This window comes from Peromyscus californicus, unplaced genomic scaffold (assembly GCF_007827085.1).
Source record: "Peromyscus californicus insignis strain IS unplaced genomic scaffold, ASM782708v3 Scaffold_6__1_contigs__length_162567912, whole genome shotgun sequence".
In the NCBI taxonomy this organism is placed as follows: Eukaryota; Metazoa; Chordata; class Mammalia; order Rodentia; family Cricetidae; genus Peromyscus; species Peromyscus californicus.
The window spans coordinates 132,588,296-132,649,681 of record NW_026294584.1 but is presented as its reverse complement, the minus strand read 5'-3'; the positions used below and the strand labels follow the sequence as shown (position 1 = coordinate 132,649,681).

General features: G+C 44.0%; 1 protein-coding gene and 2 long non-coding RNA genes across 3 annotated transcripts; 1 reads left to right on the top strand and 2 right to left on the bottom strand.

Annotated features, from left to right (window-relative positions):
* Positions 1-9,638: 9,638 nt before the first annotated feature.
* Znf239 (zinc finger protein 239) lies at positions 9,639-12,498 on the bottom strand. Its single transcript, XM_052719898.1, has one exon. It carries the CDS (start codon positions 12,032-12,034, stop codon positions 11,327-11,329), a length of 708 nt encoding a protein of 235 aa, XP_052575858.1. The 5' UTR covers positions 12,035-12,498; the 3' UTR covers positions 9,639-11,326.
* Positions 12,499-28,614: 16,116 nt separating this feature from the next.
* On the top strand, positions 28,615-30,343 carry LOC128098606 (uncharacterized). The gene is made up of 2 exons (XR_008214295.1): positions 28,615-28,984; positions 29,320-30,343. It is a non-coding gene; the product is annotated as an uncharacterized LOC128098606 (long non-coding RNA).
* An 18,637-nt stretch (positions 30,344-48,980) lies between these two features.
* On the bottom strand, positions 48,981-53,193 carry LOC128098605 (uncharacterized). Its single transcript, XR_008214294.1, has 3 exons — positions 53,063-53,193; positions 51,140-51,279; positions 48,981-49,912 (listed from the first exon to the last, which is right to left on the bottom strand). It is a non-coding gene; the product is annotated as an uncharacterized LOC128098605 (long non-coding RNA).
* Between the last annotated feature and the right edge of the window lie 8,193 nt (positions 53,194-61,386).

The following is a 61,386-nucleotide window of genomic DNA, read 5'->3' as shown; positions in this document are numbered from 1 at the left end:
AGAACTGCCAACATGACCACTCCACTAAGGGTAAGGTTTTATTGTGGGCAAGAGAGAGAAAATATTCAGAGGCATCTGGAGAACTGAGAAAAAAAGCAGCCTGGACATGGCTAGGGAAGCAGAAGAGCAGGAGAGAACAGTAGAAACATCAAGAGAGAGGAGCAGACATGTTAAAGCAGAGTTGTGAGCAGGATGAATAGCTGGGGGAGGGACTCCCTTTGGGGACAGAAAACCATTTCACAAGTTCCCTGAGGGATGCTGGCTTCTTTTGTTTATGTCAGACAGAATTTCTCTGTGAAGCCTGTCCTGCCTCCATTCTGCCATTCAGGTTCTGAAGATCAAACTCAGGTTTGGTGGCAAGGTCTTTACCTGCTGTGCCATCTCTCCACTCTTTATTCCTTTTTTTTTTAAAAAAAAAATTATTATTTTTTCCTGAGACAGGGTTTCTATGTGTAGTGATTGGGTGCCTGTCCTGGATCTAGCTCTGTAGACCAGGCTGGCCTCGAACTCACAGAGATCCGCTTGGCTCTGCCTCCCAAGTGCTGGGATTAAAGGCATGAGCCACCACCGCCTGGCTCTTTTTAAGAAAAAATTTTATCTAACTTTTATTTTATGTGCATTGGTGTGAGGGTGTCAGATCCCCTGAAACTGGAGTCACAGATAGCTGTGAGCCTGCCATGTGGTGACCCGTCCCTCGGGCCAGGTTATTGGGGAGACCCGAGGAGGCAACCTCCTGAAAGATCAATGGGGGCGAGAGAGAAAGGAGACCAGGCGCATAAGGGAAGACAGAGTCAGTCTGAGTCGAGTCAAGGTCCGTTTATTGACTGGGTATTGAGGCTTATAAGCAGGGCTTCAGGCAGGGGAGGGGGAGCAGGGGAAAGCAAATGGAGAGAAGAATGGAAAAATTCCTAAGGAAGGTGTGAGGTTCGCTTTGGTCCCAGGCCCCTGCAGCTGGCTGATTAGCATGTACTCCAGGAAGTTGTACAGCCCACGGTTAGGCCCAGGAACCTGTTTTTGCAAGGTTTGATAAAGTAAGGAAGGTCACACAAAAATTCAAGACACAGCTGTCCGGAGTCGGTCTCCAACAACGTGGGTGCTGGGAATTGAACCCAGGTCCTCTGGAAGAGCAGCCAGTGCTTTTAACCGCTGACCCATTTCCCCAGCCCGCCAGATCTTTCTTGATAATCTAATGATGCTCTGTTCCCACATGTGGGATGCATACATCCATTCTCTCTGCATATTCACCTGAATGTTCAGGAGCCCAAACTATGTGTTCAAACCTTGTCTTGGCCCCTGTCCCCACCCTAAGTGTGCTCCTTTTTCTAGTCTAACAGAAACCTGAGAATTATCTTATCAGCTAGAGGACATCTTGTAGAAATCCATTCTCTCCTTCCACCATGTGGGTTTGGGAGATTGAACTTGAATTCAAGTTGTCAGATTTGGTGGCAGGCGAGTCTACCCAGTGAGCCACCTCACCTGCGGCTGGCTCCACCTCTTCCTTGTCCTCATTGTCTGGGTGATACAGGCCCAGGCCTTTCTGCAAGCACTTCTGCGAGACTCAAATGTTCTCCAGGGCTCTAACCCCTGGATTTGCTCTGGGCTACAGCAGAAGCAGGAAAAGGTCCCGTGGTGCCATTTCTCCTAAGACATGGGCAGTTCCAGTTAATGTCTCTGTGTGGCAATGCATCCATGTTCATCTACCAACTCTGTACTGCTAGGACCTTTATAGTCTTTGTTACAAATACGATTTGCTCCTTCATGAGTATAGCAGAGAGCAAAAGGCTACTAGGGTGTGGTGGTGTGTGTCTGTCATCCTGGCTACTTGGAAGGCTGTGGCAGAAGGCCCAAAAGCTCAAGGCCTTGCTGTGTTATGCCTAGATCGAGGGAACCCCCAAAAGACCACCACGGAGACCGAGTCCCGTATGTAAAAGCAAAGAGCCTTTATTTTCAAGCTCCGGGGCTTGGTCTCTCTGTCTGTCTGATGCAGCCATGAGAGCAGAGAGCCCTGAGCTCAGGTGGGATGGGGTTTTTAATCATAGCAGAGGTTGGAGTGAGGAGATTTCCAGGGTTCAGGACCCTGATTGGCTGACCTTTGTCTAGGAGTATAGGGAATGTTTAGAATGTCAGGTATTTCCCCTTAGATGCAGGCCCCACTGGGTGGGGTCAGCTTATGGCTTTTCCTGGGTCCAGGTGTTGCCTGCCAGACGCTGTGTCTGGGCCTCTAAGCCTATCATGGCAGCTGTGTGGTCAAGCTGTTTTGGGGCCCCCCACAGCTCTAGTGTGAGACCTTTCCTGCTGGCTCTAGCTTATGGCTGTTCACACTGCTCTGACTTCTCAGAAGAGCAGCTATGTCAGTCATTGTGGGATTGTTCTTACAGGAAGGGTCTCACTGTGTACTTCGAACTGGCTAGGTGCTCACTATGTAGACCAGACCTTCTCAAACTCACAGGGATCTGCCTGTCTCTGCCGGGATTAAAGGTATTTACCATCAGGGCTGGAGAGAGAGCTCACTGATTAAGAACACTGTGTGCTCTTCCAGAGGACCCAGGTTCAATTCCTAGGACCCACATGGCAGCTCACAACTATCTGTAAGTCCAATTCCAGGGGATCTGATACCCTCACACAGACAGACAGACATGCAGGCAAAACACCAATGCACATAAAATAAAAATAAATAAACTACTTTAAAAAAAAGAAAAAATAAGCCGGGCGGTGGTGGTGCACGCCTTTAACCCCAGCACTAGGGAGGCAGAGGCAGGAGGATCTCTATGAGTTCGAGGTCAGCCTGGGCTACCAAGGAAGTTCTAGGAAAGGCACAAAGCTGCACAGAGAAACTCTGTCTCGGGGGGAAAAAAAAGAGAGAGAGAGAGAGAGAGAGAAAAGGTATTCACCATCATGCCTGGCCTTAAATTTTTACAAAATAACATTATGTCAAACTTATTGAATAAGGTGTCCTTTCTTATCTTTCTTGTTTGCTTGTTTTGTTTTGTTTTTTTTTTGTTTTTTTTTTTTTGAGACAAGGTTTCTCTGTCACCTGGCTGTTCTGGAACTTACTCTGTAGACCAAGCTGGTCTCAAACCCACAGAAATCTGCCTACCTCTGCCTCCCAAGTGTTGGGGATCAAAGGCATGCACCACCACCTCCTGCTTCTTTCTTATCCTTTTAAAATTGTGACTTTACCATATATGGAGATAATCTTTCTAAACATTTGAATCTGCTTCTGGACTTGCTCTTTTCCCCAGATGATTCTCTTCTCTTCCCCTCCCCTCCTCCCCTCCAGCCTTTCTTCTCCCTTCCCCTCCCCTCCTCCCCTCCAGCCTTTCTTCTCCCTTCCCCTCCCCTCCTCCCCTCCAGCCTTTCTTCTCCCTTCCCCTCCCCTCCAGCCTTTCTTCTCCCTTCCCCTCCCCTTCTCCCCTCCAGCCTTTCTTCTCCCTTCCCCTCCCCTCTTCCAGCCTTTCTTCTCCCTTCCCCTCTTCCAGCCTTTCTTCTCCCTTCCTCTCCCCTCCCCTCTTCCAGCCTTTCTTCTCCCTTCCCCTCCCCTCCCCTCCTCCAGCCTTTCTTCTCCCTTCCTCTCCCCTCCCCTCCAGCCTTTCTTCTCCCTTCCCCTCCCCTTCTCCCCTCCAGCCTTTCTTCTCCCTTCCCCTCCCCTCTTCCAGCCTTTCTTCTCCCTTCCCCTCCTCCCCTCCAGCCTTTCTTCTCCCTTCCCCTCCCCTCCTCCCCTCCAGCCTTTCTTCTCCCTTCCCCTCCCCTCCCTTCAATCTCCGTCCCCTCCCCTCTTCTGTCCCCTCCCCTTCTCTCACAGCCTCATTGTGTGGTCCTGCTTGGCACCTGGAACTTGCTATGTAAACCAAGCTGCTCTTGAACCTGGCAATCCTCCTGCCTCTGTCTCCTGGCGAATGTTTCTTTTTATTAGAGGAGTTTTGCAGTAAATAGTGACGTCTAGAAACAAAAGCCCCTTGTAGCTTTTTGTTCTTACCTTATCCATAGTTAAGGTCTGTGGCTTTCTTGGAGTTGACTTTTGAATACGGTGAAACATTGGACTCTGGTTTCCCTGTACTGTTGAAGACATGTCTTTTCTTCAGTGAGTATTTTTTGGGATCTTTGTAAAAAAAAAAAAACCCAGGCATATGTAGCTGTGTGGGCTGATAAGTGGATTCTTTCTCTCTTTTATTCCACTGATCTACATGTCTGCTTTTGTATCAGTACCATATTACTTTTTGTTTGTTTGTTTGTTTTTCAAGACAGGGTTTTTCCGTTTAGTCCTTGCTATCCTGGAACTCCCTTTGTAGACCAGGCTGGCCTCGAACTCAGAGATCCACCTACTTCTGCCTCCCGAGTGCTGGGACTAAAGGCGTGCAACACCACTGCCCTGCCCTATGTTACTTTTATTTATTTTGCTCTGTAGTATAACTCCAAATCAGGTATAGTGACACCTCTAACATTATTATTTAATTTAATTGTGTTTATGTATGTGCATGCAAGTGTGTGTGAGTGCATGTGGAGGCTGCAGTTGGTGTTGGGTATCTTTATTGGTTTTCACTTTTTTTTTTTTTTTTTTTTTTTTTTTGGTTTTTCGAGACAGGGTTTCTCTGTGTAGCTTTGCGCCTTTCCTGGAACTCACTTGGTAGTCCAGGCTGGCCTCGAACTCACAGAGATCCACCTGGCTCTGCCTCCCGAGTGCTGGGATTAAAGGCTTGCGCCACCACCGCCCGGCGGTTTTCACTTATTTTTTAAGTCAGGGTCTGTCTTTGAACTGAGCACTGCTTACTGATCCAACTAGACTGGCTGTCCGGCAAGTACCCGGGATCCTTCTGCCTCCACCTTCCTAGAGCTGGGGCTACAGATGTGGGCCACTTTACCTGTAACCTTGATGTTTACATGTAGGTGATGGGATTGAACTCAAGGCCTCACTCGCTGCTGCCGCCGTCGTCATCATCATCATTTAACAAGATCAGATTTTTTTCTTCTCATAATTCCCTGAACAAGGCCGGGCGGTGGTGGCGCAAGCCTTTAATCCCAGCACTCGGGAGGCAGAGCCAGGCGGATCTTTGTGAGTTCGAGGCCAGCCTGGGCTGCCAAGTGAGTTCCAGGAAAGGCGCAAAGCTACACAGAGAAACCCTGTCTCGAAAAAACCAAAAAAAAAAAAATATATATATATATATATATATTTATATTTTATATATATATAAATATGTATATATATAAAATATATATATTTCCCTGAACAAAACAAGTAGTAGTCTTTTGGTTCAGGATCGCTTTGGCTCTCTGTACCCTTTTGTGCTTCCAGATGGATTTTAAGTTTTGTTCTATTTCTCTGAAGAAAAGTGTAGGAATTTTGAGTAGGATTACATTGAGCCTGTAGATAGATTTTGGTAGGAGAGCTGTTTTCACAGTATTGATTCTTGTGCATGAGCATGGGAAATCTTTCCATCCTGTACTGTCTTCCTCAATTTCTTTCTTCAGAGTTTTTAAGTCTTATTGTTAAAATATTTTACTTCCTTGAGTAGGTTTATTCAGAGATTATTTGTGTATTCATTCCCCATGCTCCAGCCCCTCAGAGGTCAGGATATGGAGGAAGAACTTAGTGAGGACACTCCATCAGCACAGTGTACCACAGCTCAGAACTGGATTCAAACGACCCTCCTGCCTCAGTCTCTTGAGTAGCTTGGGAAATAGCATGAGTTATGACACCTGGCATTTCCTTTTTTTTTTTTTTGTTATTTGTTTTTCGAGATGGGGTTTCTCTGTGTAGTTTTGGTGCCTGTCCTGGATTTCACTCTGTAGACCAGACTGGCCTTGAACTCACAGAGATCCACCTGCCTCTGCCTCTGGCACTTACTTTTAAAAATGACTTTTTAATTTTTTTGTGTGTATGAGTGTGTGTGTGTATATATGTGTGAGGGTGCTCATGTGCCATGGCAGGCAAGGGGAGGTCAGAGGACATCCCTCCAGGTTGTAAATTTTTTAAAATTCAGGATTGTTTTGGTTTCCTTGGATCTTTGTATTCCCATATGAAATTTAGATTTTTTAAAATTTATGTGAAGAATTGCATTGGCATTTTGATGTGAATCACATTGAATCTATAGATTGCTTTTGGTGGGGTGGCCATTTTCACAGTATTAATCCAGCCAATCTATGGGCATAGGAAGTACAGTGGTTTGAATAAGATGTGCCCTGTAAAAGTTAACTCTCTGCCTCTTGCTTGTGGTTGTTTGAGATATTAGCTCTCAGCTGCTGCTCCACTTGCCTACTACCTGTTACCTCCACTCAGTCATTATGGACTCCAAGCCTCTGAAACCCTAAGTCCCCAAATTAATTTATCTATAAGTTGCATTGGTCATAGTGTCTTATCACAGCAACAGAAAATTAATACAGAAGGTCTTTCCATCTCCTGGTGTCAATTTCTTTTCTTTCTTTCTTTTTTTTTTTTTTTTTTTTTTTTTTTTGGTTTTCCGAGACAGGGTTTCTCTGTGTAGCTTTGCGCCTGTCCTGGAACTCACTTGGTAGCCCAGGCTGGCCTCGAACTCACAGAGATCCGCCTGGCTCTGCCTCCCGAGTGCTGGGATTAAAGGCGTGCGCCACCACCGCCCGGCTCTTTCTTTTTTTTTGTTGTTGTTGTTGTTGTTCTTCTTTCTTCTTCTTCTTCTTCTTCTTCTTCTTCTTCTTCTTCTTCTTCTTCTTCTTCTTCTTCTTCCTTCTTTCTTCTTTCTTCTTCTTCTTGACAGGGTTTCTCTGTGTAACAGCCCTGGCTATCCTGAAACTTGATTTGTAGCCCAGGCTGGCCTCAAAACTCATGGGAGATCGGCCTGCCTCTGCCCCCAGAGTGCTGGGATTAAAGGCGTGCGCCACCCCCCAACCTGACATGATTTACTTCTTGATTTCTTCCTTGACCCAGTCATCATTAAGTAGCGTGTTTAGTTTCCGTGAGTTTGTGTACTTTCTGTGCTTTCTATTGCTGTTGGTATCTGTGCAGACTTACTCTATGGTGGTCGAATAGAACGAAGAATGTCAGGTCAATTTTCCTCTGATTTGTTCACACTTGCCTTGTGTCCTGACGTGTGATTGACTGGGGGGTACATTTCCGTGGGCTTCTGAGAATGTGTGCTCTTTAGTGTTTGGGTAGAACATTCTGCAGATACCTGTAGATCCATTTGATTTATGATGACATTTAACTCCACAATTTCTCTGTTTGGTCTTTTCTGGATGACTGGCCAATTAGAGCAAGTGGAGTATTGAAATCACCCACTATCTTTGAGATGTCAGTGAAGTAGTATTGAAATCACCCACTATCTTTGAGATGTCAGTGAAGTAGTATTGAAATCACCCACTATCTTTGAGATGTCAGTGAAGTAGTATTGAAATCACCCACTTTCTTTGTGATGTCAGTGAAGTAGTATTGAAATCACCCACTTTCTTTGTGATGTCAGTGAAGTAGTATTGAAATCACCCACTTTCTTTGTGTTGGGGTCAATCTGTGTTTTTTTTTTTTTTAGCCTTTTGGACTCAGGTCTCTTGTCTTTGTTATGATTTATGGTGTTAGGCCTGTATTGGACAAGTGTCCAGTGTCCAGTAGAGCTGTTTGTAGTTTTTGGTAACTCCGTTTCTTTAGTACCAGGAGTGCTGCTGGGCATAGTTTTGTTTGTGGGCTGGGTAGGTTCTCCTATTCCCCCATCACCTAGCTCATACCTCCATGGTAGCTAACGTTCTAGCTACATAGTGCCCCCCCCCCCCCCCCCCCGCCCCCCAAGTGTCCTGATGAGAGTGGAGGCGGCGAAAACAGCATGGCATCTGTACAGGGCCTTTCTTCAGATCTGCAAACCTTGCGAGGTATTACCACCTTGCTAGCTGCGGCTGTGACTGTTAAACAGTCTTCTGGAGCTTCATAGTGCTTGGACTCCACAGCACTGAATGGCAGGTAGGTGGCTTCAGGGGTTGATGGCGTCTGCTGACCTCGGGTTCAGGGTGGTCAGACTTCACTCTCAGTTGAGGTCTGCTCCTGGTCACCTAGGGCACGGCTACCTTTCCCTAGTCACTTCACTGCCTGACCTAACTTCATGCTACCTGCACTTTGGGACTTGCAAGCATCTGGCCACCTTGCTCTCCATAGTGCCTCCTTGGTTTGTTTTTCAACCTGGGGCTGTGGGAGGTTAAATCCAGGCTCCCACACTGTGGGTTTATTTTTTTCTGGACTCTATAATAGCCCAGTTTTAAACAATAGGTTCCTTTCCCAGGTGGTGCCTGGCCACTGTCCTCCAAGTTATATACATTGACAAAATGGGATTGCTGTCACTGGCCTGCCCCTCAGTGGAATCACTAGCTTATCAAAACATGCAAATGAACGGTATTTTTCGGTTGTCATGTCACTCCTTTGTGAATTTCCTTAGGTTTCTCTCTTTGTAATAATCTCTTCTCCCCCTTCATCCTGTCTCCTTCACCAGATCACAGAGGCAGCTTCTGGTCTGCCATCTCACCTAGAATTCACATTCTTTCCTTCCTTCTCTTCCTCTTTCATGCTGGTGACCAAACCCTGGGCCTCGTGCATACACAGAAACACTCTAACAACTGAGTTTGTCCCCAAACCTCTTACTACTATAAAATTTTTTTTTATTTTATGTATGGCTTATTTGCTCACATGCATGTAAGTGCACTCTGCATACCTGATACCCATGAAGCCAGGAAGAGAGCATCAGATCTCCTGGAACTGGAGTTACAGACACAAGACCTCTTAACCGCTGAACCATCTCTCCAGCCCCTTCCTTTGGGTTTTTATTGAAAGCACTTGAATGCTTGAATGCATACAAAATAAATAAATGTATTAATTTTTAAATTAGATTTATTAATTTTATGTGCTTTGCTGCATGTATGTATGTGTATTGTTGGTGTCCATGGAGATCGGAATATGGCATTGGATACCCTGTAACTGGTGTCACAGATGGTTGTGAGCCACCATGTGGGTGCTGGGAACTGAACTTTGGTCTTTTGCAAGAGCAACAGGTGCTCTTAACTGCTGAGCCATCTATCCAGCACCAACTTTTTGGTTTTTCGAGACAGGGTTTCTCTGTGTGTAGTTCTGGCTGTCCTGGAACTCACTTTGTAGACCAGGCTGGCCTCGAACTCACAGAGATCCACCTGCCTCTGCCTCTTGAGTACACCACCACCACCTGGCAACCAACTTTTTTTTTTTTTCAAGAGATAGCTAGTAGAGATATCCTGAGTGATTTGTTAGTATGTGCCATTAACAAAAAATTGTTATCTAAGTTGTGAACTTGATAGTAAAATTCCTCTCTTCTCCTTGATGTGTCTAGGATTTTAACTTTGGAATTTTAAGTAAAGCAGAGCTAGAGAGCTGCTCTACTTTTGGGGAGTTGGTTCCCCAAAGCCAGAGAAACATCCCATATTCACTGGAGGGTGAGTTCTGGCTGGCTATACATAGCAGTTTCTCCCAGAGAAACTAGAAAAAGCCAGGTGTGATGAGGACAGGTAGAAAGGTCATAACCTCAAGGGCAGCCTGGGCTGCACAGCCCATCTCCAAAGAAAAGGCACATTAACACACAGCAGAGAGGAAGAGATAAGGGCAGGAGCTTAAAATGAATGGAATAGCAAGTGGACAACAGAGAAAATGCAGAACTACAACCTGGCTACAGAAGAGAACATGTATTCACAGAATGAAGGGAATGTCCCACAAGGGATCATTGGTGTCACGGCTTTCCCATCATGCTTCATTCCCATCCTTCATTTTATTAAGCCTGAAAACCAAATTTATCTTTGGCCTGAAAGATTCTTGGCCTGAAACCAAATGGATCTTTCTTTTCCTTATCTTCTGTGTGAGTTGCATAAACCGAGCCCGCTTCTGTACGGGCACAGTGCCCACCCACCCATCTTCCAGCCTGGAAGTTTTTGCTGAGCTCTCACTTGCTGATGTCCTCTTGTTCTCATGACTGCTGTGGTCTTTAAATAAACGGTCCCTAGTGTTTTAGCACTGTCCTGCAAATTAGACCTGTTCAACAAAGGCATGGCATCAGTACTTTCTCCAGCAGCAAGTTTTAACTTATCAAGTCTTTAACAAGATGTTTCTGCAGCCTCTGCTGATTGGCTGCCACATGTTCCTCATGTACCAGCTTTCTCCAGTTCTGCCTCAGAACTTCTGCCGGATCACCTGTTCTCAGTAGCACTCAATGCTAGCTTTACTCTCCCAACTACTTTGGATATGTTGTTTTGGGGATTTCTCCCTTGTTTTTACTATGGAAGTATCCCCCAAAAACTAACTTCACTGTGTAAAAACATTATTTACATTTCTGAAGAGCTGCCTGAAGAGGGGCTGACTGAACTTCCTCTCACAGTAGTATATGGAGAAGCATTTCCTGTAGTGTGGCCATAAACTGATGTACATTTTTGTATTAAACACAACAGATCTCCATGTCCATTATACCTTCAAGTTCCCCATCCCACCTTCCAATGGACAGTTTAGAGAGGGCTATTTAGGACTTAAAAGGAGTATGAAAAACTAGGCACATAATTTGAAAGGAAATGTGAATTCAATTTCTCAGAGAATATGAACAAGGGAAACATACTGTGCTTGGAAAAATACAAAGTTCTTTCAGTTAAAATTGTGGAATATACTTCTAACAACACTAGCAGAATTGCAGTGTACACTCTACCCATCTGAGAAACCAGAATCATCCATTCATTGTAGAACATGAAATGTGCTGGGTGCTCAGATACTTTTAATGAAGGATTGATTTTTTTTTTTCCTGTGAGGGATTACATCTGAATAACCCTTACTATCTCTGTCTTTCGAGGAATACAAGGTAAGAGTCAAAAGCATTCAAGCCGGGGCATGGGGAGATAGCTCAGTCAGTAAAGCTCTTGTCCTGCAAGCCTGAGACGGAATCCACAGACAAAAGTTGGGTGTGGTATCACAACGCGTAATCCTAGCCAGGGTGAGCTGAGAAGTGGGACAGGTAGATCCATGGAACTCGCTGCCTAGCTTACTCAGTGACATTCCATACCACAAGTGACCGACCCCAGTCTCAAACGAAAAGGTGACAAGCATCTGAGCACCTCAGATGTCCTCTGACCTCCACAAACATGTGCAGACATGCATGCACATACCTGCACAGCACGCGTAATCCTCTCTACATGAACACACACACTCCTTCAAGTACAAAGTATTAAGCTGGAAGTTTTGTGGGGTGGGTACTGGAACTCAAACCCAGGGCTTTATCCATGCAAGGCAAGCACTCGACCACTGATCCGTGCCCTCGGCCATGAAACATTTATCTTCACAATAAAAGTATCCTGAACCCCTGAGCGGACTCATTACTCAGTGAAGGTCCTTCCTGTGAACCCGCTGGTGGATGTGCAGGTTGGAGCTCTGGCTGAAGCTCTTCCCACACTTGCTGCACTCATAGGGCTTCTCTCCGGTGTGCACTCGCTGATGAATGAGGAGTTTGGAGCTCTGGCTGAAGCCCTTCCCGCACTTGCCACAGTGGTAGGGCTTTTCCCCAGTGTGCACTCTGAGGTGGATTCGAAGGTCTGAGCTCTGGCTGAAGCCTTTCCCACATTCACAGCACTGGTAGGGTTTCTCTCCCGTGTGGACGCACCGGTGGATGTGGAGGTTAGAGCTCTGGCTGAAGCCCTTCCCACATTCCCCACACTTGTAGGGCCTCTCTCCCGTGTGGACACGCTGGTGGATGTGCAGGTTTGACCGCTGACTGAAGCTCATGCCACACTGCTCACACTCGTACGGCTTCTCCCCGGTGTGGACTCTCTGGTGGATGTGCAGCTTGGAGCTCTGGCTGAAGCCCTTCCCGCACCTGTCACACTTGTACGGTTTCTCACCTGTGTGGACAGCGTGATGGACGAGCAGACTTGAGCTCCTGGTGAAGCCCTTCCCACACCTGTCACACTTGAAAGGTTTCCCATCCATGGGGACCGCTGGATGGGCAGCAGACAGGCTCCTGGCGAAGCCTGTCCCACAAGGCTCACACCCACAGGCTTTTCCTTTCAGGCGGTCTCTCTGATGAAGCATTAGTTCTGAGTTCTGAAGTTCTCACCACACTGACCACATCTGTATAGTTTGTCTGAAGCGGAGGGGGGTTTCTTGAGCTGACCGTCTGGGTTGTGATAAGCGCCTTCCCGGAGTCATTACAGTTACAGGTTCCTTTGTGTGGTTTCTCTGAAGACTGCAGGTGACTAATGGTGGCTTCCATCTACAAATGTCTTTACTTCACAGTCAGAGGGAACTAAGGAGCCTTTGAACTGGACATTTTGGCAAGTTGTCTCACTAGGGGACAACAGAGGTACCGGTTGGTTCTGTTACATCAGATGTGAGTTTAACTTGAAGATTCTCTGAACAGTGGTCTATGGGGTGACACTCCCCGCTTATTCCTTTTCTCGGTTCTTTCTTCAGGTAGGAAGAGAACTTTTTTCCTCAGAGGCTTCTTACACAACTTCACAGAGGAGACCTGTCTGGCCATTTGGCTTGGAACTTCAAAGATAAATATTTTTTCACTTTCAGTGTTTGTGAAATCACTGACAGGAATCTATTTCCACATCTGTATGTACTTCTTGAAGATTCACAGTATAAATTCAACTTCCAGGTACTGACTGGCCATCTCTTCCAAAATTAGTCACTAGGAAAACTACTACGGTAAATCTGAAGTCTTCTCTCTTTCTAAATATTTTCATTTCATGTGTATAAGTGTTTTGCCTGCATGTATGTCTGTGTACCACATGCCGGCCCGGTACTTATGGAGGTCGGAAGAGGGCATTCATTGGATCTCCTAGAACTGGAGTTATGGATAGTTGTGAGCCACCATGTGGGTGCTGGGAACTGAACTTGCAAGGGCCACAGGTACTCTTGGTCTCTGAGCCATCTCTCCAGCCCCGTGCAGGCCTTTCTCTTGAAGATTCTCCACAGAATTTGTGTTTGACTCTCCTAGAAAACAGAGAATTTAGTGATAAGAGGAAAGGATTCTAGAACAGGAGGATCTCAGGCCTGAACATTTGGTAACTCGAAAATTTAGTGTGCTCGCTTTCTTGTTCCGTCTCCTCCTCCTCTCCCTCTCTCTCTCTCTCTCTCTCTCTCTCTCTCTCTCTCTCTCTCTCTCTCTCTCTCTCTCGCCTGGGATTGAACCAAGGATCTCAGGCATGCTAGTCAAATACTCCAGCACTGTATTGTACTATAGCCTCAGTCCTTAGTGTGTGCTTATAGTTATATCTTTTGGGTTACCATCGGGAGAGGGAAACTGGGTTCAGAAGACAGGCATTTTGCTGGGCAGTGGTGGCACGTGCCTTTAATCCTAGCACTTGAGAAGTAGAGGTAAGTGGATCTCTGTGAGTTTGAGGCCAGCCTGGTCTACAGAGTGAGTTCCAGGATAGCCAGGGCTGTTCACAGAGAAACCCTGTCTCGAAAAACCAAAAAAAAAAAAAAAAAAAAAAGGATAGGCATTTCTTCCCTGCTTTTGAGCAGAGCTGATAAGATATTCTTTTACTCTTCTTGTGAAAGACCAGAGTCCTGTACCTTTCCAAAAGTATCATTCCATTTCACTTATTTTTGACTAAATGTCCATTTAATCAGTATACTACTTTCATAACTGTTAGAGCTATAAGAAACAAAATGGAAATCTTTTTGCCTGACAAGCTAGTTCTTGGATGAAAGACAAATACATCAGCAATGATAATACCAAATTAAAGCCTATAACATATATAATACAATATACTATAAGCCAACCAGCTGTGGGAGCAGACTGCGGGTACTAAAACTCAAACTTTCATGCCTTAAGAATTCTGAAAAGAAGAAAAAAAGGAAAAAAGTACAGTAGGGAAAGAAAATATGACCCATTCAGTGTAAGTGTTACAGCTCAGATGGAAGGTATCCTGGCAGCCGGGAGCCAAGGAATACAAGTCACACCACACAACAAACCTCACACAAGAGGTTTATTGGAAGGGAAAAAACAGGAGGGTGGCTGCCTCTGCTGGGTGAGAAACAGCAGGGAACTGAGTAGGAGACAGTGTTTACACAGTTTTTTGAGGGGGCGATGTGTGTGGAACTTTCCAGGGTGAAGCTTTTCAGGATGGGGATCGGTGCGATTTCAAGTCCAGAGCTTGGGCTTTTTACTACGTAGGGTGCAGGCTGGGTCTAGCTGTTAGGGCAGTTAGAGGGTTCTGTGGGTGGAACCTGGCAGTTGGAGGTCCTCGGGAGAGGGGCCTGGCTACTAGTGTGTCTCAAGGGGCTTTATTTAGGAAAATGGAAAGCAGCTTCTTGTAAGGAGCAGCAGCCCCCAAACCTCCAGCACTCCTCTGAGATGACAGTTGGCTTTCTTTAGAGGTCATGGTCCTTGAGCCACACCAAACTTATTCTCCAGACTAGCTGTGTAGTAGAATACTATTTTAAAGTGTGTTACTTTTGTTTATGTTGCATTTGTTTAGCTCTGTGAAGCTGTGTTACTGTGCCTGTCTAAAACACCTGATGGTCTAACAAAGAACTGAACGGCCAATGGCAAGGTAGGAGAAAGGATAGGCGGGGTTGGCAGGCAGGCAGGCAGGCAGAGTATATATAGAAGGAGAAAACTGGGAGGAGAGATCTAGGAGCCAGAGAAGGAAGGAGGAGGACTCCAAGGGCCAGCCACTTAGCTACACAGTAAGAGTAAGAAGTAAGAGAATGGGAAAAGCCCAGAGGCAAAAGGTAGACAGGATAAGTTAAAAAAAGCTGGCTAGAAACTAAGCCATGCTAAGGCCGGGCAATTATAATTAAGAATAATTCTCTGTGTGTGATTTATTGGGGAGCTGGGTGGTGGACCCCCCAAAAGAGAAGAGTTAAAAAACAACCAACAGGGGCTGGAGAGATGGCTCAGAGGTTAAGAGCACTGCTTGTTCTTCCAAAGGTCCTGAGTTCAATTCCCAGCAACCACATGGTGGCTCACAACCATCTGTAATGAGATCTGGCGCCCTCTTCTGGCCTGCAGGGATATGTGCAGACAGAACACTGTATACATAAAATAAATAAATAAAATCTAAAAAAAAACAAAAACAAAAAACAACCAACATAGCTGTTTCTGTCCAGAATGTTCTTTTTCCACATCTCACACCTGGCTCCTTGTCATGCAGGTCTCAGCCGAGCTGCTGCCTTCCAGATGTGCTCTCTTGACCATCAAATCAGAATGCACTCACTACCACTTCTCTGGGTTTAATTTCTTCATACTCTTTATATGACTTAGCTCATCTTCTCTCTTCACGTTCTTGCATTCACTCCATCCCCATTAAAGTTCCCCAGCACAGAGAGGCTGACATTTATTCCCCAAGGCCTCAAGCAGGACCTGGCACACAAAAGGAGTCCAATTATTTAATCATTACATTTCATGAGTCTCCCCTCCAGGCTTTTGTCTGATGGAGCAATAGTTCTCAAACCACCTGCTGTGAAGCACCATTTTGTTGTTTAATAAACATTTACCCTCAGTTTCTATTGCTTATGCCTTCATGGCTGGTACTAGCCAACAAGCCACACTTTGTTAAGAATGACAGGCACTAAATGGAGCCCTAAGTTCAGTCATGTGTCAGGGAAGTGCTCAACAGCTATGGCTTCAGAGGGCAGGGCTGTCTTATAACCTGGATTAGCTAAGACAGTTCTCACCTGAGGCTGAGGCGGCAACCCAGGAAACAGAACGGGCTGCAGGAGATGTGGCTCACGGACTACTGTGGGAAAGTGGACTAATATCCTAAGCCAAGTATAGAGGAAGGTCAGGATAGGAGTCTCATATTCCTACTGGACAAATACCAAAGTGTTTGGAGCTACAGATGGTCGTCGTAGGACCTTCGACTTCCATGTCCGAGTCTCTCCTACCATATCTAGCAATTCACTTAGGGGTGGGAAACGGTAATGCAACGGTTAGCAAACATGACGACGTCATACCTGGAGTCATCTAAAGACGGCACAGTCTACCAGAGTTCTTTCCACGTTGCCTCTGCTCATTCATTCATTTCTCTCCACTCCAGAACTTCCAGCCTCAGACCAATTCACAAGTCCCCTCCCGAAGCATCAGGATGCACCAGGGACTTCTTCCTTGGCGACATCATAGCATCTCTGCCATACCTTTATTATGACTGGCTGTACAGTTCCAAATGACAGGGGCCTGCTCAACTAAGCTGTAAGTGCCCAGTAACTAGCACAACTGACTTGGAATCTAGTTGACGAATATTCCGTTTAAATAATAAGGAGATGATACCACTGAAAGAGAACCTAAAAATCATCCCAGCCCCTGCCTCATTTTACAGACGAGGAAAGCAAAGTCCATGATACAGAAAAGGAGGAGGTCACACTGCAAAACTGAAGGAGGGTAAACTGAAAGCCTTTCAGCAGACGTCAAGGACAAACTCTCGTACACAGAAAAGCACTGGGAAAGTAAAGCCCTTAAATTAAAAAGAAATGCATAGAGTCTTATTATATAGCCCAGACTGGCCTTGAACTTGGGAGTATCCTGCCATCTCCATGCTGGGATGATAGACGTATGCTGCCACTCCTGGATGGCCTACTTACTTATGAGGAATGGCCTGGATCTGCTGCTCTCTGCAACAAAAAACACACGGCCCTTCCCTCCAGCTCAAAGTCACAGTTTCTCAGTGTCATAAAAATGTTAGCATCAGAGCAAAGCAGGGGTTCCGTCCACTCAAGCACTCTATGGTGCTAAGCCTCAAGCCTGAGGTAACTTTCTACGTGTAGTTTTGTGGAGATGGCGAGAAGCTGTTATTTCTGTGTACATACGTGTGTTTGTGTCTGTGAGTGGAGGGTGCCATATATATATATATATATATATATATATATATATATATATATATATATTTTTTTTTTTTTTTTTTTTTTTTGACATAGAGTCTTCACGGGCACTGGAGCTTGCTGGTAGACTGGTGGGCCAGCAATCACCAGGGACACTGTCTTTGCCTGTCCTGCACTCGGATTCCAGGTGTGCACACTGCTCTGCCTGTCTCCCCCCATGGGTTCTGGAGGCTCAAACGTGGGTGTTCACGCTTGCCCAGCAGGTGCCTTACTAACCCAGCCATCTCCCCAGTCCAAGAAAACGAGGGGAAAAAATGTTACTGCTATTTGGCAATCTTTCTTCCATTCACTCCAGATAGGGTATCACTACATAGCCCTGCCTGGCCTGGAACTCATGAAGATCCTTAGCCCTGCCTAAGCTTCCCAAGTGCTGGGATTAAAGGAGTGTGCCACCCACCACATCTGGCAACTGTTTGGCAATTTTATTGTAATTAAATACGCAGACATACGGTGAAAGGGAACAGTGAAAATAGAGCATAAAAGATCTAGTTAGGCCGGGTGGTAGTGGCGCACGCTTTTAATCCCAGCATGCCGGAGGCAGAGGCAGGCGGATCTCTGTGAGTTCGAGGCCAGCCTGGGCTACAGAGTGAGTTCCAGGAAAGGCGCCAAAGCTACACAAAGAAATCCTATCTTGAACCCCCCCTCCCCCCCCCCAAAAAAAAGATCTAGTCAGGCAACTCATCTTACCTCTCACTGGAAACACTTGGCATTAAGTGTATGTAGAGGTATTTCGAAATAAAATGCTGGGTGCACAGAGATTAGGAGGATGAGAAAGGAATGCTGTTCTCTTTCCTTCCGGCAGGGCTAGGAATCTTAAGTTTGAAAAACTGCCACATGATTTTGATGTACCTCTTTAGGCATGACTCTGTGACCACTGCGCTGTTGTTTAATTAAGATCCTCATGACTGTCCATCACAGTTAACAGCGATCACTGTTAATACGCAAGCGGTCAATCCCTTTCTTGTTGCTGTAACCAAAACACCAGAATGAGCAAGTCACAGAGAAAGGATCTGTTTTGAATCACGGTGGTAGAGGTTTCACTCCATCATGGTGAGAGACTGTGGGAAGCATGCTCTTCAACTCATGGCAGGCACAACATAGAACAAAGAGGAAAGGGCCAGGGTAAGATACGCTCCCAAGATTGTAAAACATCAGTAGTGAACTTCTGCCCTCCGGGGTTCTCCCATTGTGCTGTAAGCCTGTATTTAAGACCTCCTCCCTCCTTCAATAAACAGCATTCGGCAAAAAAAAATTAATTAATTAATTAATTAAAAAAAAAAAGATTCGGCTCCCAAGGTCACGCCTCAACCCAGTGACCCAGTTCCTCCAATCAGGCTCTAGCTTCCACAGTTCGACCACCTTCCAATAGTCTCAAAGATCCACCAATGAAACATTCATTAGGCTAGAACCCTCAGGCTCTCTCATACTCCCCTCAAGAAGTGTGCTTTACTCATTCCCAGGAATCTCAGTTCAATCAAGCTGTCAAGATTAACCATCAAATGCATATTTTTTAAATACACATAATCTACTCAACAAGTTTTTCTTTGAAGAAAAACTTCAGAGTTTTTTTATTTTTGTTTTTTTGAGACCATGTTTCTAAGTGCAGTCTTGGCTGTCCTAGAACTCACTCAGTAGACCAGGCTGGTCTCGAACTCATAGAGATCTGCCTGCCTCTGCCTCCCGCGTGCTGGGATTACAGGTGTGCGCCACCCACTGTCTGGCAAAAACCTTCAGTTTATAATCTTGTTTTCCCAAGGCCACTTAGCATCAGGCTTGACATATATTCACTTTGCTCTCCAACAAGCTACAGTTTTGGTCTTGGTTTTTGAAAGGCTTGATTACCAACCTCTGGCACTACGGGGAGGAGGTGAAGTCTTCAGGAGGTAGGACCTAGTAGGGAGAATTTAGGTCACTGGGGGAGTGCTCTTAAAGATGATATTGGGATCCAGGTCCTATCCCACATGAGGTGAACACTCCTGTTTCCTAGGTCTGAAACCGGGTCAAGTGCTGATAGACTAAAACGACCGAACCGTGAGAAGTAAATATTTGCTCCTTACAAATTCAGTACCCAAGATATTTTGGTCTTAGCAACGAAGATGCAACATATATGAATGAAATGTCTGATAAGAAAAAGCCAACTTCCAGACGACAGGGAAGACATGCTCCAAAGAGTCCTTCAGTAGAAGAACCTGGTTGGAGGTTTGAGTAGTGCTCCACACGGTGGCAAGGCAGTGTAGTGAGAACTAATGTAGAACTTCACAGTCAGCAGACATCCATGCAGAACCCAAAGATACGATTTGCTAGATATATATTTTAATGCCCCAAGGCCCTTATTCCCCTTTGTATTAAATACCCAGTTTCACAATGAACTTGACAATAAAGAGAGAAACCACATGGTACACGATCTGACTCTAGGCAGGTTATTCAATGCTGATGTTCTACTTTGTTCTAAGAAAGAAAACCTGGGTTTAGCTCAGAGACGAGGCATTTTTGGTGAAACTCCAAATCACCCAGAGCTTGCTTCTCAGGCAGGGGCAAGTTCTTCAAAAGATAGTTCTCTAGGGCGTGCCATCTCCTCAGACCTCCCTAATTCTGTACTTAGGTTCTGGAGTAGGTTTTCTCAGGTTCTCTGTGACTTCTCTTAACGTGTGTTCCAGCTACCGAATACCTCTTCCCCGACCTTATTCTCAGAAATCTAACTGGTTTCTAGGATGCAGATGGCAGTGCTGCACAGCCGAAACCTCAATACCCCTCGGGATCTCTCAGGAGTCCCTCGTGGTCTCCTGATGTCCATCAACACCATCTTTGGAAAAAGGCCAAGTCACTCGACTGGAGCGAAGAAGGCCAACCACGAAGTCCTCAGTCCCGCCCAGGCCAGCGCTCGGCCGAGCAAGAGGAAAGCGTCCTCGGAGCCGCAGTTTGCTCTGCCGCGGGGGCCTGGCCTCCGTGGGGTGGTGGCCTTGTCCCGGGGCGTGATTCGGGGTACCGCGGCTGCTAGCACGTGGGGCCACGGCCACAGGGCGCGTTCCCAGCCTCTGAGCCTGGTTCCGGGTCGCGGCGCCCCCTCGTCTGGACCAGGACACCACTGTCTGCCCCTGAGGCAGCCCAGCCCTGCTCACCTCTTGCGTAGGTAGGACCCACACCTGGTATCGCAGGACTCCAGGGCATCATCGAGGACTCGAACTACAAGTCCCAGCAGGCTGCGGGCGGTGAAGCGCTACTTCCGAGCCCACTTCCGGCGACGGTCGGTCACAGCTGCTCTTGCGATCCAGCAGTTTGTGGCCGAGCTGTCCTGTGTGGTTTAAGTTGTTTTTCAGCTCTTTTCATTGCAGATACATACGAGTAATTTCATAATATTCCCAAGGTATTTTTCACTCGTTAAAATGCTGCTGGAGAGGAAATAACCAGTATAATATCGTCTTCAACCTTAAAAATCTGAAGCTGTTACCACTCCCAAGTGAGCAGTGTAGTACATGCAAGTAATCTCATCACTAGGGAGGTTGAGGCAGGAGAATCGTGAGATCGAGAAGAAAAGAATTGTTCGCTGGATATTTCATGCTCTCTCTGTTGGACAGTTTCCAGATCCATGTGTGCAGCTCACAACCAACCGCCTGTAATTCCAACTCCAGGGAACCCAACACCCTCTGCTGGCCTCAGCCAACTGTGTTCTTTGTGTTCACGTGTACAAACCTACACACACGCGCGTGCACACACCATTTTTTAAAAAAACCAACAACAATGTATTTGGTTATAAAGAGCTAGAAAAGTAGATCATAAGATTGATTTTATAGATAACCTCTCAGATCAGAAAATACAGTTTTTAGCTGAAAGAGGCACAATGATGGACGCCATTATTTCTGAAAGAAAATGTCAGCAAAGTTCTACGAAATTATAGTATTCTTTGTAGTTAGGTTTCACTTACCAAAAGGACTTCAGAGTGCTTTCCTAGTGCATGCAATCTTCTCCCAAAAGGGTCTTCAGGTAAACCTGTGTCATGCATGCCCAACCTGTAGCCCACATGTGCCCCCAGAAAGCTGTGTATGTAGCCCAACACAAAAATCATAATCCCAAACATGAGACTATTTTTGCAATGTTTTTTGTAATTAAATTATACAGTTTTTGTTCATTTGTTTTCGTGTGTGTGTGTGTGTGTGTGTGTGTGTATGTGTTTGTGTGTGGGTACACCCTGCCACCATGTGTGTGGTGGTTGAAGGATAACTTGCAGGAGTCAGTTCTTTCTTTCTACTGTGTGGGTCCTGGCGATTGAACTCAGGTTGTCCGCCTTGGCCGGTAGGCATCTTAACCAGAATGGCCCAATTGCACTATTTTTGAACATGACCTTTGTAAATGACAGTGGTATGTCACAGAAGGTTGGACACACTGTTAATAGTTGCCAAAGTACTGAACTTTGTTCTGCCTGGAGGGTCTCGGGTAGTTGGTTTCATAGCTGAAACTAATAATAGAGGATGGGGCCTGGGAAAAGCCTGCAGTTGGAGCCGATGCTGTGTTTTATGGTACAAATTTCCACTTTCTAGGAATCCAAGATATGTTTTCTTGATAATTTTTATTTGTTTATTTATTTATTTTGATGTTCAAATTAACATGAAAGTCTTATCTTCCTGTCCTGGCCAGTTTTGTGTGTTAACTTGACACAAGCTGGAGTCATCAGAGAGGAAGGAGCCTCATTTGAGGAAATGCTTCCATGAGATCCAGCTGTAAGGCATTTTCTCAATTAGTGAACAATGGGGGAAGGCCCAGCCCATTGTGGGTGGTGCCACCCCTGGGCTGGTGGTCCTGGGTTCTATAAGAAAGCAAGCCAGTAAGCAGTTTCTCTGCATCAGTTCCTACCTCCAAGATTCTTCTCTATTTGAGTTCCTGTCCTGACTGACTTTAATGATGAACAGCTATGCGGAAGTGTAAGTTGAATAAACCCTTTCCTCCTTAATTTGCTTTTTGGTCGTGGTTTTTCAGCACAGCAATAGAAACTCTAAGACACTCGCCAACTTCAATACTAATTTATAGATGTGGAAAACTATGAAAAAAAGGAGAAATTCTTTTTATTTTATTTATTTTTTTTCCAGAGCTGAGGACCAAACCCAGGGCCTTGCGCTCTACCACTGAGCTAAATCCCCAACCCCAAGAAATTCTTTTTAAAAAGTATTTACTTTTAGAATTTCATATATGAGTACTGTATTTACATAGATTCTCTTCCTTCCCTCCTTCCAACTCTGTCTTAGTTTGCTGTTTATCGCTGATACAATATGAAGACAAAAGCAACTTGGGGAGGAAAGGGTTTATTTGGCTTACACTTCCCTTCTACATTATAGTCCATGACTGAAGGAAGTCAGGACAGGAACTATAGGCAGGAACCTTTAGGCAGGAACTGAGGTGGGACCACAGAGGGTGATACTTAATGGCTTGCCTGCTTTCTTACACCTCCCAGGACTACTTGTCTAGAGGTGGCTTTGCTTATACTGGACTGGGCCCTTCCACATCAATCAATAATCAAGGAAACATCTCACAGACTTGTCTACATGCCAAGCTGATGGAAACATTTTCTCAATTTCGATTCCTTCCTCCTAGATGACTCTAGCTTGTGGCAAGTTAACAAAAAAACCAACCAGTGAAAGCTCTCCTCCTTGTCTGCCTCAGCTCAAAATTCATGGCCTCATTCTCTCTCTCTCTCTCTCTCTCTCTCTCTCTCTCTCTCTCTCTCTCTCTCTCTCTCTCTGTCTTTTTGAGACAGGGTTTCTCTTTGTAGCTTTGGTGGCACTACAACTAGCTCTGTAGACCAGGCTGGCCTTGAACTTAGAAATCCACCTGTTTCTGCCTCCTGAGTGCTGGGATTTAAGGCATGTGCCACCACCACCTGGCCCATGTTCATTATTATTAGCCCCCTTTCTCTCTCCCATATGTGTGTGTATGCATTCCAATATAGATAAATATATGACTATATATTTGTATAAAAACAGTTAGTCTTGCTTGTATGTTTATGTTTTTAGGGCTGACCACTTGGTATTGGATAACCATTTAGGAGAGCTATCTCTGGGGAAGACTGATTCTCCCTTTCTCAGCAGTCATTAATTGCCTGTAGCTCTTCATGTAATGGTAGGTCCTTTTGAGAGTTCCCCTATCCATGTCGTCATGTCAACTAGTGTGGTCATTGTTCAGGTCTTGTTTAGGCTACCATATTGTTGAGATTTTACGGGTACAGTTTCCCTTTCATTCATAGAAGACACAATCTCTGTTTTAGGGTTGTTTCTATTATTGTGAAAGGACACCATCACCATGGCAACTCTTATGAAGAAAAACTTTTGACTGGGGCTGGCTTACAGTTCAGAGGTTTAGTTCATTATCGTCATGGTGGGAAGCATGGTGGCATGCAGGCAGACATGGTGCTGGAGAGGGAGCTGAGAGTTCTACATCTTGATCTGCAGGCAGCAGGAAGAGAGAGAGACACTGGGCCTGGCTTGAGCTTCTGAAACCTCAAAGCCCACCCCCAGTGACACACTTCCTCCAACAAGGCCACACCTATTCCAACAAGGCCACATCTCCAATAATGATATTCCCTATGAGTCTATGGGAGCCATTTTCATTCAAACCACCACAACTTCACAAACATCCTGGTTTTCTGGCTCTTCCAAACTTTTCCCTCTTTTTTTGTGATGTTCCCTGAGTCTTAGATTGTTTCATGATATAGATGTATCAATTGGCATTTGGGATGCTATGGTCAGTAGTTCTCTGCATTTTTGACCAGTTGTAGTTTTCTGTAATTTTCTCTGTTTGCTGAAAAAACAAACAAACAAACAACAACAACAACAACAAGAACAACAACAAACCTTCCTGGATGAAGGATGAGAGCACACTTATCTGTGGGTAGAAGGATAAGTATTGTATTAAGTATTGCATTAAGAATACTATGGGCTGGAGAGATGGCTCAGAGGTTAAGAGCACTGGCTGTTCTTCCAGGAGCACTGGCTGTTCTTCCAGAGGTCCTGAGTTCAATTCCCAGCACCCACATGGTGGCTCCCAACCATCTGTAATGAGATCTGGCTCCCTCTTCTGGCCTGCAGGGATACATGCAAACAACACTGTATATATAATAAATAAATCTTTAAAAAAAAAAAAAAGAATACTATTAGAAGGTGCTGGAAAGATGGCTCAGTGGTTAAGAGCATTGGCTATTCTTCCAGAGGTCCTGAGTTCAATTCCCAGCAACTACATGGTGGCTCACCACTATCTGTAATGAGATCTGGTGCCCTCTTCTGGCCTTCAGGCATATATGCAGGCAGAACACTGTATACATAATAAATAAATAAATCTTTAAAAAATGTTGTTAGAAATTGTACTGGTTTGGGAAAGTGATGGTACTAAGTTATCTAGGACCCATGGCCTCAACAGCCACAGGTAGACTTATGGTACCAAGTATATAGTCCTTCCTTTTAATTGGGCCTTAATTCTTTTTTTTTTTTTTTTTGGTTTTTCGAGACAGGGTTTCTCTGTGTAGCTTTGCGCCTTTCCTGGAACTCACTTGGTAGCCCAGGCTGGCCTCGAACTCACAGAGATCCACCTGGCTCTGCCTCCCGAGTGCTGGAATTAAAGGCGTGAGCCACCACCGCCCGGCTAATTTTTTTTTTTTTTTTTTTTTTTTTGGAGGGCCTTAATTCTAATCAGGGGGCTATTGGTTACCCCTCAGATATAAGTGCCACTGTTGTACCTTTGGGGATATCTTTTTAAACATGACTTGTTTATTCTCTTATTTTCTGTATATGAGTGTTTTGCTGCATGTATGTATATGTACTGTGTGTTGTGCCTAGTGCCCACAGAAGTCAGAAGTGGGAGTTTGATGCCCCGGAACTGGAATTACAGATTGTTTATTTGCTTGCTTGCTTAGTTTTTCAAAACAGAGTTTCTCTGTGTAGCCCTGGCTGTCTTGGAACTAGCTCTGTAGACCAAGCCTGGAACTCAGAACTCCATCTGACTTTGTCTCAGGAGTGCTGGGACTTGTGGCTACATTGTTATCTTTTTTTTTTTTTTAATTTCTGATTTCTTTTTTTTTTTTTTTAAGATTTATTTATTATGTATACAGTGTTCTGCCTGCATGCCAGAAGAGGGCGCCAGATCTCATTACAGATGGTTGGGAGCCATCATGTGGGTGCTGGGAATTGAACTCAGGACCTCTGGAAGAGCAGCCAGTGCTCTTAACCACTGAGCCATCTCTCCAGCCCTATATTGTTATCTTAATGGCAGGTTAAACTTAAACAGTCTGTGTACACAGTAGGACAGCATACTGAGTACATAGTCTTACAGGATCTCAAGTCATATCATCAACTTGGCTGCAAGGTCTGGCAAAAGTTAAGTCTCGTTGAAGGCAAGAGGGATTTTCAGGAAGCGTTAACACTGAGGCCAATGCAGCGTCTTTGGCTTCATTGCTTTGGATGGCTACGCCTGTCACATGACAATTGTCCATTCATGTGTCCTCTTTTTATTGTTTGTTTGTTTTTCAAGACAGTGTTTTTCTGTGTAGTCCTGGTTGTCCTGGAACTCACTCTGTAGACCAGGCTGGCCTCGAACACACAGAGATCTGCCTGCCTCTGCCTTCCGAATGCTGGGATTTGTGGGCCCTGGCCCCCCACTGTGAGTGGCAGCCGCCTTGCTTGCCGACCTTGACCAGATGTCCTCCCTATTCAGATTCCCTGCCCATTTCCTTCTCACCTAACTTTCTACCGGAGGTTCTTTGTTCCTGTATCCTGCATTTGGTGTAAACAGCTTAGATGCAAGAATGTAGAACATTCAGTAGCAAACTTCTGCCCTCCGGGGATCCGCCATTGTGCTGTAAGCCTGTATTTAAGGTTTCCTCCCTCTTTCAATAAACGGCATTCGGCTGGCATTTGGCATTCAGCCGTGGCGAATGACTCGCTGTCTCTTTTCCCTTATTTTTTAATCCACAGCCCCTCGCTTGGACATGGTGAACGGGTGGTGGTAGCGCGGGCGTTATCCCTACAAATGGAGGTTCCTACCGAGATCCGAGAAAGAAGGGACAAGCTGATGGACACCCGAAAGGTAAGGCTGGCCAGCAATTTAAAGAAAAAAGAAACGATGAGGGTGAATTGAAACGGGTGCAGCTAGCTCACAGTCAGTTGATTGGACTGCTGAAGCAGGAAGGCACCAAAGTTAAGAAAGGGCAAGACAGCTAAAGATTTTAAATAAAAAAGGAAATCTTCCCAATAGAGAAGAGGGAAGAAAATGAAATTTCCCATTAGAAAAGGGAGAAAAAATTTTAATCAAGAAAAAAGGATTTTCCCGGTAAAAAGGGGAAAATTTTTTTTGAAACTAGGCCTAAAGATTAGGGCCCTGTAGAGGAAGGATGAAGGAAAGAGAAAAGCCTCTTCCCAGTGGTAATGGAGGAAGAAAAGTCTCTTTCCAATTATAGAATTTTCAGGATAGCTAAAACTCTGAGCTCTTTCTGCCTGCCAGCACAGAGCGGCAGCATCTGAATTACAAAAAATCAACAGGTGGGCCTCATTGCTGCTGGATGAACAAGCAAGCAAGCCCAGAGCTTACAGTTTTGTTGTCTGTTTGCTTAATTTTTGTTTAAATGTTCATTTTTCCCTCAGTGGGAATAATTCAATATTTAGGATCCCTTCGTGGGAAATGTTTTTGTTTTTTCCCTTATGGGAATAACTCATTATTAGGTAGTCCTTTCATGGGAAGTAAAAGAAAGTTTAAAAGTGAGTATACGTGTCCAGCATGGTGGCGAAGGCATGTGTGAGATAGCTCAGAGCAGCAGGTGGGCAGGTACACGCAGGCGGGAGGCATAGCCACGAGGCTGATGAGGGGAACAGACTTGCGGGCAGGCAAGCGAACAGAGGCCAGGAGAGGGACTAGCACTAAAAGTTTAAATGGGCCTAACTTCTGATAAAAAATGGTTTCAGTCAAGACATAAAATGCTAAGTCAATGCTGTGTGAATAAAAGATGTTTTGTTCTTTTGATTGTCTTAATAAATGTTTGGATGAATGTTTGATTCTCATGGTAGATAAACTAAAGGAACAAGATTCATAATTTTGAACTATATATTAAGTGTGCTCTTGTCTGTTGATCATTACTGAAAATTTGGTTCTGCAATTTAAGTTGCTTTCTAGAAATTCTTGGTTTAATTCTCTAGAAATGTAACACCTAAAATGGATTGGGTTGTTAGCTTATTAAATAATGTTGTTGCTAAGATAAACCCATAAATAATAATCTCTTACTGATAAAGAGGTTACAAAATTATTTTTCCAGTAAATAAAATACAGGTAAATTGTTCCACATTGTTAATAATTGGCTATTTGTGCTAATGTGTTACTTAAAATTTATAAAAAAGGATCCTCTTTTTAAGATTTTATAAAAATATTCTAAAAGAATATTGCCTAAAGTTACCTTTTCAAATCCTATAGAGATTATATTTAATGCTTTTATAATTGACATATGTAAAAAGGACCATGGAAACAAAAGCTGGTGATAGAATTGCTCAATTACTATTGCTTTCATATTTTAAATGCAAAATGGCGCCAATATGTAGAACTAGAGGCTTTGGAGGTACAGGGAAAAGAGATGTTTTGACAAACATTTATCAATAATAAGCAACCTAAAATTAAAAACAAAATTATATGGGATTGAGATTAAAAGATAATTGGATTCTGATGCTGGATATATCTATAATTTCACAAGAATCCTGAGATCCCAATTGGCCCCTTAAAATTTCCACCTCTAACCTACAAGGTATCGACACAGCTCAGACGCCATTACAGAACAGGCTACTCTTAAATTAAAAGGATGAGGAAGGTCATGCAGGAACTTTTCAACCCTTTGTGCTACCTGACATTCCAGTGAACTTGTGGGGACGAGATGTGTTAGACGGCATGGGAGCAGTGCTTACTACACAGCCTGTACAACAGATACTAAAAAGTCAGGGCTACTGCCCAGGCAGAGGCTTAGGAAAAATGTTGCAAGGAGACCCACTCCCTGTGGCAGACAAAAGCTGTGTCACTAGAGGTCCTGGGGATACAAGAGGATTAGGATCTTTTCCATAGGGGTCACTGCACAGCAGCCTTCAATTATACAACTGATAAAAATCACTTGGAAAAGTGATGACCCTGTATGGGTGGAGCAGTGGCCCCTTACTAAAGAAAAATAAGAGGCTGCAAACACATTAGTTAAGGAACAGTTAGATGCTAGTCATGTCATTCCTTCCACTTCAGCTTGGAACTCACCTATATTTGTTATTAAAAAGAAGGCAGGAAAATGGAGGCTATTACAGGATCTTAGAGCTGTAAATAAAACCATGCTTCTCATGGGAGCAACACAACCTGGCTTGCCTGCCCCTGTGGCAATTCCTAAACATTGACATTTAATTGTGGTTGACTTGAGGGATTGTTTCTTCACCATTCCTTTGCATTCCAAGGACAGGCTATAGTAGAACGCTGCCATCATACCATAAAAACATATATTTCTAAAGTAAAAAAGGGGGAGCTAGGGGCTCATCTATCTCTCCTCTCCATATTCTATTCTTTCCCTTGTTTTATATATTTTAAATTTTTTTTTTTTTTTTTTTTTTTTTTTTTTTTTTTTTTTTTTGGTTTTTTCGAGACAGGGTTTCTCTGTGTAGCTTTGCGCCTTTCCTGGAACTCGCTTTGGAGACCAGGCTGGCCTCGAACTCACAGAGATCCGCCTGGCTCTGCCTCCCGAGTGCTGGGATTAAAGGCGTGCGCCACCACCGCCCGGCATATTTTAAATTTTTTATCGGTGGATTCTGCTGGAGTATCTGCTGCAGATAAGCACTGGAGGGCTCCTGTTGCAAATCATCCTCTGGTGCGATGGAAGGATCTTTCTACTGGCACTTGGAGGGGACCCGATCCGGTGTTGGTGTGGGCCCGGGGATCTGTTTGTGTCTTTCCACAGGACAATGAAGTTCCTCTTTGGGTTCCTGAGCGCTGTGTGCGCCCTGTGGCTGCTGCTGAATCCCGACATGGCAGAGACCTATTGGGCCTTTGTGAAAAACTCTCCCCTTCTGATGCCAATGGGGATTGAGAGTCCAATACGGCCAGCCTTGACAAGCATTAACATAAGCCTAGGAACTGTAGCCATATGGTTGGATTCTTCAGAAGGTAATGTATGGTAACTTTTTTCAAAAATGTTGAGAATATGTCACACCTTGGAGATTAAGGATAACCCCGAAGGTCAATGACCTTCATTTGTTAACAGTAGCATGCCAGCTAAGCCTTTTCACATTTTGCAACCCTCTTCAAGCTGGTGTAGTACCCTACTTTTCAGGAGTGGCTCTGTGCAACTTTTATTGGCCTCCTGAAATTCATCTAGCCTTTTTGAAGATACCTTAAAATTTGTGAGCCTAAATGTAGCCATTAATGAGACCATTAGTTCTGCTCCTTGTTTGCTGTTTTTGTTTTTGTTTTCTTTATGGTTCTTAGTTGTTCTTTTGCAGACCTGCCAGCCTAAGTAGTGCTGGGATCAAGAAAAATGGGCCTTGGTGGTTCGTGTTCCTGGAGCTGCTTCCATGCCAGTGGACCATGGCAGTTAGACACAGATGATGCTCACACGCTCCAAAAGAGACTGACATCGCTGTTGCCGTTGTTGCTGTTATAGCAGTGGTGGCCACTGCTACTACTATTTCTGGGATGGCTATTTCATAATTGGGTTCTACAGCTAGCACAATGGAGACCCTGGCAGCAAAAGTAGCTACCACAGTTAGTTAATCTTTTATTGTATTGGGCATGATAAATTTAATTCTACATTTATACATTTAAATTGGCTTTGAAAGTTGTAAAAATTATTAAAACTCAAGTTCCATTTGCTTATGGGATACCACCTTACAAGGACTCCAATTTGCAGTAAGGCTCGTTTAAGAAGGGAATGGCTCAATCGCCTTTAGCCTCCTGGCTATGGGTGGGTTAGGACTTCTGTTGGTCTTTTCTGTGTCGCACAGATTGCAAGCCCAGCGCCACTTTGAGATCTTTGGCAGCAGTCACTCTACAGCTCACGTGGTTGAGTCTGTATGATAATGAGTGTTCAGAGATGGGTAATGCTTGGGGGGGCGGTCATCAACCTAAGACAGAGCACTTGTGTGGCCTGGGCAGGTGTCTCCATGGCGGGTAAGGTGACCTGCTGACGTCCCAAGCAACCCAAGTCAGAAGCTCATTTTTTAGTAAAAAGGGGGGACCTGTGGGCCCTGGCCCCCCACTGTGAGTGACAGCCGCCTTGCTTGCCGACCTTGACCAGATGTCCTCCCTATTCAGATTCCCTGCCAGTTTCCTTCTCACCTAACTGATCAACCGGAGGTTCTTTGTTCCTGTATCCTGCATTTGGTGTAAACAGCTTAGATGCAAAAATGTAGCAAACTTCTGCCCTCCGGGGATCCGCCATTGTGCTGTAAGCCTGTATTTAAGGTTTCCTCCCTCTTTCAATAAACGGCATTCGGCTGGCATTTGGCATTCAGCCGTGGCGAATGACTCGCTGTCTCTTGTCCCTTATTTTTCAATCCACAGCCCCTCGCTTGGACATGGTGAACGGGTGGTGGTAGCGCGGGCGTTATCCCTACAGGGATTAGAGGCATGGGCTACCATCACCTGGCTCATGTGTCCTCTTGCTTAAATTAATTTATTCTCTCCTACCTTTATAATCAGTATCTTTAAAATGTATGTGTGTCACACGCATATTTCTTCAAGGGACATTGGCAGAATTGGGGCTCTTCCTACCAGCTTCATCTCAACATTTTATTGAAAAAAAAAAAAGTCTTAGCTCTATATGTGATATATGGAACTTTTATCCAGGCTAATAAGTACAAATACAAAAAATACAACTATGTATAAATCTTGTAATTTACATTATGTCTTAGGGTTTCTATTGCTGTGAACAGACACCAACCATGACTGTGGCAACTCTTATAAAGGAAAACATTTAATTGAGGTGGCAACTTACAGTTCAGAGGTCCAGTCCATTATCATCATGGCAAGGAAAATGTTGGCATGTGGGCAGATATGGTACTAGCTATATCTTGATCAGAAGTTTACAGGAAGTGGACTGTCACTGGACAGTATCTTGAGCATAGGAAATCTCAAAGCCCACCCCAACAGTGACACATTTCCTCCAATAAAGCCATACCTACTTCAATAAAGCCACGCGTCCTAATAGTGCTACTCCCTATGAGATTATGGGGGCCAATTACACCCAAACTATCGCACATTACGTTGGTAAATTGTCTTGTGCTGCTTGAAGAAGCTGGCGCTGGAAGTGGAGCATACCTCCCTCCCCTATTTCAGAACCAAACAGGTTTGTCTCAAAGTGTCCTCCAAGATCCCCTGTCTGGGGATGGGCTGGGAAGAAAACAGCAAAAACAGCCCAAGAGTCAAAGAACTGTGTCCTTGAGAAAGCCAGAAGGTGAACGTTTCCAACAGAAGTTACCATTGTTCATTCCATGCTATAAAACCGCCTTCAGTGGGCTAGAGAAGCTGGGAGTTCTACCACGGCAAGCTCATTCATTGTGGGAGACCGACTCTGGACAGCTATGTCCTGGACTTTGTCAAGCCTTGACAAGAGGTTCCTGGCCTAATTGCAGGGTATATGACTAGATAAGACCTTCCTGACCTAACTGCAGGAGATGGCGATTAGGTAAACTTTCTGGAGCCTGTCAACTGCAGGGGGCCCGGGATCAAAGCGACCTCGCCCCTGACCCCTCCCTTAGGAATTTTCTCTATCCCTGCTTCCCCTGCTCCCCCTCCCTGCCTGAAGCCCTGCTTATAAGCCTCAACACCCAGTCAATAAACGAGACCTTGACGCGACTCAGACTGACTCTGTCTTCCCTTATTGCGCCTGGTCTCCTTTCTCTCTCGCCCCCATTGATCTTTCAGGAGGTGCCTCCTCGGGTCTCCCCAATAACCTGGCCCGCGGGACGGGTCAATTCATGGAGAGAAAGCTCATTCATGGAGAGAAAGCTCAACCAGGAGCTCCAGCTGACTGCCTCAACTTCCCCAGTTGGCCTGTGCTGTGAGCGCCACATTTGATGCCTCCCTTCAGAACTGTCTTTGTTCTTGCCTTGGATGCTTCCCCTGACGGGCTCCTCGGCTTTGCAGGAGACTCTCTCCAGCCGGCCTCCTTAGCAGGGCTTCCTCAGTCAGTTTCTACTGGGTGTGTGTGAACCCCTAATTGGCTGATGCTTTTCAGCTTTTTCTTTTTTTTCTTTTTTTTTAAATTTGGACGTATCTCCCAAGGGGCTCTGTTCTGTTCAGGACGCTTTCTTTCATGGTCTGCCATTGACCGTCTCAAGGAAACTTACCTATTCAATTTCTGTTGAATGTTTTGAGCACCTGATTTGATGATGTTTTGCTGTCTGTCTATCAGTCTATCTTGTTATTTATTCCTTTACTTTTTGCAGAATGATAACCACAGGCTCTCCGTGACTCAGGGCAACAGCAGGATATCCGAGAAGAATTCCAGTGGGGGTCCCAATGCCACTGGGATGAAGAGGTGTTGGAAAGATGGAGGAGTGGGGTGTTTTTTTGTTTTCTTTTTAATTAATTTTGGGGGAGTTTTTTTGGGGGGCATGTTGCAGGGGTAAGGGGCCAATGTGGAGGGACTGGGCAGTGAGTGGGATTGGAGTGCGTGATGTGAAATTCCCAAAGAATCAATAAAGAATTATGTTTAAAATGACCACGGAATTCAAAGTATTTCAGCAAGGCAAGAAGTTTTACTTATACAGAAGGGTGTGTGTGTAGTCAGCAGGGATGCAGCTGGGTCTTCATGTCTAAAGCCAATAGTTCAGTCATTCACTCTGAGTTGCTAGGGCTGGGCCTCCCATTGTTGTATGATTGGCTAAAGTAGGGCAGTGTTCCTAGGGAGAATATTTTGATTTCAAGAAGTGCTGACCTTGGGGGAGTTTGAATTTCTGCCAACAGGGTTCTTTTGCAGTTTTTTTTTTTTTTTTGGTATTTCGAGACAGGGTTTCTCTGTGTAGCTTTGTGCCTTTCCTGGAACTCGCTTTGGAGACCAGGCTGGCCTTGAACTCACAGAGATCCGCCTGGCTCTGCCTCCCGAGTGCTGGGATTAAAGGCGTGCGCCACCACTGCCCGGCTGCAGTTTTTTTTTTTAATGGAGTTATGTTTCATTTAACCCTTTGATAGGACAGTACATTTTATTTATATTTCTCCCTCTTTTTTTTTTTTTCGAGACAGGGTTTCTCTGTGTAGCTTTGCGCCTTTCCTGGAACTCACTTGGTAGTCCAGGCTGGCCTCGAACTCACAGAGATCCGCCTGGCTCTGCCTCCTGAGTGCTGGGATTAAAGGCGTGCGCCACCACCGTCCGGCATATTTCTCCCTCTTTTACAATACATCTTCCCTCTTTAAATTCTATTAAAAGCCTGACTTTTGTATTCTGAGATGTTGATTATTAACATATTATTTTAATATGATGCATGAATTTTGCCACCTATAGATTATTTCAGTTAATCTCTGCATGAGTGCGCAGCATCCTACTGTAGATGCTAACAGGAGGTCAGGATGGAGGTCATTACCCTTTCATTTCCCAAACCATTATTTCACAAGAGTAGAAAAATGGTCATTTATGCCTTTACTTATTAGTTATTATTATTATTATTTATTTTTACTCATATTTATTATTCCTATTTATTAGTTTCCAGATAACTCATTGGAAAAAAATAAGTTTGTCCCTGAAGGGTCTTTGTAATGGTGCCACCAGTAGCTAGCTATATTATTGGGAATGAAAGTACAACGCTGGCCACGTCACATCTAGGGCTAGTCTACTTTCCCATGCCATTCTACTCAAGGCATCCGGTTGATCTGCTACACCCTTGAGAGTTTCCCTCATGTAATTCACAAATCCTTGTTGGTTGTGGTATATATAATTAATCCAGTCTACTTTTTTTTTTCCGTTTTGTTTTTTCTAGATAGGGTTTGTCTGACTGTCCTGGAACTCCCTACGTAGACCAGGCTGGCCTTGAACTCAGAGATCTGCCTAGGATTAAAGGCATGCACCGCCACTGCCCAGGACAGTCTACATTTTTATTTAGGGTAGGTTACCAAAATAGTACTGACTCAAATCCTGCTGCTATTTTGTTCTGGGTCTTAAATTCACCAGGGGGCCTCCTACTGGCACTGGATGGAATCTAGATAAACACAAAGCTCAGATGACCCTGCTGGAGTCAGACACTTCCCTTATGGCATGGCAATGGAGACTGACCTTGGATAGACTGCTGAAACACAACAGTGAAAAGGATAGATTGTCTTACCACCACCACCACCCCAGACCCCCAAGGAGCCGGTTTCCAGATGCAAGCACATAAGGGCCCTTTTATTCAGATTCATCCTAGGCCACCACACAGCAGATGGAAGGAAATGTGGCAGTGGCCACGAGCCCAGGTGTAGAGTTTTTATAGGGAAAAACCACAAGCCAGGAATTACATGCTTGGGATTGGGTAGAAGGGATATGGGGCAAGGTGATTTTTTGAAACTATTGGTCTAGACTTTGGGCACGAAACCACATTTGAAACCATTGGGCTAGACTTTTTGTCGGGGAACCACAACTGCTGAACACGATTATCTGGACTGCTCAGCAGGATTATCTGGATATCTTCAAGGGCCATAAACTGCAGACAGAATGTCTGCAGGAGGGTACTGCTCTGTATCTGTTCGAGTTGTCATGGCACATTCCTGAGGTCCTTCCTGGAAGTGAGTACAGCAGGTGGTCTGAGATGGTGGCCCTACCCTAAGATGGGGTCTGTATTGCCTTCACAAGATCCCAATTAATGCTTGCCCTGATACCTGCAGGCATCTGCTCTGACAGTGCTCAGGCTGGAGCGGTGTCATCTACCCAGAGGTCTCAAGAACTCCAATTCTTCCCCACCACCCCCACTCACTTTTAAGGCAGGAGGTGTAAATGGTTCCTACACAGGGAGTCAGAAAGTGTGGGTAGGGGGTTTTCTGTCTTGAACAACAGATGCCCCTTGTGGTTCAGGAACAGGAAGGATAAGGACTTACAAGGTGGCGTCCCTTGGGGTTATCTTGTCCTGTAAGAAGCTCATGCATTCCATCCCTGAGACTGAAGCAGGAACAAGGCTCCCCCTGGAGGGGCGTGGCCTCCCGCTGTGCAGGCTTCCCGAATCCCTGCTGTGTGAGCTGCAGGCCTCTTTATTTAATGCACGTTCCAGCCATGGATTTATTTCCTTAGGCCCAGTTTCAACCGCTATAGTTTTTCTGAAGCCTTTATTTCTTTTATTTGTATACTCCTAGCCCTTATGTTCCAGTGACGAAAGGGCCCTGGTCTGAGTCTTTGATTATTAAAAGACAGGGTTACATGGACGGCTCTCCAAGTTTTGTAGAGCATTTTCTTTTACTATTTGAATTTTCTTTTTTCTTTTTTGAGACATGGTCTCTCTACAAAGCCCTGGCTGTCCTGGAACTCACTGTTTAGACCAAGCTGGCCTTGAACTCAGAGATCCACCTGCCTCTGCTTTCTGAGTGCTGGGATTAGGAACTTAATTCTTTTTTTTTTTTTTTGAGACAGGGTTTCTGTTATGATATATTGCATGGGGGGACCTGGAGGGTATCCCATGTGTGCAGGGAAACATGCTGCAGTTCAGCCAGGAAATAGAACAAATTGGAACAGATCTGTGAGGGGCCCATTCTGGTGCAGTTAGCCACTGAAACTGCAGTTACACCCAAATGAAGGCTAGACAATAGTGCCCAGAGAAGAGGGAGACTCCTACCACAAGGAGACCCTCTGAAATTAAAAGCCTCTGCCTCCCGAGTGCTAGGATTAAAGGTGTGTGCCACTACCACCCGGCTAAGGAAATAGTTTATTATAATAGAGAGACAAAGAGAACGATAGGAAAGAGGGAGAGAGAGAGAGAGAGAGAGGGGGGTTGAGGGTGCGCACCTCATGGGAGGAAAAAAGAGAGGAAGGGGAGGGGTTTTCCCTTAAAATGAGGCTTTTACATCAGGACGTAGGGCGGGTCAGAATATTAACAGTTTCTCTGTGTAGCCCTGGCTGTCCTGGAACTCACTTTGTAGACCAGGCTGGCCTCGAACTCACTGAGATCCTCCTGCTTCTGCCTTCCAAGTGCTGGGATTAAAGGCATGCACCACTACTGCCCAGCAGGAACTTAATTCTTACCTGTCTCAGCTGCAAACAGAATGCTTAACCTGCAAAGTATATTTTTCCTGTTTTGGTCTCATGCAGGAATGAACCTAGTTTGTCTTTATTATAAGACGGTTTTTTAAGCCTAAAAATGAAGGCAAGCTGGTTCACCAGATTAGATATTCATTAAACTGAAAAGTTAATGGAGAGGTTGTTTTATGGTTAAATCAATCTTCCTTTTCCTTCCTCTCCTCCTCCTCCTCCTTCTTCTTCAACAGGGTCTCTCTACATAGTTCTGGCTGTCCTGGAACTCATACATTTTATAGACCAGATCATTTTGTAGATCACAGAGATCTGCCTGCTTCAGCCTGGGAGTACTGGGATTAAAGATATGTGCTGCCCAGCACCTCTTTAATCTCAGCAGAAGCAGGTGGATCTCTGTGAGTTTGAGACCAGCCTGATCTACAAAGCTAGTTCCAGGACAGCCAGAGCTACATAGAGAATTCCTACCTCAAAGAAACAAAAAGCAAGCAAACAGACAAAAAGACATATGCCACCACATCTGTCTAACCTTAGAGATTTTAATAAACTTTAATCACCTAACATATATCTGTTCTGTTGGAATTTCCGGCTCACCCCTGCATCATCTGGGAAGCTCCATTCCTGTCTCTCTCCAAACCCACCCTCTGAGAGAGCCTCCAAACAAAGCTCCAAAAAGTCCAAAGATCTGCAGTCTTGGTGGCTACTGCAGCTTCTTTGAAGTTGCCAGCCACCCAAATCCCTGCTTAAGTGCTCAGTTTTTGACCATACTTGGGCACCAATCCAGCTTCTGGTGGACATGTCATCACCCTTGGCCTACAGGCTATAAAATCTCCCTGCTTTCATTTATGGGCGAGACCTCTCTGGCCTCGATCTCTGGGACCTGAGCACCACCCATGAGTTGCTCTGCTCAAATAAAACTGTTGTTATTCCTTTTCAATTCAATTTGATCTGGCTTACTGCATTGGCAGAGAAACTTATTATGGGGGCAGGGAAGGGTGCAGAAAACCTATCAATATCACCCTTAAATCTCATTTCTACCAGCTGGTTGGGGAATTTTTCATCTGCTGTCATGTCACCCAGTGCAGGTTCTCTTTCCCAAGCAGCCATAGCATCTCTTCTTGCTAGCCCCCATCTTCATCAGAGAAGAGAATACTCAATATTGACATCAGCTCAGGCCAGAGAGAGTGATGCTTGATAATTTAGTTCATTTTAAAAATTTTGGATTTCTAAACTGGTAAGGGAGATATTAACAAATCCTATCCTTCAGCCATCTAGGGGAACTCCTTGAGTGGAAATGTTGGTTGAGAGTGCTTGTTTGTGGGTTAGAGACATGGGGCTCAGTGGTTAAGAGCACATACTCCTCTTGGAGAGGACTTGAGTTCAATTCCCAGCACCCACATCAGGTAACTCACAACTGCCTGTAACTCTATGTGATCTGATACCTCTCAGACCTCCTCCTGCACACACACACACACACACACACACACACACACACACTAATTTTTTTAAAAGATTTATTTATTATGTACACAGTGTTCTGCCCGCATGTATGCCTGTATTTCAGGAGAAGGCACCAGATCTCATTATAGATAGTTGTGAGCCACCATGTGGTTGCTGGGAACTGAACTCAGGACCTCTGGAAAAGCAACCAGTGCTCTCAACCTCTCAGCCATCTCTCCAGCTCCATACACATAATGAGAGAGAGAGAGAGAGAGAGAGAGAGAGAGAGAGAGAGAGAGAGAGAGGGAGAGAGAGGGAGAGAGAGGGAGAGAGAGGGAGAGAGAGGGAGAGAGAGGGAGAGAGAGGGAGAGAGAGATATTGAGATCCTTTGTTGATACGGGAAGATATCCTTATGACACTGGATTAAGACCTGTAACCAGGGCTGGAGAGATGGCTCAGAGGTTAAGAGCATTGACTGCTTTTCCAGAGGTCCTGAGTTCAATTCCCAGCAACCACATGGTGCCTCACAGCCATCTATAATGAGATCTGGTGCCCTCTCCTGGCGTGCAGGCATATATGGAGGCAGAATGTTGTATTCATATAAATAAATAAATTAAAAAAAAATTACGACTTGCAGAAGATAGGAAGAGCTTCCATGCTGTGGGTTAAACAGAATATACTTTGTGAAAATGGATACTTTTGCAAAATCAATATAAACATCATTCATCAAAAATCCAGTGACAATCTTCACAGAAATAGAGAAACAACCTTAAAATTCACTTAGAAGCACAGAAGATCTTGGGGAGATAAAGCAGTCCTCAGCTAAGCAAAACAAGAACAAGGCAGGAGGCATTGCCACACCTGCTTTCAAGTGGTAGTACTCAGTCATAGAGATCAGATCAACCTGACCTGGGCACTAAAACTGGGATGCAATGACAGACAGGAAGGCCCAGGTGTAGACCCATGCAGTTTATAGCCTCCTGATTTTGACAAAGATGCCAAAAGTACACACTAGAGAAAAGACAGCTCTTTAAACAAATGGTGTTGTGAAAATGGATAGCTACACGTAAAAGAGTGAAATCTGGGGCTGGAGGTGGTGGCGCAGACTTTTAATCCCAGCATTTGGGAGGCAGAGGCAGGTAGATCTCTATGAGTTAGAGGCCAGCCTGGTCTACAAAGTGAGTTCCAGGACAACTTAAGGCTACACAGAGAAACCTTGTCTCAAAAAAGAAAGGGGGGGGGGGGCGGGGAGGAAACCAAACCTGGTGGTTAGATCTCATCTTCACAAAAATCAATTCTGAAAGGATCAAAGATTTTTTTTTTTTTTTTTTTTTTTTTTTTGGTTTTTCGAGACAGGGTTTCTCTGTGTAGTTTTGTGCCTTTCCTGGAACTCACTTGGTAGCCCAGGCTGGCCTCGAACTCACGGAGATCCGCCTGGCTCTCTCCCAAGTGCTGGGTTAATAATAGGCGTGTGCCACCACCACCCGGCCAAAGATTTTTTTTAGCTTTTTTTTAAAAATTTATTTAATGTACATTGGTGTGAGGGTGCAGAATCCCCTGGAACTGGAGTTACAGACAGTTGTGAGCCACCATGTGGGTGCTGGGAATTGAACCCGTTTTCTCTGGAAGAGCAGCCAGTGTCCTTAACCACTGAGCCATCTCTCCAGCCCCAAGGATCAAAGATTTTAATGTAAGAATTGAAATTCTAAAACTGCTAGAGGAAAAATATCTCAAGATTTAGGTATAGGTAAGGACTTTGAAAAAAGGACTCTAGTCCCTCAGAACATAAGGCTGACTGTCAACAAATACATGAAACTGAAAAGGTTTTATACAACAAAGAGTTAACTGAGGAAAGAGGTACCCAAAGGAGAGGGAGAAAATCTTTGCCAGCTATACACACAACAGAGGATTAATATGTAGAATGTACAAAGAACTAGACAGCTAAATACCAAGAGATCAAACAATGCAGTCAAAAATTGACTATGGCATTCCTGTGGGTTGCCCACCAAAACAAAAGAATCAGACCCTGCTCCTGAAGACAGCACATGTCACATGTTCTGGTTTCAGGACCGAGAAATCAAGCTGGAACTGGGGTGGGTGCGGCTTCCTGGAAGGCTGGCTCTCACAGTTCCGGAAGTGTTATGAGGCCGTGTGAGAGAACTGTCAGTAACCGGTTTACCTAGCGGTGGACCTCCAGTGTGGCGCTACTGACAGACCTGACAAGATGTGTCCCCGGTGCAATAGCGCCAAGTCTTACGGGAGTAACCAGCTACTTTCTGATGGATTTGGGGCCTGCGCCAGAGGAGGGAGTTCCAACATGATACTGGAAGCTAAGCTCAAAGTCAATGATTCGGGCTGTCACAGTTTGGAAGCCACTGCTGCTGTTCTGCTGAATGGATATGATATGTCATTAAATTACCTTCCAAATAACTATGCTTATGTTAATCCTACTGGTTGAGAATAAGGCCACTACCACAATTTAAAGCCAAATTTGAAGCAAGCTTTAAATACTGGCCAGGTAGATGGACTCTGGCCAGGTCCATCTCTGGGTTCCTGGGAAAATGGCAATGAATCATACCTTGCAGAGGCTTAAAAGGGCGACCCCATAAGGCCACCATATTTCCTATCAGGTCCAATCAAGGGCAAGCATACACCTAGACGTATTTCCTGCCAACATCTAATTATGGGCAAGTGTATATCTGACATACTTCCTGCCCAAGTACTCCACATATGATTAAGCTATAAATATGTGAGTGTATGTGTGTACTCATTCTATAAGTTCTCTTACTCCAGAGAACCCTGACCAATATAGCCCATAACTAGCCAACGTGATCAGAACAAGTGACAGCTGAATACTCATCTATAAACTGTACATCTGTTTCAACACCCCACCCCAAAAGCTAAGGACACACCATGGAAGAAGGAATGGGAAAGCTGTGGTTCCTTGCCAGAATTAGATGGCACGACCTATTGTAAATATTACACACTTTGGATATAGGACACAGAAATAAAGCTGGAACCAGTCTGGAAGCTCCCTCCCTGCTGGCGAGTGTTCATAATGTCAGAGGTGTTGTGTAGGCTGCTGTCTGAGAATAGTCATCCATGGCTTTACCTACTTGTACATCCAACATGCTATGATACAACCTCTCAGTCAGGATGTGCCCACTGATGCAGTAACGGCATGACTGTTGTGTGGGCAACCAACTGTTTTCTGTTTGGATCTGAGGCCTGCTCCATGGAAAGGAATACATGCCTGGTATGGGAAACTGGGTCAAGAGCTTATGGGTGGTGAACTCACAGGCCGTGGTAGGGACTGGGGGAGTTTACTACTGATGTTTTGCTAAACAGACATGTGGTCAAACTACCTTCTAAATATGTGTGTTTATTTTATACCCATAGCCTAGTGTTGCTGTCAGTATTGATCAGGGAAGCTTCTTATTGTAGAGGGTAATGGTTTGTGCAGAGACTCACAACTTTTCAAAATGTCAAGAACAAGTGATTGCTCAGTCCTCAGCCCTGAACAGGACATCTATAATACCCCCTCCAAGGTCATGGGACACTGCAGGCGAGGTTGTGGGAAGAGTGTAAGAGCCAGAGGATGATGGGGAATGCTGTGAGACGCTATCTTCTGAATGTGATGAGGCCATTACAGTTACAAACACAGTAATGGTGGATGTGTGCAAAACCGGCTTAAAACGAAGACAGGAAAGCAGAAGGGGCTGGTGGGAGGGGGGGAGGGGCAGCAAGAACACAAAACACACTAAACAAACAAATAAATGAACAAGTAATGCTAGGAGACCATAGTTTTGACTGCAGAGCAAGTCTTACTAATACACGAAGTCTAAACAGTTAATTGTATTGTGTCAGATCGCAGTACAGCAAAACTAGAAATCAGTAGAAGAGAAACCCCAGGAACTACACAGACACTCAGAGGCTGGACAGTAGACTTTTTTATGACCAGTGAGTCATTGAAGAAATTTGGGAGGGTGTCCCAAAGTTCCTGCCTCAGAGGAAAATGCAAGCACAGCTTACCAGAGCCATTGAGATACAGCTAAGTCACTAATAAGAAAATGTATGGCTGAGTGTTCTTACAGTAAAGTCAGAGATAAATAAATAACTAATCATGTACTTCAAGGTATTAAAGGAACAACAAACCCCCACATACTAGAGATCAGGGCAGAGAATAGTGAAATAGTAAAAGAATAATATATAAAATCAACAAACCAGAGTTTCTTCACTGAAAAAATAAACAAGGTTGACAAATTCCTAAACTAGGCAAGTGAAAAGGGAGAAGGGTACAATTAATTCCAATGAAATTCAAAGGAACATTAGAAAAGACGTTGTATATTTATACATAAAAAACAAAACTGGGGGCTGGAGAGATGGCTCAGAGGTTAAGAGCACTGCTTGTTCTTTCAAAGGTCCTGAGTTCAATTCCCAGTAACCACATGGTGGCTCACAACCATCTGTAATGAGATCTGGTGCCCTCTTCTGGTCTGCAGGGATACATGCAGACAGAACACTGTATACATATAAAAAAAAAAAACTGGAAAATTTTAGAAGAAAAAAATTCCTAAACACATGACTTACCAAGAAGAGATCAAGAGGATATTAACACCTTAGACTAAAGGCCCATGACAACCGAGACGAAGCAGAAATCAAGTCTTCCTGAGGGGCTGGAGAGAGAGCTCAATCAGGAAAGTGCTTGCCACCCAAGAGGGAGGACCTGAGTTCTGATCTTCAGCATCCACATAAAAAGATGGACATGGCTGGCATGTCCCTTTAGTCCCAGTGCTGGGGAGGCAAAGGAGGATCTCAGAGATTTACTAGTGCAATCAAACCCCTGAACCCCAGGTTCAGTGGGAGATTCAGTTGGATAAAGATGGGGAAAGCAATTTAGGAATGTGTCCAATACTGACCTCCATGTGCCCCTGTGTCATCTACTGGTTTATTTCAAATCGAAACATTCCTTTCTGAAGTGGGTGGGGGACTCAGGAACTCAGGAGGTTAACACAACACCATGGGTCTGAGAAGTGGAAACTTACAAGATTCCACTTGTAAAAAAATAAAAAAAAGATTCTTGAAGCTCTCCCCCCCCCCCCTTTTTTTTTTTTTTTTTTTGGTTTTTCGAGACAGGGTTTCTCTTTGTAGCTCTGTGCCTTTCCTGGAACTCACTTGGTAGTCTAGGCTGGCCTCGAACTCACAGAGATCCGCCTGGCTCTGCTGCCTGAGGGCTGGGATTAAAGGCGTGCGCCACCACCACCCGGCTAGCTGTCTCCCTTTTTATAGGAGGAGACGGAGGAGACTCTGGACTCTGACCAGTGGAGCTGCAGAGAGGAGAGCTCTCTGACCTGAAGAGCTGTTTGTAAGGGGTGCTGACAGCCCCAGCAATGTAGCCTTTGGTGCATTATTACCTGTGTCGTGGTGGTTTTTTTCAGTGATGCAGCTGTGAGCATCCCTGCTTCTGTAAGTAACCCCTCACACATGCCGGTTAATAACTCCAATAAAAACTCAATGGTTTTCCAACTGAGACTTCAATGCCATCATTATTTTGGTTTGTCATGAGTTCCCTTTGTGGATGAGTCCGTGTGTGTGTGTGTGTGTGTGTGTGTGTGTGTGTGTGTGTGTGTGTATCTGTGTGTTCGTCTTCCTAGGGAAAAAGTCACAGGACACTATGTATGCACATGTGCACAACCATGTAACAAAAATAAATAAATACCACACAAAATTTCAGTGCTCTGCAAACTATTCCGTGTAAGAGAAATAGAAGGAAAACTACCAAGCTTATTCTACAAAGCCAGGCTTAAGCAGTAACAAAACTAGACAAGGATAAAAACAAACCAAAAAACAAACAAACAAAAAAGGAAAACAACAGATCACTTTCTCTGAGGAACATAGACACAAAAATTCTCAATAAAATTCTTGCAAACTGAATGCATAAAAAGCCATTTATAAAGTTCAATATCCCTTCAGGACAAAGGCCCTAAAGATGTTAGAAATAAAAGGAACATATCTTAATAAAGTCACCTATAGTCAACATTATACTAAATGGGGGAAGACTGAAAGCATTTCTTCTGAAATCAGGAGGGACACAGGAGTGTCTATTTTCCACTCGCTTATTCAATATAGTACTTAAAGTTTAGATAAAGCAATTTGGCAGGAGAAGGATAAAGAAGGTATACAATATGAAGAAGTAAGCCTGCTTGGAGATGACAGGGCCTTAAATAGCTCATCAGAAAATTCCTAGTATTGATAAACACTTTCAGTGAGTAGTTGAATATAGAATCAACATAAAGTATCAATAGCTTTTCTATATACCAATAATGAACTTGCTGGGAAACAGATCAGGGAAAAGTCCAATTCATAACAGCTTCAAAAAATACCAGGAGAAAACCTAGCTGAGGAGAGAAAAGATTTCAACAATAAAAACTCAAAGATACTGAAGAAAAATGAGATGATGGGAAGATCTATCATGCTGCTCATGGACTGGCAGAATTAATATTGTAAAAACATCTACATTACCAAAAATGGTCTAGAAATTCAATACAATCACCATAAGGAAATCCGATGACATTTTCCACAGCATTAAAACATTTGGCTCCCACTGATCCTTAGGCCCTCTGACCACAGGACAAGTAGCTGAGTACCCTAGCCTCTCCTTCTCCCACAAATCAGAACCAATTGTCTCCACAATGAAACTTAAACAACAACCCTCAGCACTTATCCAAGACCGATAAGTCAAGCACTGCTGTAAACATCCTTTCAGTATGAAAGTGTCCAAGCACTGACATAAACACCCTTCTAGTATAAGAGTGCCAGAAATGCATTACAAAAGGTAGGAACTCATTTTGACCCACTCATAACTGAAAATTAAAAAAAAAATCTTAAAAAGTTAGGTCAGAAACTGTAGTAGGACAGGCCCATAGGGTCAAGGGAATTGGCTCAGACCAGTTGCCAAGGTATGCACATAATGTACTCTTTATGAGCCAACCTGGAGTCTGCCTGAGGGCCTAGCAACAGTTATTGTCAAAGAGTTCTTAATTGTGCCCAGCCAATAAGAGACGACCACACAGACTGGGAACTGAGAGGAGGGTATATAAGGTCTTCCCTGTTATTGAATAAATGAGTTTGTTATTTGCCTTCAATGGACTCCTGGTGTCTGTGCCTTCTCACCCCCCTCCCCTGAGGGAGCCATTAGAATCCAAGCAACAAGAAACCACACATTTACTACTGATGTTGGATTTTGTAGTCTACTGTGGCATTGCACCTTGAATAGAAGCCTAATAATCAGGAACCTACCATGGAAAAAGATGTGCCCTCTCTTGATACCCTAAGTTATGGGCAGGAAGTTCTAGAAATTACACAGCTGGCGAACCAAATGGGTACTAGGCATATTTAAAGATTGTGGTCCCTTCCGTCCCTTCTCTCTGCCCACTTACAGTTTTGGGAGGTGTCAGACAGGTGCTGATAATGTTGATTTCTACCAAGATTCCCAATGATGCAGATGTCCTGAACTGTATCTGTAGATCCATTATGGTAGATGTACGTGCTTTTCTCCAACGGATGTTTCTGACACTATGGCAGACATGCTGAAAGTGTAATGGGTTCAGTGGCCTGATTATTGATAGTCTTTGCCAATGTAATTAGCTAAGATGAGGCCAGACTGGAGTAAGATAGGTCCTTAACCCAACAGGACTTGTGTTATGTAAGATGAGACAAAGAAACACACAGGGATGCCATGAGACCATACAAGTAGAAATGAAATTCTGTAGCTGGTTAAGAAACCAAGAATTCCTAGCAACCAACAGGAGTTGAAGGTTTCTACTCTATATGCTTCAGAGAGACCATCGCCCTGAAGATACCCTGATTTCAGATTTCTAGCCTCCCAAACTATCAGATAACGCATTACTCTTGTCGCAACTCACTCAGTTCTAGTACTTTGTTTCAGCATCCATAGAAAATGAATATTCTAGCTGGGCATAGTTACACACACCCTTAATCCCAGCACTCAGAAGCAGAGGCAGGTGGATTTCTGTGAGTTTGAGGCCAGCCTGGTCTACAGAGTGTGTTCTGGGATAGCTAGGGCTACTTAGTGAGCCCATGTCTGGAAACAAACAAACAAACAAAAGAAGAAAGTGAATATTCTAGGCTTGGTGCCAATGAGTCATCCCCTTGTATCATCTACCTTTGAGTGTGGATAGAACCCGAGACCTGCTTCCCACTGGTATACCATGGTAAATGTGAAGCAATGTCACTGCTATAACATTATCATAGGCCTGTGCATTTAGCAACTGCAAGGACAGCTTCTCTTTGTTCAAGAAAATGGTCACGTGGTGTCAGAAAACTTGTGCAGGCTCCTTAGACTAAATTCAATAGCCAGTGAGAAGCTGGAGTTCTCAACTCAACTATAAGGAAGTACATTCTGCCACCCCTGACGTGCTTAGGAGGGGATCCAGATAAGAACAGGGCTTGGCTGACACTACAAGTCAAGATTCACCGAATGTTAGCTTAGACTGTAGGCACCTAACATTTTCTTGGGATGTACGCATTATTGTGGCTGGAGATCTGTTGTGGTCTGAATGCAAAATGCTCATAGGCTCACATTTTTTTTTTTTTTTTTTTTTTTGAGACAGGGTTTCTCTGTGTAGCCTTGGCTGTCCTTGAACTCACAGAGATCTACCTGCCTCTGCCTCTCTAGTGCTGGGATTAAAAGGGTGCGCCACCATCATCCAGTGGGCTCACGAGTTTTAACACTTGGTCTTGTGTCATCCCCGTCATGTCGTTGTGTGTCCCCCGCCCCCCATACTGCAGGATGTATGTCACCTGCAGTGGGCTTTGAGGTTCTATAGCTCAGCCCTATCTGGCTTCATGTTCCTTTGGCCATACCTTCCTTGACATGGAAATGTAAACCAAAATACACTTTCTTCCCTAACTTGCTTTTCTCATCATAGCAAGAGAAACAAAATTAAGAGGATTGATGCTGGGGCTGGAGAGATGACTCAGTGGTTAAGAGCACTGGCTGCTCTTCCAGAGGTCCTGAGTTCAATTCCCAGCACCCACATGGTGGCCCACAACCATCTGTAATGCAATCTGGTGCCCTCTTCTGGCCTGCAGACATACATGCAGATAGAACACTCATATATAAAATTAAAAAAAAAGTCTTTAAAAAAAAAAAAAAAAGAGGGTTGATGCTGTCTGTTGAGCTGAACCTATCAATTGGACCATACACGGAGCTTATACATTACAGTGGCTTCTTTTTTTTTTCTTTTTTCTTTTTTTTAATCATGGTAGCTGATTTCCCATAGCAAGTATTCCAAAAGTAGGCAAACTTTGCTGACCTTGTAAGGGTTTTGGTGCCTATCACTGAAGCAATGTGGCATCATTTCTGTCTTCTATTAACTTCTTGGGTTATCAGCCTGTGTAGACAGAGGTGACTGAGACACCGACTTTTCAAGAATGAGTGACAAAGGACTTGTGTGCAGTTTGCTAAAACTGCCTGATTGTTACTGCGGTATGCCTTACATATGCAGATCTTAACTGTGCATTCAGTGGATGGTAAGGACTATATGGACTCATGCACATTCCACTTGAAGATATTTCAAGTCACTACCAGCTCTTCTTGTTGCATGAAGAAATACGGGGGGAGGGGTCATACACTATATATCTGTGCTCAGACTCTTTCAATGTAAGATTTTCTGATATATCCATAATACTGTTCATGTTTTGTGGACATATTTTATTGCTGGGTTTAATTCCACTGCATAATATTCCAGTTTAATTTAAATTTTTAGTGTGTGATTACAAATGGTCACTACAAATGGAAATGTTAGTTTTGTATACATCTTCAAATGTTATCTAAGTATTCCTGAGAGTACTCTCTCTCACTAATCAAATCCATAAAATTTGAATGCCCAAAGACCTTTGACATAATTTACCCCTGTAGATGATGATTGTTTTCATGAGCCTCTTGGGATTAAAGAGGCTATGGCTTATAAGGTCTACTACAAAGAACAGAATGGTACCTGTGCTGGATGGCTGTATGTCAACCTGGCACAAGCTAAAGTCATCTGACAGGAGGGAATTTCAATTAAGAAAATGCCTCTGTTAAGATAAGGTTGTAGTAGCAAGGTGGTGGTGGTGCATGATTTGATCCCAGCACCTGGGAAGGAGAGGGAGGTGAATCTCTGTGAGTTCGAGGCTAGCCTGGGCTACAGAGTAAGTTCCTGGAAAGGTGCAAAGCTACACAGAGAAACCCTGTCTTGAAAAACAAAACAAAATAAAATAAAATAAAACAAAACAACAACAAAAAGATAAGGTTGTAGAGGGGCTGAAGAGAGGGCTCAGCAGTGAAGAGCAGTAGGTCTGAGAAGCTTACCTGTCTGCCATAGAGCCTAGTATATGGGCACACAAGAATTTCATAGCAGAAAACAGCTGATATATATTAAAAGCTAAATAACACTAAATATTCCTTGATAAATGGCTTCCTCTGGAAGGACTCCTTGGTTATTTGGAGTTATTAGGTCTATTAGGTCAAGGTATAGCTTATTATATACAGCTGAATCTCTATAATATATTCTTGCGGCTCACTGCAGTGTTTCATCAGCAATAGTAATCCTAACTAAGATGGTACCTTAATGTGAAAACTTCTCTACATTATTCTTAAGTTATTTACAGAAATGCTCAGCATGAAGAATTACAGTGGCTTCAGATTAAAAAATAAAAATTTCCCCACAAACCAACCTCTCCTCTCTCAATTTTCTTCAGATCTCATCCCACGAAGGTTAAAATAGAATTAAGAGGGAGTTATGTTTCCAAATTGTCAGTCTGTAGGAGGAGCACAGTATTGCTGGAGGAGTTGACTGTCATTACTGACTACAAAGTAGTATAGGCTCCAGTTAGAATGACAAGTCCTTTCTTTCTAGGTGTTCCCAACCTCAACACTGTCTCCATAAAAAGACTGAAGGCCATTGTGTTTCTCAGGGAGTTTGGAATTCCCTTAATGGAAAGTAACATGTAAGTATAGGATTTTTAGAAAATTAAAAAAGTTATAATTAGAAGTGTAGGGCTGAAGAAAATCTCAATGTGCATATTCCAAACCTTTGCAAGCTTGTAAGGAAAACTTGTTTTATAAGGCTAGGGCCTCTGCTATGGACAGTAGCAGTCTATTAGGTTACTGAGCTGATTCATTATTTAGATCCAACAAAAATATTAATAAAACAGATTTATCCCCTGGATTCTGCCCAGTGGTCTTGAATGCAGAGTAAATTGTATACAGAAGAAAAGGACCTTGAGATTGATGAAGAGCTAATTTTTTTTTTTTTCATTGTGAGCCTAACCTTTAAGAGCTGAGCCTTCTCTACAGCCCAGGAATTGATTTTAAAAAAAGGCTTATGGTATACGCTACAAATCTAAAATTTGTATCTGCTATACTAAGAACAAGGTCAAGTGTGACATGAGAGATTAATGAGTGTACCTTAGAAACTGGATCAAAATAAAGAAGTTATGAAAAATACATGATAATGACAAAACAAGACATTTATTTTTCATATTCATTTGGGGGAAAGGGAAAAAGTCAGTTTGTCCTATCAAATACTGGTCCTTCTGGAAGAATTTCCACTTACCCTATAGAATTAGATAACTTTCTTGATTACAGAGGGTTTTGTATTCTTAATTCTTAAGAACTTCCTTTGAAGAGAATGGTTACAGGGTGAGCCTTTGTGAGCAGCTTCGCTGGTGCACAGCCAGGCTCCCTCTCTGGGTGAAACTTTTCCCACACTGGCCACAGAGATAGGGTGTTTCTCCTGTGTGGATTTTTCCATGCAGAATACAATTCCCCCTGGTGTGGAAACTCTTCCTGCAGTGAGAACACGCATAGGGCTTCAGACCTGTGTGAACTCTGATGTGGACAATTAAGCTCCCCTTCTGACTGAAAGCTTTTCCACACTGGTCACATCTATAGGGCTTCTCACCACTGTGAACTCTTCGGTGAACAGCAAGGTTACTTTGATTCCTGAAGCTTCTCTGGCAAATGGCACATTCATAGGGTTTCTGTCCAGTGTGGAGTCTCTCATGAACAGCTAGACTGCCTCGCTGACTAAAGCTTTTCCCACACTCTTTGCACTGATAGGGTTTCTCTCCTGTGTGAATTCGCTGATGTGTAACTAGATTGCCTTTGGCTCTGAAGCTCTTTCCACACTGGGTGCACTCAAAAGGCTTCTGACCAGTGTGGATTCTCTCATGCAATGTTAGACTACCTTTTTGCCGGAAAGACTTCCCACATTCCTGGCAATCATAGACCTTCTGTCTCACTCCAGGGGAGTCTTCCTGTAGTGTCTTAGAATCTGGGGACTTTTGTTCCAGCTTCTCTCTTCTGAAAGAACTCTGGAAATCCCAGCTTGACGATCCTGTGGCCTCTGAATGATCATATTTGTGGGCTTCTGTCATCACATCTGGTAAAACGAGAGGGAAGTCATGTAAGATGCACCAATATGCTGAGTGAGAAGAACAGGGAAAAAAGAAACATAACCCTTAGAGTGCTTATTATGTGCCAGGCATTTTACTATGAACTTTGCATACATAACTGAATCCTGAAAATCATCCTGAGATTGCTACAGATAAGAAAGTGAGAGCATAGGGAGGTCACATAACTATTAATAGGTGTATTATCTGTAGGATTCAAATATTAGCATGCTCCATAGCTATGTACTGCTTTTAACTTTAACGTAGCCTCCCAAATTCTTGGGAGATAGACACGTATTACTACTACTACTATTATTATTATTATTGTTATTTTATTTTTATTTTTTGGAGGGGGTGCTGAGAATTGAACCTGGGTCCCCTGGAAGAGTAGCCAGTACTCTTAACCACTGAGCCATCTCTCCAGCCCTAAGATGATTACTTTATAAGCAATAAAAACAGGCTCATAAAATAAGAAAATTATACAGAGAATCACACAAGTTTTTTCCCCCCTTCCAAGTTTTAGCTGACTCCCAAACAGGTGTAGAGTCAGTATACAAAGGGACTAAAGCTTGAAAACCTTAAAAGCATCCCTTTAAACACAAGCATAAAATCAAGCACAGGAGAGACCTATTTTCGTGAGAAGCCCTGAGGCTTACACTGTACTGTCGGCATGAAAGTCACCCTATTCCAGTCCACTCTCCTGACAGTATTTATGATCTCAGGAAATAAGCAGCAAAATTTCAGATATTTTATGCCTATGCCATGAATTCTTACAGGATGCAGCCTCTTGTCTATCCCATGATACAGAGGAAAAGCCTGAAGCTTAAGGAAGGACATAACTTCTTTAATAATGCAAATATGATTGGAATTTCTTCTTTTAAAATTCATGCTGTTTTTCAGTCTACTAAGCTACAGTACAATTGATCCAGTCTATTCATTTTCTAGGGGTCATCCCAGAGAAGTCTCTTCCTCGTTTCCCTAACTTTTTCATACTCAGTGATAGAGCTGAGAGCTAAAGAGACTCATTCGGCCTGAGACAGCCTCAGGACTCTCTACAGGAGACAACCTCCATATCAGACTGTTTCTTTCCTTGCTTTGTTCCATCATTTCCAATGCCAGCTTGCAGGCTTTTCCTGTCCAAATGAATGCATCTTCTGCTTCTCAGTACTGAGAACAGGGACTCTGAAGGTATCCCAGCAACCAGCTGACTCACTCACTGAAAAATGCTACATTCTGGGCATATCTTCCATGACAGTCCAGCAGGGTAGCTGTTGGAAACCCAAACATGTCCACTCCTGCTCTGTGACTTTAATCACCACTTCCTCATATGATTCTTCCATGGGCCGGGCTTGAGTACCTGAGGAAGAGAAAATAAAATAAAGCAAACCAAACCAAAGAGCAAACAAGAAAGGGCAGAACCGATTACTGAGAAAGAAAGTCAACAGGAGGTGCAGTTTGGGGTGTAAGCACAGGAAATCAGGACTGCCTGAGGTAGTATCAATGCAAAGTGGGCTAACGAGAGCAGGACTGACTGTACAGAAAATGACCGAGGAGCAAAGAGGCAGTGGACAGCAGACGACACAGAGCACGGACTTCATCCTGTTAGTCCCCAGTTAAGGGTCACTTCTGTTGTACTTTGGTCTTGACATGAGATTGGGGTCCTCCACTTCCCAGGCAACTGTTGCTGATTTTGTTCCTCAAGCCTAAGAAGTCAACATTTCAGCCTTCCTGACTGGTATGAGGGAAGAGCTCCAGTTCTCCTTTCCAGTTCCCCTGAAGCTACAAGGACCTAACAAAAGACTTCTTGTTACCTTCTGGCAATTCTTAGCAGGCCCTAGATCCAAACCATCACTTTCTCCCTTTGGAATGTTTATTTAAGGATCAAATTCCTGGATTTGTACACTTTATATTTATGGAGCGGTACACAGTATAATCTTTGTTTCACTATGTCCAATCAAAATGCTGGACTCCTAGCTTAATGAATTAGCAATCTGATGCTATAATTCCCTGTTCTATTAACCAAGTAGCTGACCCTTCTACCCATTCAGTCATATTACTGTGATGACAAGAGCATTCACTTCCAACTTGGAACACAAAGTACAAAGGGCTCCCCTGAAATGGTGCAAATGCATTCATTTAGAAATACAAGATACTATTGATTAGAAATAAAACCAACAAAACCCCCTGCACATTCACAAAGAAAAGCACTTGGTGCCACCTCCTTGGGGTTGGACTTCTGTCACTGGAGTGTCTATAAAAAAACACGGTTAAGTCAAAAATCAGTGAACAGAACGTATACTTCAACCTCTCCATCTGCTAAGAGGTAGCCAACAAATATCCCCTCAAATGTGTCTCCAGACTCTCCCTGATTAATAACAGGAAACTGCCAACAGGAAATTGTTGATCTCAAGTCAGAGCAATCAAATTCTCGAAGACACTTGGAAGAACGTGGTTTCATTACACAAAACACTGCTCTTTTCCTATTAGAAATGCTATCACAGCTCAGAATTAGGCTCTGCCAGACTTGGATTCTTGCCTTGGTTCCCTAGGTGTACGATCTGGAGGAAAGCAGCTTAAGAGCCCCGACTCTAGTTTTCCTCACTTACTAAGCAAGTTAACACCATCTCATTAGCTTTTGGAAGAACTGATGACCAGAAAGTGAGCGATCTCTTACATTTGAGACACACCCTACAAATTCAAGGCCTAAAATGGTGCATTCTCAGGAGAGAGGGGCTGGAGGACAGACAGGATGATCTGTGGGGTCGGAGGAAATCTTAACACGGCAATTTAAGGAGCGATCAGGAGCTCGTGGGTGAGGGTGAGTTCCCCCTACACTGGACGCCACTCCCTTCTCATCTCCATGGGCACGAACTCTGCACCCTCCGGGCCTAGCTGGACCTTCCTGTGGCCCCTCCCACGCTCGCGGGGCCCCAGCCTCCCAGGGGCCCCGACATCGCAGCGGGGCCCCTCCGCAGCAGACTGCGGCCCACCCACTCTCCGACCAGCGCACCCTTGTCAGCAGCTTGGCGACTGCGGCCCGGCCAGCTGGCCTGGCCTGTTCACGCGCTCTGGCCGGGGCGGCGGGCTCACGACACAGCCCCCTCTCCCGGGCGCACAGACCAGGCCTGGGCCTCACTCACCGCAGCAGCGCGCACCCGCAGACAGACAAAGCCGGCGCCGAGCCCGTAGCAGCCGCAGCAGCGACGAGCGGCGCCGGACCACAACTCCCAGGAGCCCCCGCGCGCGCCCCGGCGCACTGTGGGAAGCGCCGCCGCGGTGCTGCGGAAACGCGGAAGATTGGTCCGGCGCTGGTGGGTTCTGGTGGAGGGGAGCGCCGTCCTGTGGAGGAGCGGTAGTTGATGTCTGGGGGTGCTGAAGACGTTAAGCCACGCAAGACTCAGGGTTCACTGTAGGGCTCAGAAGCCGGAAGCCAGTATTTCCGACAAAGAATCAGGAACACCAGCTGGTCCGTTTATAATAAGATTGGTCACCTAAAAGATGGACGAAGCACCGCCAGGCTTCGGAACTTAGGCACCACTTCGACTAGTTGCGTGACCCAGGGTGGGAGTCTCACCCTGTGGGGAGTCCAGAGCAGATAGCAGCAGGACCCCACATGGCACCTACCCGGGGCCGGGAGACCTTCGGAACCAAGGGAAAGCGAGGAAACGGTACTCCCTGAGGCGGCATTAACATTTTCTTCTTAACCGAAGAAGTGTGACCGAAGGGTTGAGATTAGACCACTGCGAAAATCACCAAGCAGGTGGAAGAGTAGCCCTCTTCCACGAGTTGCCTCTGGAGAGAAGCAGCAGCTCCCGCAGCCGAATCTTTGGCCCTGGGAGGGGCGTGGATGCTCTTGAACATCCAGGAAAAAAAGCTCTCTAAAAAGCCTTAAGTTTCCACCGACTGCACTTATTTATATGCGTTTCTAATGGCTTTTCTAAAGGACGTTGTCTCCTCCTGGAGCCGTGACAGAATCTTCCCTGGTGGTCCCACTCCAGAGTCCCCCCTCAGTAGACTTATTCATCCTATTGAATGAAGGACACCATAAGAAATGTTTCCTCAGCCGGGCGTTGGTGGCACACGCCTTTCATCCCAGCGCTCGGGAGGCAGAGGCAGGTGGATCTCTGTGAGTTTGAGGCCAACCTGGGTTACAGAGTGAGTTCCAGGACAGGCACCAAAACTATACAGAGAAACTCTGTCTTGAAAAAAAAAAAAAAGAAAGAAATGTTTCCTCTTGCAGTACCCTTGTTCTTTACCCAAAACTACATGTGTTAGACTGGACAAAACACTTAACTTCACAGGATGTCTCTTTTCTGTGGGACCAGCTGTGAGTTTAGGACAAGTCCAGATCCCACCAAGAAAATAGTTGACAAAACTTTGATAGGAAGAGATGGTTGTGAAGGGAGACTATAATCATGTTTCCTTTATAAATCTGCAAACATTCCTTTTGGGGGAAATGGGTACATTTATGTTTTGGACAATTTGGTCTCATTTTGTTTAGTGTGGGGTGCCTTGCTGTGCCCATGGAGGTCAGAACAGTTTGTGTGAATGGGTTCTCTCCTTCCACCAGGCCCCGGGGATCGAACTCAGGTCATCAGGTTTGGCAGCAAGCATTATTACCCACCCACCACCTTACTGACCCAGACCCATTTGACAGAGTGGTTTGGATTGGGGTTGAAAGATTCAGACTAAGACTCAGCTCCCTAGACAGATCTTAAGTGGGGCCTAGTCCTCAGTCACCACATGCATCTTGAGGCTGGTTCATCTGGAAGGAGGCCTCAAACTCACAGAGATCTGCCTGCCTCTGCTTCCTGAGTGCTGGGATTAAAGGCATGCGCCACCACCGCCCGGTGATTTAAATACTTGTTAAAGACATCCATCCCCACTCCAGCATTTTAGAATACCAGGGGAAGGAATAATAATTCAGAAAATGATGTTATGACAGTCTCACTATTTGGCAGTATCAAGCTGTTTTTATTACTATAGCTCTATAGTAGAGCTTGACGTCAAGGATGGTAATACCTCCAGAGGTTGCTTTATTATACAGGATTCTTTTAGGTATCCTGGTTTTTTTGGTTTTTCATATGAAGTTGAGTATTGTTCTCTCCAAGTCTGTGAAGAATTGTGTTGGTATTTTGATGGGGATTGCATTGAATCTGTAGATTGCTTTTGGTAAGATTGCCATTTTTCCTATGTTAATCCTACCTATCCATGAGCTTGAGAGATCCTTCCATTTTCTGATATCTTCTTTAATTTCTTTCTTTAGAGACTTAAAGTTCTTATCAAACAGGTCCTTCACTTGTTTAGTTAGTGTTATCCCAAGGTATTTTATATTGTTTGTGGCTATTGTAAAGGGTAATATTTCTCTGACTTCTTTCTCAGCACCCCCCCTTTTTTTTAAAGATTTATTTATTTATTATGTATAGTATTTTGCCTGCATATATCCATGCAGGCCAGTAGAGGGCACCAGAACTCATTACAGATGGTTGTGAGCCACCATGTGGTTGCTGGGAATTGAACTCAGGACCTCTGGAAGAACAGCCAGTGTTCTTAATCTCTGAACCATCTCTCCAGCCCGCTCAGCCCTTTTATCATTTGTGTATAGGAGGGCTACTGATTTTTTTGAGTTGATCTTGTATCCTGCCACGTTACTGAAAGTGTTTATCAGCTGTAGGAGTTCCATGGTAGATTTTTGGGGTCACTTATATATACTATCAGATCATCTGCAAAGAGTGAAAGTTTGACTTCTTCCTTTCCAATTTGTATCCCCTTGATCTCCTTTTGTTGTCTTATTGCTCTAGCTGGAACTTCAAGTACTATATTGAATAAATATGGAGCGAGTGGACAGCCTTGTCTTGTTCCTGATTTTAGTGGAATCGCTGTTGAGTTTCTCTCTGTTTAATTTGATAGTGGCTGTTGGCTTGCTGTAAATTGCCTTTATTATGTTTAGGAATGTTCCTTGTATTCCTGATCTCTCTAGGACCTTTATCATGAAGGAGTGTTGGATTTTGTCAAAGGCTTTTTCAGCATCTAATGAGATAATTATGTGTTTTTTCTTTCAGTTTGTTTATATGGTGTATTACATTGACAGATTTTTGTATGTTGAACCATCCTTGCATCCCTGGGATGAAACCTACTTGGTCATGGTGGATAATTTTTTTGATGTGTTCTTGGATTCAGTTTGCCAATATTTTGTTGAGTTTTTTTTTTTTTTTTCTGAGACAGGGTTTCTCTGTGTAGCTTTGCGCCTTTCCTGGAATTCGCTTTGGAGACCAGGCTGGCCTCGAACTCACAGATATCTGCCTGGCTCTGCCTCCCGAGTGCTGGAATTAAAGGCGTGCACCACCACTGCCCACCTTGTTGAGTATTTTTGCATCAATGTTCATGAGGGAGATTGGTCTGTAATTCTCTTTGTTTGTTGCATCTTTGTGTGGTTTGGGTATCAGGATAACTGTATCCTAATAAAAAGAGTTTGGTAATGTTCCTTCTGTTTCTATTGTGTGGAACAATTTGAAGAGTATTGGAATTAGTTCTTCTTTGAAAATCTGGTAGAATTCTGCACTGAAACCATCTGGTCCTGGCCTTTTTTTGGTTGGGAGACTTTTAATGACTGTTTCTATTTCTTTAGGGGTTATTGGTCTATTTAAATAGTTTATCTGGTCTTGATTTAACTTTGGTATGTGGTATCTATCCAGAAAATTGTCCATTTCTTCCAGATTTTCCAATTTTGTGGAGTACAGGTTTTTGAAATATGACCTGATGACTCTCTGGATTTCTTCATTGTCTGTTGTTATGTCTCCCTTTTCATTTCTGATTTTGTTAATTTGGGTGCTCTCTCTTTGCCTTTTGGTTAATTTGGCTAGGGGTTTGTCTATCTTGTTGATTTTTTAAAAAATCAACACTTTGTTTCATTGATTCTTTGTATTGTTTTCTTGGTTTCTATTTCATTTATTTCAGCTCTCAATTTGATTATTTCCTGGTGTCTATTTCTCCTGGGTGAGTTTGTTTCTTTTTGTTCTAGAGCTTTCAGTTGTCCTGTTAAGTCATTGGAATGAGATTTCTCCAACTTCTTTATGTGTGCATTTAGAGCTATGAATTTTCCTCTTAGCACTGTTTTCATAGTGTCCCATAAGTTTGGGTATGTTGTACTTTCATTTTCATTGAATTCTAGGAAATCTTTAATTTCTTTATTTCTTCCTTGACCCATTGGTGCTTCAGGTGGGCATTATTCAGTTTCCATGAGATTGTAGGCTTTCTATAGTTTTTGTTGTTGTTGAAATCTAACTTTAAGGCATGGTGGTCCGATAAGATACAGGAGGTTATTCCAATGTTTTTGTATCTGTTGAGATTTGCTTTGTGACCAATCATGTGGTCAGTTTTTGAGAAGGTTCCATGGGGTGCTGAGAAGAAGGTATATTCTTTTGTGTTAGGGTGGAATGTTCTGTAGATATCTATTAAGTCCATTTGAGTCATAACATATTAGGTTCTTTATTTCTTTGTTAAGTTTCAGTCTGGTAGATCTGTCTTTTGGTGAGAGTGGTATGTTGAAATCTCCCACTACTAGTGTGTGGGGTTTGATGTGAGATTTAAGCTTTAGTAATGTTTCTTTTATAAATGTGGGTGCTTTTGTATTTGGGGCATAAATGTTCAGAATTGAGACTTCATCTTGGTGAATTTTTCCTGTGATAAATATGTAATGTCCATCCCAATCTCTTTTTTTTTGGTTTTTCGAGACAGGGTTTCTCTGTGTAGCTTTGCGCCTTTCCTGGATCTCGTGCTGTAGACCAGGCTGGCCTCGAACTCACAGAGATCCGCCTGGCTCTGCCTCCCGAGTGCTGGGATTAAAGGCGAGCGCCACCACCGCCCGGCCCAATCTCTTTTGATTGATTTTAGTTTGAAGTCTATTTTATTAGATATTAGGATAGCTATACCAGCTTGCTTCTTCTTCTTCTTCTTTTTTTTAAAGATTTATTTATTATGTATACAATATTCTGCCTACATATATCCCTGCAGGCCAGAAGAGGGCACCAGATTGCATTACAGATGGTTGTGAGCCACCATGTGGTTGCTGGGAATTGAACTCAAGACCTCTGGAAGAGCAGCCAGTGCTCTTAACCCCTGAGCCATCTCTCCAGCCCCCAGCTTGCTTCTTAAGCCCACTTGATTGGAAAGCCTTTTCCCAGCCCTTTACTCTGAAGTAGTGTCTGTCTTTGAAGTTTAGGTGTGTTTCTTGTATGCAGAAGAAGGATGGATCCTGTTTTTCCATTCTGTTAGCCTGTGTCTTTTTATAGGTGAGTTGAGATCATTGATATTGATGGATATTAATGACCAATGATTGTTAATTCCTGTTATTTTTTTGTGGTAGTGTTGTGTTTCCCTTCTTTGATATTTGTTGGTGTGGGATTATCTATTGCTTGAGTTTTCATGGGTGTGTTTAACTTCCTTAGGTTGGATTTTTCCTTCTAGTGCTTTCTGTAGGGCTGGATTTGTAGCTAGGTATTGTATAAATCTGGTTTTATCATGGAATATTTTGTTTACTCCATTTATGGTGATTGAGAGTTTTGCTGGGTATAATTGTCTGGGTTGGCATCCATGGTCTCTTAGTGTCTGCATAACATTTGTCCAGGACCTTCTAGCTTTCATAATCTTTATTGAGAATTCTGGTGTTATTCTGATGGGTCTGCCTTTATATGTTACTTGGTCTTTTTCCTTTGCGGCTCTTAGTATTTTTTCTTTGTTCTGTAGGTTTAGTGTTTTGATTATTATGTGGCGAGGGGACTTTTTTTTTTGGGTCCAGTCTATTCGGTTTTCTGTAAGCTTCTTGTATCTTCATAGGTATTTCTTTCTTTAGGTTAGGAAAGTTTTCTTCTGTGATTTTGTTGAATATATTATCTGTGCCTTTGAGTTGGTATTCTTCTCCTTCTTCTATCCCTATTGTTCTTAGGTTTGGTCTTTACATGGTGTCCCAAATTTCTTGGACGTTTTATGTTACGACTTTTTTGGCTTTAGTGTTTTCTTTGACTGATGAATCTGTTTTCTCTATTGTGTTTTCAATGTCAGAGATTCTCTGTTCCATCTCTTGCATTCGGTTGGTTATGCTTGCATCTATAGTTCCTGTTCGTTTAGTCAGAATTTCTTTTTTTTTTTTTTTTTTTTTTGGTTTTTCGAGACAGGGTTTCTCTGTGTAGCTTTGCGCCTTTCCTGGAACTCACTTGGTAGTCCAGGCTGGCCTCGAACTCACAGAGATCCGCCTGGCTCTGCCTCCCGAGTGCTGGGATTAAAGGCGTGCGCCACCACCGCCCGGCTAGTCAGAATTTCTATTTGCAGCATTCCCTCAGTTTGTGTTTTCTTTATTGTCTCAATTTCAATTTTCAAATCTTGAACTGTTTCCTTCATCTGTTTAATTACTTTTTCTTGGCTTTCTTTGATTTCTTCCCATTTTTTGTTTGTTTTTTCTTCCATTTTTTTAAGGGAATTTATTTCCTCTTTAAGGGAGTTTTTAATTTTCTCTTTAAGGGCCTCTATCATCTTCTTAAAGTCATTTTTAGGATTGATTTCTTCTGCTTCTTCTGCCTTGGTATGTTCAGGTCTTGCAGGTGTAGAATCGCTAGGTTCTGATGTTGTCTATGATGTTGGTCTTTATGTTGTTGCCTGTATTTTGCACTGGCATCTACTCATCTCTTCCTCTGCTTGGTGTAGGTGGTGTCTGTGTCTGAAGGTGCCTCTCTTGTTCTAATTGATAGTCTTGGTCCACTAGGGGTTCTTGGTTGAATCAGTGTTGTTGGGCTCTGTTTCTTTGGGAGCAGCTGTTCCCTGTAGTGAGTAGCCATTCCAGCTTTGGTCTGGAAGTTCCAACCCCCATTGAGGCTATCACTATCACGCCTACAAGGCGGAGGCAAGGGAGGGCCCTGAAGACTGAGATCTAGCTGCTCTGTGCTCTCTTCCTTCTTGGACCGTGGACGCTAGAGGTAGACCGAGCAGAGTTCTCCAGAGAACACCGCCAGACTGCGCTGCGTCTTTCACAGAACCCACAACCCACCTATCCCTTCATTTGTAAGTTACGCCATTAAATAAATCTCCCTTTTAACTACGTGGAGTGGCCTTAATAATTTCACCAATAGTTCCCAGTTGGTGTATGGTGGGCTTATGATTCTGGTGATCTGGTTCGGTGGCTGTGCGGTGCCTTCTTTTGTGTTCTCAGGTCGAGTTTTGCTGGTTCGTCAACTCCTTAGCTGATCTTGTTTCCTCAGACTGCAGACTGTAGGTTTCTGAAACCTCTCCCGAATGGATCTCAGCTGAGCAGGTTGTTCAGTAGGGCAATGTCACCAACACCTCCGAGTTGTTGCGTTTCGCAGGATCGGCAGCTGGGCCTTGGGTTGGACTCCAGTCTCACTATTTGGATGAAAGAGTAATATGTTCTGTGAACTCCTATGCTAAGATATTCTCCAGATGGATGAAATCTGGAATATAAAGCATAAATCCATAAAGACCTAGAAGAACAATTGGATTAATATTCTTATAATCTTAGTGAAGGAAAGGTTTTTGCAACCATGATAACAAAGACAAAAGTAATGAGGAAAAAGATTCAAATTCGACACTCTCTTTGGCCAACACCACTAAATGAAGACAAAACTGGGGGGAAAACCCCAGTAACAGATACCATGCAAGTCAATAAGACAAGGAAACAATATGTTAATAGAAATATGGCCAACAACAGCAACACACACCAAAAGCAAATAAGTAAAAATGTCAAGACTCACTATTCACTAAAGAAAAGGGCCAACTGAAACAAAAAATCCACCCAGTTACTTAATGGCAACTGTACAGGGAACAGGGAAACTTACATTTTTATCCATGTGTAAGTTGAGACAATTATTCTCGCTGTGTGAAATGCCCTAGGGAAGAATTTAGCCACAGCTCCAAAAGACAGAATCCACTGAAATACACTGCAAGGAGGCTGTGGACATGTTTCTAGAGAGAACTGCACAGACAGAGGGGGTGGGAGTCCTTCATAATAGTTGGGGGAGGGGTTTCTTGGTCTTGAAATACTGCTCTCAATTATTTTCAGTTATACATTCTTGCTGGGTGTTTAAGACCAGGTAGGTAGCCCCAAGTGAAGTTTTATTTTCCCTTTTCTTTTTTCTTTCCTGTTAAGATCAATTAAGATCTTTAGGAGCTGTTCTCTTACTCTTAGGGACTTTTCAGGAGTCTCTTGGCTCCTTTGTTTTTATTTTTAAAATAGATGTATGTGTATGAGTGTTTGTCTGTGTACCACATGCATATCTGGTGCCCATGTGGTCAGAGAGTAAAAATAATAAAATAATGCAAGTCAGTGGTGGCGCACGCCTTTAATCCCAGCACTCGGGAGGCAGAGGCAGGTGATCTCTGTGATTTTGAGGTCAGCCTGGTCTACAGGGTGAGTTCTAGGACAGCCAAAGCTACACAAAGAAACCCTGTCTCGGAA

What these genes read in the sequence shown, in the direction of transcription:
- Znf239 (XM_052719898.1), bottom strand. Translation starts at nt 12,034, where the DNA reads ATGCTTCATCAGAGAGACCGCCTGAAAGGAAAAGCCTGTGGGTGTGAG.